This window comes from Coffea eugenioides, chromosome 8, assembly GCF_003713205.1.
Source record: "Coffea eugenioides isolate CCC68of chromosome 8, Ceug_1.0, whole genome shotgun sequence".
Taxonomy (NCBI): domain Eukaryota; kingdom Viridiplantae; phylum Streptophyta; class Magnoliopsida; order Gentianales; family Rubiaceae; genus Coffea; species Coffea eugenioides.
The window spans coordinates 39,642,134-39,713,297 of record NC_040042.1 but is presented as its reverse complement, the minus strand read 5'-3'; the positions used below and the strand labels follow the sequence as shown (position 1 = coordinate 39,713,297).

The 71,164-nt window shown below is 34.0% G+C and overlaps 6 protein-coding genes and 1 long non-coding RNA gene across 9 annotated transcripts in view; 2 read left to right on the top strand and 5 right to left on the bottom strand.

Moving 5' to 3' along the window:
• The window catches only part of LOC113781194, a 5,499-nt gene extending 849 nt beyond the window's left edge, over window positions 1-4,650 (bottom strand). Inside the window, exons 1-8 of the mRNA XM_027327072.1 lie at window positions 4,569-4,650; window positions 4,379-4,460; window positions 3,213-3,371; window positions 2,489-2,649; window positions 2,258-2,401; window positions 2,062-2,154; window positions 1,017-1,942; window positions 1-922 (exon numbers count right to left, since the gene is read on the bottom strand). The exon at window positions 1-922 is cut by the window's left edge and continues 57 nt beyond it. Coding sequence (XP_027182873.1) covers window positions 1-922; window positions 1,017-1,942; window positions 2,062-2,154; window positions 2,258-2,401; window positions 2,489-2,649; window positions 3,213-3,361 — 2,395 coding nt within the window. The 5' untranslated portion in view covers window positions 3,362-3,371; window positions 4,379-4,460; window positions 4,569-4,650. The remainder of the gene's footprint in view (window positions 923-1,016; window positions 1,943-2,061; window positions 2,155-2,257; window positions 2,402-2,488; window positions 2,650-3,212; window positions 3,372-4,378; window positions 4,461-4,568) is intronic.
• A 24,533-nt stretch (window positions 4,651-29,183) lies between these two features.
• Window positions 29,184-36,303, top strand: LOC113780965 (protein tesmin/TSO1-like CXC 5). The gene is made up of 8 exons (XM_027326760.1): window positions 29,184-29,629; window positions 30,308-30,415; window positions 31,190-31,367; window positions 32,305-32,664; window positions 33,443-33,546; window positions 33,672-33,766; window positions 34,552-34,953; window positions 35,716-36,303. The coding sequence occupies exons 1-8, from the start codon at window positions 29,295-29,297 to the stop codon at window positions 35,817-35,819; spliced, it is 1,686 nt and encodes a 561-aa protein (XP_027182561.1). The 5' UTR covers window positions 29,184-29,294; the 3' UTR covers window positions 35,820-36,303.
• An 882-nt stretch (window positions 36,304-37,185) lies between these two features.
• LOC113780966 (putative esterase YitV) lies at window positions 37,186-41,979 on the top strand. Of its 2 annotated transcripts, none has more exons than XM_027326762.1 (13): window positions 37,186-37,587; window positions 37,744-37,820; window positions 37,940-38,020; window positions 38,853-38,981; window positions 39,084-39,170; window positions 40,067-40,120; window positions 40,284-40,374; window positions 40,455-40,525; window positions 40,636-40,705; window positions 40,822-40,874; window positions 41,119-41,212; window positions 41,312-41,409; window positions 41,731-41,979. In XM_027326762.1, exons 1-13 carry the CDS (start codon window positions 37,218-37,220, stop codon window positions 41,818-41,820), a joined length of 1,365 nt encoding a protein of 454 aa, XP_027182563.1. In that variant the 5' UTR covers window positions 37,186-37,217; the 3' UTR covers window positions 41,821-41,979. The 2 variants fall into 2 exon arrangements, with proteins under 2 accessions (XP_027182563.1, XP_027182564.1); XM_027326763.1 differs by having other exon boundaries at window positions 37,187-37,560.
• A 1,720-nt stretch (window positions 41,980-43,699) lies between these two features.
• On the bottom strand, window positions 43,700-53,591 carry LOC113780964 (peroxisomal fatty acid beta-oxidation multifunctional protein AIM1-like). Its single transcript, XM_027326759.1, has 18 exons — window positions 53,368-53,591; window positions 52,156-52,227; window positions 51,256-51,318; window positions 51,093-51,149; window positions 50,927-50,994; window positions 50,738-50,819; window positions 50,576-50,631; window positions 49,421-49,723; window positions 49,186-49,272; window positions 48,266-48,440; window positions 47,643-47,764; window positions 47,091-47,254; window positions 46,137-46,391; window positions 45,687-45,808; window positions 45,419-45,540; window positions 45,107-45,255; window positions 44,549-44,687; window positions 43,700-43,976 (listed from the first exon to the last, which is right to left on the bottom strand). Exons 1-18 carry the CDS (start codon window positions 53,471-53,473, stop codon window positions 43,959-43,961), a joined length of 2,160 nt encoding a protein of 719 aa, XP_027182560.1. The 5' UTR covers window positions 53,474-53,591; the 3' UTR covers window positions 43,700-43,958.
• Window positions 53,592-60,343: 6,752 nt separating this feature from the next.
• Window positions 60,344-61,922, bottom strand: LOC113781240. The gene is made up of 3 exons (XR_003469562.1): window positions 61,754-61,922; window positions 60,839-60,910; window positions 60,344-60,757 (listed from the first exon to the last, which is right to left on the bottom strand). It is a non-coding gene; the product is annotated as an uncharacterized LOC113781240 (long non-coding RNA).
• A 441-nt stretch (window positions 61,923-62,363) lies between these two features.
• LOC113781206 (protein PEROXIN-4) lies at window positions 62,364-66,861 on the bottom strand. 2 transcript variants are annotated; one of them, XM_027327083.1, is made up of 7 exons: window positions 66,688-66,861; window positions 66,225-66,267; window positions 65,562-65,681; window positions 65,286-65,414; window positions 64,425-64,554; window positions 64,267-64,326; window positions 62,755-62,838 (listed from the first exon to the last, which is right to left on the bottom strand). In XM_027327083.1, exons 2-6 carry the CDS (start codon window positions 66,228-66,230, stop codon window positions 64,313-64,315), a joined length of 399 nt encoding a protein of 132 aa, XP_027182884.1. In that variant the 5' UTR covers window positions 66,231-66,267; window positions 66,688-66,861; the 3' UTR covers window positions 62,755-62,838; window positions 64,267-64,312. The 2 variants fall into 2 exon arrangements, with proteins under 2 accessions (XP_027182883.1, XP_027182884.1); XM_027327082.1 differs by lacking the exon at window positions 64,267-64,326 and having other exon boundaries at window positions 62,364-62,838; window positions 66,688-66,857.
• A 1,655-nt stretch (window positions 66,862-68,516) lies between these two features.
• LOC113779652 (TOM1-like protein 9) overlaps window positions 68,517-71,164 on the bottom strand; it is a 9,475-nt gene continuing 6,827 nt past the window's right edge. The window contains exons 9-10 of the mRNA XM_027325322.1: window positions 69,872-70,338; window positions 68,517-69,377 (exon numbers count right to left, since the gene is read on the bottom strand). Of these exons, the coding sequence (XP_027181123.1) occupies window positions 68,767-69,377; window positions 69,872-70,338 (1,078 nt within the window). The 3' untranslated portion in view covers window positions 68,517-68,766. The remainder of the gene's footprint in view (window positions 69,378-69,871; window positions 70,339-71,164) is intronic.

Here is a 71,164-nt window from a genome sequence, read left to right as displayed (position 1 = left end):
TGAGGCCAGAAGTTTCCTTTGGGTGACTTGGGCTTGAAAGGAAGGACCGGTTCAGGAAATCCTGTCTCTCATTTGTGCTGAACCTGGGGTGATAACTGCAGGGAGCAAATGGCTTGTCCACGATCTTGCTTGAGCCCAAATTGAAAGTAGCTCCTGATGGCCGCCCATCCATGAGACTTAGTAGCTGCATTGCTGGAATGCTATCATTAGCATAGGCATCTAGTGGGCCCCTTTCTTTTGAGCTAACAATGGTATCTCCTGGTTTAGATAACATTAGCCTAGCTTCCTCAGTTCTTTTAAGCTCATCTGCCTTGATGTCGCTGATAGTTTTGCCTTTATGTTGCTCACCAGGAAGCTTCTGTTGCACCCCAAGTTCAAAAGACAATTTGGTAGGTCCTGATAACAATAAAGGGTCCACAGGTTCACTGCACGGCAAATCAGGCCTCACGGAAGTAGTAGCAGGAACTTGAACTCCGCCATATTGTTTGTGCTGGTTATGTGCGAAAGCCGTGAAAATGCTGTTGAGTTGATTTTCCCCTCCTTGGAACAATTTGAAATTGTTTCTTCCCATGTGCGAGAAATTAGTGGAGTTTCCCTTAGCAGACCCTATGTAATTGCTTGCTGTAGAAATCCCACTTCGCGAGTTAACACCTCGGAAGCTAGGGAAGTTGGGAAATTCCTTTACGAACTGCCCCACAGTCCTTATCTCGCCTACCTCAAGAAACCCCCTTGCTGTGTTGCTGGTCACATGAGCACCAGAAGGTCCAGAACTTGCTCCTGCATCTCCATTCCTCCTTTCATACTGCTGCTTCGCCAGCAGCTCAACGATGTCCATGGGGATATCATCTGCCTTGTGATCACTTTCTTTCAAATTTCCTGGAACTCCAGAGCTTTTTCCATTGAAACCCAGCTGGAGAAAATCCTGAAAGGATGGACATCACGTAAGAAGGAATTGACTACACCAACAATGCACAAAATTCACTTGTAAAGACAATGAATATGTAGACGAGGATTACCATTTCCTTATGTGAAGCTCTCTCATTGAGATCAAACTGGGGACTTCTTCTCTGATATCCATCAGACTGATTCGGTGTAAGAGGTTTCCCAAAAAGCATCCCAGCCTTCCTAACACCCTCACTGCTTTGATTGATAGCTTTCTTAGCAAAAATGTCGAGAGAAAGATCAAGTCCTTCAGCAGCATTGTTGAGAGATAGTAGTGGATTTAACCCTCCAGATACCAAATCAACATGACTGTGCTCTCTTTGTTCAGCAGACTGGAGATTCCCAAAATTCCCAGCTTCTGAAGGAGCCTGTACTCGTCTTGTCAAAGATGGAATGGTACCACAATCAAGTACTTGAGGCTGCTTGCTATTTTGCCTACCAAGTGCAGGAGTTGTGCTGCTGCGTCTGTGCCTCAACCGTTCGCTCTTTGTTCCAATGAATAATCCTTCTCCACCACAGGCATTCACTTCCTCTTCTGAGTCACGGGCTTCCACCATCATAATGGCTTTCCCAGTATCTCTCCTGGGAGCCTTAGTGTTTACTGCCACGTTGGTGGGATCATTTCTCTCGTCTTCTTCCCCAACAGGCTTAGTTTTTCTGAGAGGACTACGGACACTGCTATGAATGTCTTTGCTGGGATTAATCTGACCCTCAGACCCGGTGTTCTCTGGCCGAGAAGGTTCAAGTGGCACAGCTTCTCTTGCACCACATCTTGAACTGCTCTTTTCACCCAGAAGGTCCGTCAACAACCGGACCTTTCTAACTTTTTTACGCGGCATACCAGTTGCATTTTCATGGTCCCGGCACTGTTCACTTTCAGGATCAGCTGGTGCAGTGTTACGTGTGTCACGAGCATTCTGATCAGCAGATTCGTGCAGCTCACTTGGAGCACTGATATTGGCATCAGCAGTAACTTCTTGTGCTGGTACATTGACATGACCTGCAAAAACAGTTACATTTCTGAATATCAGAACATATACACAACATCCAAGTTAAACTGCTAAAAAATTTAACATATAAATTCCTGCAAAAACCATAAGAGAATCGATAGAGACATACCACTAGGAGTATCTTCTCTTGTCTCAACAGCTACTCCATTTATATTAGTTTCAGCTGCATCCTCCACTGGTTCATTTGTCTCATTTTTATCATCTGCAAATAAAGTTGGGAGCACTTAGAGAATACAGAAATATATAGCAAAGTCATCTATAGATGTTTTCCACTAAATTGAACAAGCTATATTGGAAAAGCATACCTACAGCACCCATCTCATCCATTCTAGCTAGTGATAACGAACCTTCTACTGTATTTGCATTCAAGCAAACGTTCGCATCAACAGCTTGAATGCCCTCAGTATTTAGTGTTGCAGCACCTTCCTGTGTCTCCTGGAGCACTTTAGCTGCACGCAGAAAAAGGTTGCATCAAAAAAAAAAAACTACTGGTGATTGATCAACCAGGAAAGCAATAAGATTAAATCATGTATTACCAGTAGTGCTCTCGAATTCACTAACACAATCTGTGCAGCGCCAAAATCTAAATCTCGGGACCTCCATCGGTGGAAGTTGTTCCATGGAACCGATGGGGTCATCCGGTGAAAACAGCCCGGAACCACTGGGATTAGTGCTCCTCTTTTCAAGTACATACTCACTGCCAGAATCAAAAAGACATTTGAATAAGCAGCAATACTCAAAAGTCAGTCAATTCTCACAAAAAGACAAAATTCTTTAAAACATTAGCAGAACTTGATTCATTAGTCACCATATCTATCTAATGACTTCTGAATCCTAACAAGTCTGTCTAGTGTCTTCTAAAACCTAATTGCGAACATATATAATATCATCTCATTCCTGGTTTTTTAATCCATATGGACAATGGTTATAGCCATTCACCATTATGTGAATTATGCTTTTGCTTTATCAAAAAGAGTATGAAGTCAACCTGAATACCAGAAACAACAATTTCCATGCAGATGATTCATGTTGCTCAGACTCCTATGTAATACTTAAGATTGCAACATATCTTCAAAGAAGGAATATATATATATATATATATATATATATATATATGTATATATATGTATGTATATCTCTGTGTGTGTGCTGCATTCGTGCGTGCGTGCGTGCGTGCATGTACAAAGTCATTTTTGATAATTTCTATCTCATTTTTGGAAGTCACACAAAGTTTCAAACAGATGAAAAAGAAAGGCTTACCGTAAACAAAAGTTGTCATGACAATTTCCGGGCTGCCTAACCACCACTGGAGCTGGTGGTAGTTCTATATAAATTGAACTGATTGGAATAAGAGGTGCTGAAGACTTGGGTGGAGGATTTTCTTCCACTGTGTTGTTATTTGTCTCCATGTCCAAACCACTGCACCAAGAGGAAATTTATTTTATAACATAAATAAGTCAATTGTGAAGTAAAACAAATGAGATAAGCTACAAAAACTGACTTGGCTCATGCAGCACATACACGAGATCCACACAAGTCAGATTTCTAAAAGTCAAGAATGGTTTATGACTCAAATTCCCCAAAATGACACACACACACACAGTGAGATTCATCCTCCAACACCAAATCATATGACACCCAAACCAAACCTTCTAGTGCAGCGTTAATCATACAATTACCCAGAAAATGATCACCAATAGAAAATCAAAATGAATTCCAATAGACCGCAAAAATCAAGGTCACTTATTAGCATAAAGTAAAAAACCCTAGTTCCAAATGACAGGAAAAAATAAAGCTGCATAAAAAGCAACCATATCCGCTCTTGCATGTGTTAAAGTGGACAAATCACAAAACCGACTGAGAAATCTTCAAAACCATGCACAAAATGACCATGACTTCTCATACCAACACTAGGGTTTCACTTTTTCAAAAATAAAAATGCTGATCTAACTAACTGGAAGCCAAATTAAAAGATAAAGCTATCGACAGAATTCATCAATTGACAAAAAGCCCACAAAGCACATCCAAACAGACCTTTAAAAAGTTACACCGACTGAGATTCATCTGGCTCAGATTTTCCATAACCAAAATTAGGGTTTTTTTTTGCATACTGAAATCTTAAGACAAAATCCAACCGTGATAACCGTTTAAGGCATACGAAATAATCTAGAAATGAACAAAAATACCATCAAATAAATGAAACCAGATAAGAAATGGAGCCAGAAAAGGACATGAATTAACACCCCAATAAAAAGCATAAACCCACTAGTAAACAGTGATCCACACAAGGAAACTACATATCAGCCCAAAACCCAGCTAAAAAAATTACAAACCTCGTAGAAATCACCAAAAACCATAACCACCCCACTTATCTCCCCCCCCAAAACCCACAAAAATAATCACACAACGAAGATGAGAAACCATACCTTCCCGGAAACTCAGATTTGTCAGATCAAAACAGCCCTCGTCACCTAGAAATGTTTCCCTCCACGGCCACTTCCCAAAAACCTGTCATCCAACAGCAAAAAAATCAGTCAAGAAAAATACACCAACCTCATAAACTGATTCAAGACCAACCCAGATTAATTAAAGAGCGAAAGAAGGACAAAACCCTACCGCTTTTAGGTCTGGAAATGGAGGAGAAAAAGAGTAGAGAGAGAAACGAAAATGTTTTAGCTGAGGTTTCTTAAGAGAGAGAACGAGACAGTGGAGTAAAGTACCACTATTGTCTATGTAGCTTTGTAGTCTAGTAGTAATACTGCTAAGACAAGTCTCTCTTTTTCTTTTCTTTTCTTTCTTCTTTTTATTTGGTTTCTGCTTTTTCTCTCAGCTGAGGATATAAGGTTAAAAAATCTACGGATGACAACTCATGTATTGTTCGTGTATTTATAGGATGGAGAAGACAGAGAAAGGCATCAGCCAATGGGAGCTCGCCAGCGAGGCCATAATGTGGAAGGCTTATCACCATCCACTGGGCAGGTTTAAAACCCTAGTCAAGTTTGAGTCTCGACGCGTGGTGACACGCGCCAGGAAAACGAGGGTTTCCAGCTATTGGAGTCTTCTGGGTGGGTGTGAGGTGGGCGATGCTTCAGCACTAAGGCGGGTAGGAATTGGTTCGTGGGATGCACGCGGGAGGTTTGAGACGATAGGTTGGAAAAGGGCAGGCTGGTCCTGGAGGCAGAAACCCTAAAGATTTCCGCTGTAAATGAAAAAGGAAAATGGAAATTTAAATTGTGAAAGTGAGGATAGCCCTAAAACGTGAGGGCTCATGCGGTGGTTTTGTTTTCTTATTATGTAATTATGACGTTTTGGTAACGGAAATAAGTACTTGCCATATATTAAAAAAGGTGGCAAGTATTAAATGTTGGATGCTACAATTTTTAAATAGGGTAGGTAGGGAATATTAATTGCATTAGGGCTGAAATTGTGGTAGATTTGGTGGTTAATGCTAGATTACACAATTAAGTAGAACCAAATGTTTCACCGATTTTTTCCTTCTATAAAGATTCATAGATTTGACACATTGATGAACAGAAAGGTGCATTTTTTTTTTCAAAAATATGAAAAGATGGAAGGGTGTCTGTTTTTGAAATAAGAAAAGAAGACGACGCAATGTGGGTCCAAATGCCGAGTAAAATAAGAAAGAAAATCTAACGTGAATGTTACAAATATTTTTTTCCTTTTTTTCTCAATAGAAAGATTTGACATTAAGTCGAATAACGTTGAAGAAAAGAAAAAAGTTTTAAAAAGTAAGGATTTTAAGGAATCGTTACAGACATTTTTACCGTTGTCCTTGTCAAAAATATTAATGTTGTCATTGAGGTACTTAATTATTGAACATGCATGAATTTGTCTGGTTTGTTTTTCAGATAATTAGAATTTTCAGGTAGAATTCTTTTATCTAATGCCATTTCCAGAGGTGTTTTCTATTCTTAAATAATTTTACTCTGCTTTTGAAACAAGAAAAGAAGACGACGTAACGTGGGCCCAAATGCCTAGTAAAATAAGAAAGAAAATTTAATGTGAATATTACAAATATTTTTTTCCTTTTTTTCTCGATAGAAATATTTGACATTAAGTCGAATAATGTCGAAGAAAAGAAAAAGTTTTAAAAAGTAAGGATTTTAAGGAACCGTTATAGACATTTTTACCATTGTCCTCGTCACAAAAATTAATGTTGTCATTGAGGTACTTAATTATTGAATATGCATGAATTTGTCCGGTTTGTTTTACAGATAATTAGAATTTTCAGGTAGAATTCTTTTATATAGTGCCATTTCCAGAGATATTTTCTATCCTTAAATAATTTTACTCCATTTTTGAAACAAGAAAAGAAGGCGATGCAATGTGGGCCCAAGTGCAGAGTAAAATAAGAAAGAAAATCTAATGTGAATGTTACAAATATTTTTTCCTTTTTCTCGATAGAAATATTTGACATTTAAGTCAAATAACGTTGAAGAAAAGAACAAGTTTAAAAAAGTAAGGATTTTAAGGAACCGTCAAAAAAATTAATGTTGTCATTGAGGCACTTAATTATTGAATATGCATGAATTTGTCGGTTTGTTTTTTAGATAATTAGAATTTGCAGGTAGAATTCTTTTATATAGTGCCATTTCCAGAGGTGTTTTCTATCCTTAAATAATTTTACTACTTTTTCACCCAAAAAAAAGTTTATTGAACAAATTGAATTTTAATTTAAAGCATTAATCTAAAATGAATCTATAATCATCTTTTGAGTGAATTTACACATTCAAAAATTTCACGAATCATTAATCTTAGGAAGGGTTTATAAGCGTATTGACAATGAGTATGAATATAATTAACTTGTTTTTGAACCCACAAAGTAATGATAAATTTTATAAGCTTATTGACAATGAGTATGAATATAATTGACTTGTTTTTTAACCCACAAAGGGATGATAATATTCTTTTATCTTTAATTTAACTACAAGCGAATCCAATATTTGAATTTTTTTGGAATGAAAAATTGAAAGAAAATCTGCAAAGAATATGCATGGGTATGCATCTCAAATACAATTAATGATTGCTCACTAAATCATTATTCAAAAATGAATCCATTTAGAAATGAGATATTTTTTGGCGTTGAACCCTAGCTATATAGGACTAATTTAGAACCATTAACTAAAATTACATCAAATTTATAACCTATTCAACTAATTGGCTCAAAAGGAATTACAAATAATTCGTGTTAATTCATCAAATGAATATTGTATACAAAATAATGTTAACAACTATCTAATAGTATCTTAATTCATCAAATACAAACTAAGTTTAGTTAATTTAAATATTTAACCATTAATTAGATTCTTGGAAGAAAATCTTATAAGGTTATATTAAAAAAGTGGAAGGGTGTCTATTTTTGAAAATGGAAAAAAAGATGATGCAATGTGGGCCCAACTATCGGGTTAAGAAAGAAAGAAAATCTTGCGTAAACATTACAAATATCTTTTTCCTTTTTTGCCCAATAGAAATATTTGACATTATTTTAGGGCCAAATGCCAATAATTATAAAAAGTCAAATAACATTGAAGAAAAGAAAAAGTTAAAAAAAGTAAGGATATTAGGGAATCGTTACATACATTTTTACTATTACCCTCAACAAAAAAATTAATGTTGTCATTGAGGTACTTCATCATTGAACATGCATGATTTCATCCAATTTATTTTTCAGATAATTAGAATTTTTAGGTATAATTCTTTTATATAGTGCCATTTCTAGACGTGTTTTCTATCCTTAAATAATTTTACTAATTTTTCAGCCAAAAAAAGTTTATTGAACAAATTCATTTTAATTTAAAGTATTAATCTAAAGTGAATCTATAATCATGATTTTGAGTGAATTTGCACATTCAAAACTTTCACTAATCATTAATCTTAGGAAACGTTTATAAGCGTATTGACAATGAGTGAGAATATAATTAACTTGTTTTTGACCCACAAAGTAATGATAAATATTATGAGCTTATTGACAATAAGTATGAATTTAATTGACTTGTTTTTGAACCCACAAAAGGGATGATAAGATTTTGTATCTCTAATTTAACTATAAGCGAATCCAATATTTGAATTTTTTTTAGAATGAAAAATTGAAAGAAAATTGCAAAGAATATTAATTGGTATGCACATCTCAAATACAATCAATGATTGCTCACTAAATCATTATTCAAAAATGAATACCATTTAGAAATGAGATATTTTTTGGCATTGAAACCTATATAGGCCCAATGTAGAACCATTAACTAAAAATACATCAAATTTACCACCTATTCAACTAATTGGCTCATAAGCAATTACAAATAATTTGTGTTAATTCATCGAATGCATATTGCATACAAAATAATGTTAATAACTGTCTAACAGTATGTGCAATCAATGGGCAAGAAATTGACAAACTAAGTTCAGTTATCAGTTAATTTAAAAATTTAACCATTAATCAGATTCTTAGAAGAAAATCTTATGAGGTCATATTAAAAAGATGGAAGGGTGTCTATTTTGAAAGAGGAAAAGAAGAGGACGCAATGTGGACCCAAATGCCGGATAAAAAAAGAAAGAAAATCTTACGTAAATGTTACAAATATCTTTTTCATTTTTTTCTGAATAGGAATATTTGACATTATTTTAAGGCTAAATGCCAATATTATAAACAAAACTCGAATAACGTTGAAGAAAAAAAAATGTTAAAAAAAGTAAGGATTTTAGGGAACTGTTATATATTTTTATGGTTGTCATCGTCAAAAAAATTAATGTTGTTATTCAGGTCTTAATTATTGAATATGCATGAATTCGTCTGGTTTGTTTTTCAAATAATTATAATTTTCAAGTAGAATTCTTTTATATAGTGCCATTTCTATAGGTGTTTTCTATCCTTAAATAATTTTACTACTTTTTCACCCAAAAAATTTTATTGAACAAATTGATTTTAATTTAAAGTATTAATCTAAAATGAATATATAATCATGATTTTGAGTGAATTTGCACATTCAAAAATTTTACTAATCATTAATCTTTAGAAGGGTTTACATGCCTATTGACAATGGGTATGAATATAATTAACTTGTTTTTGAACCCATAAAGTAATGATAAATTTTATAAGCTTATTGACAATGAAAAATTGAAAGAAAATCTGCAAAGAATATTAATTGGTATGCACATCTCAAATACAATTAATCATTGCTTGCTAAATCATTATTCAAAAATGAATACCATTTAGAAATGAGATATTTTTTGGCGTTGAAACCTATCTATATAGGTCCAATGTAGAACCATTAACTAAAATTACATCAAACTTACCACCTATTCAACTAATTGGCTCATAAGCAATTACAAATAATTTGTGTTGATTCATCAAATGCATATTACATACAACATAATGTTAACAACTATCTAACAATACGTGCTATCAACGGGCAACAAAATTGACAAACTAAGTTTAGTTAATTCAAATATTTAACTATTAATTAGATTCTTGGAAGAAAATCTTATAAGGCTATATTAAAAAGGTGGACGGGTGTCTGTTTTTGAAAAAGGAAGAGAAGAGGATGCAACGTAGGCCTAAATGCTGGGTAAAGAAAGAAAGAAAATCTTACGTAAACGTTACAAATATTTTTTTACTTTTTTACTCAATAGAAATATTTGACATTATGGCAAGAAATTGACAAACTAAATTTAGTTAATTTAAATATTTAACCATTAATTAGATTCTTGGAAGAAAATCTTATAAGGTTATATTAAAAAGGTGGAAGGGTGTTTGCTTATGAAAAAGGAAAAGAAGAGGATGCAACGTGGGCCTAAATGCTGGGTAAAGAAAGAAAGAAAATCTTACGCAAATGTTACAAATATTCTTTTTCTTTTTTGCTCAATAGAAATATTTGATATTATTTTAGGGCAAATGCCAATAATTAAAAAAATTTGAATAACATTGAAGAAAAGAAAAAGTTAAAAAACTTAAGGATATTAGGGAACTGTTACATACATTTTTTACTATTACCCTCAACAAAAGAAAATAATGTTGTCATTGAGGTACTTAATTATTGAATATGCATGAATTCATCCGATTTATTTTTCAGATAATTAGAACCATTAAATACATATTACAAATAATTTGTGTTAATTCATCAAATGCATATTACATACAAAATAATGTTAACAACTATCTAATAATACGTGCAATTGATGGGCTAGGAATTGACAAACTAAGTTCAGTTAATTTAAATATTTAACCATTAAATTCTTACAGTATGAGGCGAAAGCCAAATAATTAGATTCTTGGGAGAAAATCTTATAAGGTCATGTTACAAATATTTTTTTCATTTTTCTCAAACAAATAATTAAATCTTGTCAAAGTGTTATGCTAAATGCCAAATAAATAGATTATGAGAATGGGACCGATTAATTACAAATATTTTTATCACTCTCCTTCTCTACGAAAATGTTGTTGGAGAGATAGAAAATTAACTTTGGTCTTAATACTTATTGAATGCATACGTACAAATTCGTCCAATCTATTTTCTAACTAATTTGTGAATTTAGCATAGTAGAATTCATTTGCATAGTGCCACTTCTAGTCGTTTTTTCTTCTATCGTTAATTTTTTTATTCTTCTTTTCCCAAAACAAGTTTGTTGAATCGACTTCTCTTACGATATTAATATACAGATTTCGTGAATCTTGGTTTTGATTGTATTTGGATTGTCAAGTTTTTGTTTCATCTAATCTTAAGAATGGCTTAAAAGTTTAATGACAAAGAGTATGAATCTAATTTACTTGTTTTTGAACCACAAAGTAATAATTATCGATATCCAAATCAGTCACGAATGAATCAAAGATTCGAATATTCAAGTAATGAATCCAAGAGTTGAATATTTTAGAATGAAAACAAAGGCAAATATATAAAGAGTAGTTATTACTATGCAATCTATAACACAATTACTGATTTTTCACTAAACTATTATTAAAAAAATAAAATCATTTTAAAGTAATATGCTTTTGTTCTAAATATACCTGAACCCTACCATCTATCCAACTAATTGGATCATATGCAATTACGAATAACTTATATTATACTATGTATCAAATGCATATTTTATATCGAGAAATCTTAATAAATGCATATAATATCTAATAATTTGTGCGAGTAATATGCGAACAATTGATGAACTAAGTTCCTAAGTTCATCTCACTTAAATATTCAACCATTAAATGCGTACGATATGGAGCCAAATGCAAAATAAATAGATTCTGAAATAAACAATTTCATAAAGTTCGTTACAAATATTTTTGTCCCTTTTCTCGACCAGAAAATTCAATGTTGTTGAAATGTAGCACTAAATGTCAAATAACTAAATTATGGAAGGAAAAAAGAAGAAAGGATAGGATTTTAACCAACCATTATAAATCTCGATTAAGAACAACTAATTGATGAAAGTTTAACTTGAGTTTCAGTGCTCATTGCAAGTTGGTCCAATTTATTCTGACTAATTAAAAAAATTTGTGAATATTATTTAGCATGGCAGAAATCTTTTCCACAAGAGCGCTTCTAGAGTTTTTTCTAACTTTAAGTTACATTACTAGTTTTTCATCCAAAACAAGTTTATTGAACAAATCCACGAAGTGCTGGTTAAGATTTTGTCTGTCTCTAATTTAGCTTGTTATAAAGGATCCAATTTCTGAATAGTTACAAAATTTAAAGCAATAATAGTTGTAGAAAAAAATGTAATAGGTATGCACATCTCTAATTTAATTAATGATTTTTCTCTAAATCATGTTTTAAAAATCAATACAATATAAAATTCATGTGATTCTACTCTTGATTGATAGATATTTCCAATGAATACCCAATTGCTCACTAGATTTTTATCTACACAAATTAAAAGATTTATTAAATAAACATGATAAACATATGATATTGATTTATATTTAACAAAATTATTTAAGTCAAAAATTAAATTAATGCGTCGATTTTGAACATTTTTAAACTTAAAGTCATTAATATTTATGGAGAGACCTTATAATCTCCAAAAATAATAAAAATTTTCTTACAACAATGAGTTAAACAAATATGCTTAATGCATACTCAATATCTAACCTTCATATAGAATTGATTTTTGTATCAATATGTTACTTATTCCATACATAAATAATTCAGAAAAATTTATTCCATATGTGTTAAACCAAGTTATGTGCTAAACTTGTTACTTCATGAATTGGGAGCATTATCATACTTAATAATTATTCTTTCAGAATTTCATCATTTACCTAATTTAAAGTTTAAGGATATACAACATAATCAAGGTAAAAAAAAACCAAATTACTAGTCCTTTTGAGTTTATTACACTACAATCTACAACATAACAAGAAGTGTTTCAGCGCAAAATAGTGAAACTACAAAACTAAGAATAAGTAGGTAGTACCTTGAATACATACATACATACACACACACATACAAATACATATATACATACATATACACACACATAAATATAAATATATATGTGTGTGTGTGTTTGAAGATGTTTGTTGTGCTCCATATGCAACATATTAGATTTCATTGTAGACCCAATGTAAATTCATTTAACGTTTACATTTAACCATTAAATGCTTACAATGTCGTATTAGGTTTTAACATTATTAATTGTTGGAATCAATTAAAATAAATGATTGAAATTGAATACTTGATATTTGAAGATGATCATTGTACTTTATTATCTAGTTAAATATGTGCTATTTGTCATTTCATCATAGATTGTGAGTATTAGTATCTTATTCAATAATTTGTTTTGAGTTAAAAGCTTAAGGTAAAACTTGAAGTTATTGGTTTCTTTAAATTTACTTCACAACACCTTACCATATTCCATAAGTGTTTTCGTGCACAAATCGTGAAACATAATAAATAAAAAAATTATGTTCTTTCTCCATATTTTTCAAGGGACTATAATTATTTCATTTCAATTTTAAAATAATTTTTAGAGTTTTACAAGATAATTTTTTCTCTTTTTTCAAATCTGTAGTATTCATTTTTTCGATTTGTTCTTTGACATTTCAAATGTTTGATGATGTAACTTCTGCTATTAGTGCGGATTTTTATGAAATTATCATATTTTTATCAAAAAAAAATAAAATATTAAATTTACCACTTGTTTAGTTATTGCTAAGGAATGGTAATTGGAATCACTATGGAAGGCCCCCTCAATGGTAACGAGTTTGTGAAATTTTCTTTTGGTGAAATCTAGTGTTTGGTAGCCATTAGATGCTAGGAATGATGTATTTTACAAATAAAAAAAATTCCTTTAACTTCTTTAGTCTCTTTTTTCTTTTTTCCTTTCTCTTCATCTTCTTCCTAATTCATTGCCATCTCCAACCACCACTTTACTTTGGTTTCCTGCTTCTTCTTTTTTTTAAACCTTTTCTGTAATTCCCCTCCATTTTTTACCCATCGCCACCACCATTACCGTTGCCACTATCTAACGCTTTTACCACTACTGTATCTGTATGTAGATCGAATTGCAATAAAATCCTATGCAAACCAAAACAACTAATATAATCTTTAAATTTGTTTACAAATTTAAACTCCATGACAGTAATTCTTAATTAGTGGCATAAGAGAGAAGAAAAGAAGGGAAGTTGCGAAAGAGAAAGGGAAAAGGAGGAGGTGGCAGCATAGAGAAATGTAGGAGAGAGGAAAGGAAGAGGATTTGCATGGATGAGGAGGAGCTGTTGAAGGTGGGCAAAGGAGATACGCATTCTCTTTCTCTCTCCTTTTCTTTTCAACTCCAATTTTGATTTATTTTTTTATTTTGTTTTAAAAAGTGGAGAATGAGAAATGAAAGTGCCCAAATTGATGGATAAAAGAATTTCAGATATTAGAATACCTAAATGTGGGTAATAAAGAAAGTCATAGTAGCCTCCTATACACAATCGAAGGGAGTCATTTACCTTCTTATTCCCATTGAGGGATACAAAACCTCCCAACCAAGTGGGTGGTTAGTATTTTCCCATTTTAAAAGTTCTCTAGATATCTTAAAATAATTATTTGACCTATTTTCAGTTATTAATTTTTATAGAGTGCGATGTATTCATGCGAGCATAAGGTGTTATGTCTTTTTTACCCCTAACATTATCCTTACACAGCAAAATGTGCCCTTTTCTGGCTAAAAATCTCTTGAGATAGATTTAGGGATGAAGATCGTACAATTTGTACATGTGAGGATGAATTGGTATCATTTTGAAAGAAAGGGACTGAAATGGTATAAATGCAATACATGAGGAACTATTTGCATTGGTATCCCAACATTAAACTGTTCATCTCTACAAAAAAATCTCAAAAAACTTTTTTCTTGACTCCAAAATTTGCATGTGTATAAAGTCATCCCTCAAATTTGCACGTCTATAAAAGTCATCCCTCAAAATACATTTCCTAGCTCAGATTCCAATCAAGTATTGAGAACTCCCAATTTTCCAATATTTTCGTATCAATACCACATATCCAAACAACAAGAATGCAAATCATTCAGATTAATTCTTGATTCCCATACTCTCCTCCCAAAAAATCCTTATTTCTATTTGGACAGCACAAAATATATATATATATATATATTCAGAGTAGCAAACTATATCTGAAATCTTAAGATACATGTTCAAGTGTTATATATGTGTACTATAGCTTGTTGATTTATTTATTGCTTGCAAAAAGTGAGCCGCTTTTCTTTAATACAATTTGGTAGGTATTTCAAAACTAAGTGACTAGATTACGTATTCAGGTCCATCAATCATATATGAGACGAACCAAGTGATTGAAATTTATTATTATCATATACTGGGAGGAAATGTTCCAAAATTTACCGATCTTGTGTCAATTCCATCAAATTCCCGAGTCATCCAAAAGTTTGAGCGCTTTGTTACGAACATTCCAACGTTAACTAATGAATAATGTTTTCGACTCAAATTCGAGTACCAATAAAGTCCCGAGGTTGTTTTGTAAAAGAGCTTTACCAAACTGCAAGTTCTTGAGGACTTAATTGTTAAGCGGCTGGATCTTGAAAACCCAGTTAACTGGGAAACTTTAGTCAATTGGAGGAGCTGGCTGTCAGATTCCAATGAATCCACTGCCTGGCCTTCGTCAACCACCAGATAGCTGCTTCTTCGTGTTATCTAGTCGGCTCAGGACGATTAAATTAGTGGTTTCTTTGGCAAATAAAATTAATGGTCATCTGAACAACCCCATTGATTGAGAATCTTTTTGATATACTAATAGTTTAGGACAGCCTAAATAACAGAAACAATTCCCTAAAACATGCATGTACAGCACAGTTAGCCCTGCGTCACGTTACGTTGATCTTCTTATCACTTTGCCCTTTTTCCTCTGAAAAAATTGTAGCAATCAAAATTGACTTGAGAAACATTTTCGCTTTTTGATGCTCATCAGGGTACGTAGGGAAAGTAGATTTTAGTTATTGATATATGCAAAAAGTTCTTATGTGATCAAGTTAACCTGAAACAAGTACTTTCATGCTCAAGAAAAATCAAACTATTCACATTATTGAACATAATTTGTTTATTTATTTATTGATTTCGAGAAAGGGAAACATGAATATTCTATTGATCACATACCCGTTCAGTTCACACATAATATATACCTCTAGAACACCACATAAACGTAGAGTTGCCAGATTTTCTGTACAGAAAAAGTCTCATCAAACGTAGAGTTGTTTTGCGTGACTCCTGAAAATTTTGGTTTGCCACTAAACCTCTATATATCATACTGAGAAAACCCAAACCATCAAAATCTTCTACCTGATCAAAACTGTACATTCATCTTATCCAATATTCTAAGCCCAGAATAGGGGACCCATGGGAAAGTGCTGACAAGCAGTGAAAACATTGCTATTTATATGATTGACGACAAGGGTATATTTCTGCAGCAGACACGAGTACTATATATGAAAATTACTTCACGAAAAGAATCATCTGAATTAACCTTACTTCACTCTTAAGTACACCCTACACCAGCGCTGGTAACATGCTTGGAGAGCAAGTACACTCTCTCTGACGACGACAAGCAAATGACTTAGGGACCATCTGCTTTATATGAGCCAACATAGGCTTCTTCATCAGTAGCTGAAATTATTGAAGACAGAACATCAGCAACTGCTTCAAAGAATTTTATAGTCTGTAGGTGCTTTCTTCACGTAAGTTTTTCCCCCCTTTTTTTTTCTTTTTTCTGATTCACGTACTATGATTATACAATGAATGCTAAGTGACAATATGTGTCTCAAAACTTAACGAGGTTATGTCAAGTATCTTTGGTATTAAGGTGGGGATAAAGATATTCTTGTTTGGTGGGTCAAGATATTCTTGTTCTTTTTTTTTTTTTTCTTTTTCGTACTTTCTTTTACAATAATACGTTTTAAAATAAATTATAGAACAACAGGGTTATGTTGCTGATTCTTATGCTATCAATACATAATCGTCATGCTCAAGGAACTGAAAGTTTCTTTTATGATAGTTAAGGGCTCATTAAAAAAAAAAATTTTTGCCGGTTATAGCAAGATTAATATAATCCCATTGGAGTGGCCTGATCGACTCCTTTATCTCAGTCTTCAATCCATGTTAATTGCTTGTTTACTTTCAATCGAAACTTTGGAGTTCTGGTAATAGTTCCCATGACGAAGTTCGAAATTGCAATTTATACGAGATATTTTTCGTATGTAGGAGTGATAGTAAAGTGAGAGTGAAGATCTAATTATGCATTTTGTAATATAGACTTTGCATTCGAAAACCCAAAGAAAAACCATGAAAGAAGTTAACGAAAATGGTTATCTATTTCTAAGAGCACTGAGTTCAAGCAGAAGAAGAGTTTTCCCATAAAGAAATTACTCAATTAAGGAATTGCAGTTTTCTTGAGAAACTTGGAGGGAGCATAACCATAATTCTTCCATGGGTGCCCATAACTCAATTCACTGTTCATGTCCTGTTTGACAGAGTTTTTTTTTGTTTTTTTTTGGGGTTCTCTCTCTCTTTTTCTTTTCACTTCCATCATAAATTTTCACGTATTTTCACTGTCATGTCCCGTTTGAAAGTTTCTATTCACTTACATGTATATTTTTCATCTATTTCGTAAAGGAATTTACATGAGCAATTAGAAGGCAAACACGTTTTTACCAATATACAGACTGTGCATTTCTGTGAATTAGTTTCTGTAATATAAACTTTTCATCCCAAAAACACAAAGAAAAACCATGAAAGCTTCTTTTGGCTTAAACTGAAGTTAATTAATCAAGCGATTATCTATTCCGACAGCAGCAGACAATTAAATAGAAATGTGAAATTACTGAATTAATTATGGAATTGCGGAATTGATGAGGGATTTGGAGAGACCATTCTGTTTGGATATCAAATTTTTTCAAAATAATATTTCACTTGCATCATAAACACATTTTTCAATCCACCTTTTTATATTTTCAATAATTTTTTTATCTTAGATATATCAAATTACAAAAAATGTTACAGTAATTATTCTAAATAATTATTTGAAATAATACTGGGTTTGTTTTGATTGAGATGATTTCAGATAAAATAATTTGTTTCACAAATTCCAATCACCTTTTTATATCACATACATCACATCATAAAAAGTGCTACAAAAATTATCTTAAATAAATCATCCAAATAAACTCCTGTCAAGACAAATCCACTCTATCCAAACAAAGTCAAGCTTGCATGGGTCCACATGACTTTGTTCCCAGTGCCTGTGCTGTTTGGCAGAAAGCTTTTAACCTTTTATACTCCCATGATTATTTCTTCACGTATTTTTTACGTTGTATGGAAATTCATTTAGAGTTGGTTCACATATTGATTTGCTTAAACAACAGTTCAAGTTTAGTTAATTGAAAATCAGGGTTTGTTTTTTTTGCATGTCCCTTTTCCATATTCAAATGCAACTAAAGTCTAATACTAGTCAAAAATTTTGATTATTCAACAGCTGATTTGTGATTTCAACACCTCTATCAAAGAAGTGAGTTAAAGGATGATATGATAATTAGAATGTATAAGCCTAAAACAAAAAAAGAGTATAATTAAGCATAATAATCACATCACATGACATGACAATCGAATAGTCTTATTACTATCTACGTTGAATTCATTTTCACCTTTCATTTCATGTAGTACACTAAATTCACATTGTCGATCCACCAGTCATGATGCAACCTTCTTTGGTTTTTCCACCTTACTTCTATGTGTTTGGTTTGTTTTCGCAGTTACAAGAATGCATTGGGCAACAATTTTACGTCTTGAGGATAGCGAAGTTTGTATTAAGATTTACCAATATTTCATCCTATTAAGAGTTACTTTTGCATATATATTTTTCATGTATATTGTGAATGAATGAATTTGCGTGAGCACCTAGAAGGAGAATTTTTTTTCGTCCTTTCTCCATCATGATACGGATTGAGTGATGTATACGCATACACGATTCATTTTTTTTTAAAAAAAAAAAAATTAGTGCCCTACATGCACAACTTTCCACCTATAAAATTAGTGTCCCATTTGACAAATGAATTTTGTGAGTGTTTGTCTAAAATATTACTGTAACTTACTGTAGAAAATGTAAGAAAATTTTTTGAATATTTTGAAATATATAACTTAAAAATTTTGAAATTTTTTTTAAAATTGCTGTAGTTAAAATTATTAAAAAAAAACTTGTAGTAGACAAACTTGGCCAAAACTTTTTTGCCAGACAGACCCTCATTGTTCTTTCTTGCGTGTAAACACTTTTCTCGCGGAACTACACTTATTCAAAACACTTTCCTAAATAAATAAAAGCTTTATGCAGATCATCTTGTTTTTCCCAATTACAAAATAATTTTACGTTGCTTTAGAATTGTGTACTATATCCTGTCCTGTGCAACTTTCTTTTCAATTTTCCTTTTAGGTGATAACCTTCACGTTAAATATGTACTGTCATCTTCAAAAACCTAAAAATGAACTGAATACTTTTGCCATAAGGTCTACGTCAAACTTTGAGGGTTAGGTCATGCATAACTTTCATCCAACTTATCACACACGTATACTTGGCATATTTTCCTAGCTAGTTCCACGTAGAAATATTTCACTTTCTTTTGGAATATGGGTTATTAGTAGAAAGCAATTGGTTTCTGTTAACTTGATCGAATTCTTATGCTCTCAATATATAATCGTCATGATCAAAATCGTATAATATAAACTTTTGTTATGATAGTTGAGGGCTTATCGTAACAAAACGTTTTTTGGCCGAAACAGCAAAAATTATTTAAATCCATTAGAGTGGACTAGTCGATGCATGTTAATTGTTTGTTTACTATCAGTCAATTTTTAAGTTCTCATAATGGTTCCTCTGAAGGTGCTTGGAAACGCTATTTGTATGCGATGTATGTATGTGTAGGAAAGATATGAAAGACAATAAAATTTTTTAGCGAAAATCATTCTAAACGTTCTTCACATTTTGCCAAATGAATATTTTCGTTCTTTACTTTTGAAACAATAACTTTACATCTTTTACAAAATCAAATGAGCAAAATTTGGTGCCAATATAGTTTTTTTTATCACTTTTTATCTTGAATTCATCACGTGACCCACACACTGTCATTTTTTTATGAACAAAAAAAGTTAGATCTCATTTGTAGTCAAACAAATGACCCTATCCATATTCATTGTTACCCCTTAAAAAAAGTAGAATCTGAGCCAAATCATATTTATTTTTTCCTATAAAAAAGTGATATCTGACCAATCCATATTTCTTTTTGCCATTAAAATATCTAACTTTTTTAAACATAGAAATGACTACACATAGTCACCTGGTAATTTCAAGCTAAAAAATTGTTAGAAACTTGGGTTAGGGCTAACTTATGCTAACTTAAAATTATGATGAACGTAAAGTTAACATTTTAAAAGTGAAGAACAAATAATTTATTTAACGAAATATGAGAGATATTTTGAATGATTTTTTAATTTTTAATCAAAATCATGAATTAATTTCTGTAATATAAACTTTGCATCCCAAAACATAGTAAATAAACCATGAAATTAAAGCTTACGATGGATTAAATTTAAGTTAATGAAACTAAGTAGTTATCTAATAGAATTGATGCTTTGATTAGTAGGATTTTTGTCCTTTTCAAACCTTACTTGCAGATCAATAAAGAAACTCTATTATTTTGTCATTAAAAAAAAGTGGTAATCTACTTCCAACAGCAGCAGAGTTAAGCCCCATTAAGCAGAAGAAGAGCTGTGTCATACACAAATGACTCAATTCAGCAATTGTAGCTTTCAAGAAGGGCTTGGAGGGACCATAGTCCTTGCATGGGTCCACCCACCTTTAATCACTGTCCTTGTCCTGTTTGGCATTTTTCATTTTTTTTGTCCCATGATTATTATTTCACGTATTTGTACATAGTATGGAGTTATACTTAGGGATTCAAGTGCTCAGGTTCACAGTTCATTTGCCTAAAAATAGATCACTAATTAATCAGTTCAAATTATGTTAATTTGCATCTGGCATGCCCCTTTTCATATTCAACAACTCAAGTCTAATCTTTGTCAAATTTGGATTATTCAACTGCTAATTTGCCAGAATTTCATGTAACAATCTCTGTCAAAGAAGTCAGTAAATTGCAGTATGACATGATGGAGAACAAGCCTACTGATCACATCAACATGACATTGAATACATAAATATACAAAATACGGCACATTCATCATTTTTCACTTTTTACCTTGCGGAACGCTAAGTTACAATTCTCAAGCCGCCAGTTCTCATGCAGCTTTCTTTGGTGTTTCCACCTTGCTTTTACGCAAGTTTTCTAGCTGCATTTGTCAATATGATTACACGTCTTGAAGATAAAAATAAATGTACTAATAAGAAATATTTGTAAACTTCGTGTGACGAATTATCAGTATTTCTTCGTAACAAGAGTTACTTTAACGTACATTCGTGATCACATAATCAAAAAAATTGTTCATTCTTTTTTTTATCATTATAAAGAACGTGTGAATTATAGATATTCCATTTTCAAGTTAGTGCCCTAGCATGCACACTTTTCTATCTATACTATATACATTTATATTTATTGTCCTTCTTGCATTTAGACACTTTTTTTTATTGAATACACATTTCCAAAAAAAAAAAATTAATACTTTTCCAAAATAAACAAACCCTTCATGTAGAGATCATCTTGGTTTTCCCTGTTTCAAATTGTGTGTATGTTGCTTTAGAATTATGTATTATCCTGATGATCATCTTCTTTTTAGTTTTCCTTTCTGGTGATATTCTTTATGTTCCATAGGATTGCTTGGATAGGAGTTTATTTAGATGATTTATTTGAAATAATTATTATAACACTTTTTGTAATATAATGTATGTGAGATAAAAGGTGATTGAAAAGATAAAAAGGTGATTGAAATTTGTAAATCAAATTCTTTTTTCTCAAATCATCTCAATCCAAACACACTCGCATGAGAAATGATCTGACTACTTTTGTGAAAAGGTATACGTCAAATTATTTAGGGTTAGGTCAAGCTGTTCATGCACCTGTGCTTGGCTTGTATGCCTAATTCCATGTAGAAAAATACCACTTCTACACGTTGTAAAAGACAGCGATGTCTCATATGACCGCAAAGAGTTGGGAGCAATACGTCAAAAAAGTTCAAGACACGATTTCTCATATATGATAGCGATAGCGTAAAAGCAATCGAATTATGACAACTATTCATGTGTACAGGATCAACCTCTCAAATCAAATGCATATTTATATTACTTCAAACAAATAAATAGGATATATTCTAAGGGGTAGCCGGGAACCACTATTGATTCTCCAATGAAGAAAAAAAAAAGGCAAAAAGATGGGATATATTCCATATGTTAGATGACGTTGTTACTTTGCTTTTTATTGCTACTATTATTGTTATTACTTATTACTTATTGGTATCTTGCAAGTACACTTTATTAGTTACATGTTCTATATGTTAAAATAAGCTTCTAGTGGCTTTCGCAAAGGTCTCACTACCACTAAGAGGGTATATGTGCATTTTATACCAGGGAGGCTTTTACTTGATGACGCCCTCTTCTACTTTTACTTCTTTTTTTTTTTTATGTCATTTGTAAAAGTAGTAATTGTTTATGCCAAAACTCCCCACCACTGTTTAAAACTGAAAAAATAATAATAATTAGGACACTTACTATCCTTTAAGAGAACCACTAAATTCAATCAGTCATAGGAAATTTTCCACTATTTTTCATGTTTATTGACTATTTTTGTTGTATAGGGTTTTCATCAATAAAATTCTTTATTTTTCTTTTTTTTTTTTTTTAGTTTGGCATTGGTCTATTCATCTTTGAATTTATACTCACTTTGAAAATGTGGAACTGCAAAAAGAGCACTTTGTTCATATAACTTATGCAAAATTCCATGCATGTACATATATAAAACTTTAGGGTCGGCTCCCACATCACTTTCCCTGATCTCGCAACTTAACTCGGTTTATTTGTCTTCTACAAAAGAATCTAGTCTTACACGTATAAAGATTAGACCAAGAAAATAAAAGACTCTCATAGAACTGTTAACAATATATATATATACTAAACAACGTTAAAATCCATGAGTTAGAAGTTTAGGAAATTCTTATTACGTGCAGTACACGTACTTCTAATTTTTCTTCTTATATTTTGTTAGATGTACTAGTCTTGATTCAGTATATATATGTTGAGATTGCCTTCACAATTGGATGAATATTGCTTATGCATAAGTTATTTTTGCTGTAATTTATAAAGTTTGATTTAATTGATCAAAATAAAGAGTCATCTGATTCCATGTTTTGGTTACGTAGTCACAGCAGAGTCTGCAAGAGACAGGCTTGGCAAATGGGGTTATGCTATTAACTCCCACTGTTTACTACGTCTTGAAAATGAGAAACTATTAACCACCTTTTTTTCTTTGTCCTGTAAATAAGCAGTAGATTGTGACAACAATTTCAAACCCTCTATCTGTACCTAGCTTCAAAGGTTTATAAAACTTTTTGTTGCTTACTGTTTTTGACTTTTTTGTGCCAATACTGAAGAGAGATTTTGTTACTTTTGTCCACAAGAAAACAGTACAGAAGGAATTTCTTGGCATATTGAAATAAGATAGATGTCTTTTTTTACCCTTTTTTTCCATTCTAAAGTTTCTTGGAAGTTGACATGCTCCAACTTTATCATTTAACTATTAGTACAATAGTACTTATACCAGGTGCAGAAGTCTAAGCACAGTTCCACCCGCTGATGTTGAATGCTACAAGCAAATTAGTTAAACATGGGTCAACATGTCTGCATCAGTTAATTTTCAGAGGTGACATATGTATCGCTTTCTAATGTATAAACTTTGTCAAATTTCTTTCATTCGATTAAACGAGTTGGATATTATGCTATCTACCAATGCTATCAAATTGGCTTTCTGTAGATAAAAGGAAAAGAGAATATTTAAAATATTATTTGAAATAATTACTATAACTCTTTTTACGATATGATTTGTATGAGATAAAAAAAAGTGATTGAAAATTTTGTTTGTGAAGCAAGCAAATAATTTTGTTGTAAATAATTGCCGTCCAAACACACCCATTGATAATGGCCAAGAAAAGGAAAAACTTGTAGCCCCATATACCTTTCCTTTTAGATGAATTTAGTGTAGATAATACCCTTAATACAAATCTAGAGTTAGTAACATTTTCTGAATACAATAAAATAACGAATATCTTTTTGGTAGAAAGCTAGTCCAAAAACTCTCACATCGATCGATTGGCTTGCAAAATAACTTTTCAACTTGGATTGAACTGTGCAACTTTTGAACATCCTCACTATATGTAAAACAGTTGCGTTGAATACTGTTCAAAGATCCTGATGGTGACGATACACAAACTCTGATTGGATATGGCCAGTTATATGGAAAAGAGACAAGGGGTACATTTTGACTGAGGATTGTTTGGAGAATAAACTTTTTATATACTGCAATACTTTTTATAACGTTACAACAGGTATGAGATAAACAGTTAACTGAAAAAAATAAAAATGTGATAAGAAAACGTGTTTTGAGAACATCTAAACTTTTTCGTCGAGCTACTGTTGTCCAATCAAATACGCTAAAGTTATGTTCTTATGCAATACCCCAATATAATGGTGCAGGGACTCCATCCTAATTAATTTAGGGTGATTTCTGAATGTTAAACAGTATTATTAAAGATGACCTTTGATGTTTTTAAGGGGGGGGAGGGCTATAGCTATCAGCATATATAGCAATGAGCTAGTTTTCAAGATAGCACAATGAACTAACCAAAATGGGTGCAAAACTAGTGGACTAGCACCATCCATGAAGTCATTTTCAATTGCAGAGGAGATAATTAACAAGCACAGAAGAGAAGAAACTTAGAAGGCTTAATTCTCCTGACTGATTTCTTGATGCAGTTGCTTGGCAACAGAGAAATGAATTTTCTTATTCTTTACGTACCTATTCTTGTCATGCAAGATTACACGCCTGACTTCAAATTACGTACTTTGCAAGAAAATGTCTGTGGAGTCATTTGTTACAAGACAAGAAGTTCAATCAAATAAGAGTAATTTACGTATACAGGTGGGATTGGGAATTCAAACTTGTCCTTTTTTGGTATTTAGGATAATGTTTTTATATGAACTCAAGGAGGATAGATAGCCTATTTTGCAAGATTATTAGGTAATTTACCTTTGTGGAATTCTTGATATCAAGCCATTTGATTGCTACTGTGGACAGGTGGCTTAAGCGCGTAATAAGTGCCATAGATTCGAAGTTCGGCTGAAATATCATATATCGAAGAAGTCTTTAGAAACCTAATTAGCGTTTGCATGGTATCTTGATAGCCACGCGCTGCGAAGTAAATCTGTTGACTCCTGACTTTATTGCACGAGAACTGCACGTGACCTACGTGACTTGATTGACCTGAGAAACATCAGATTCTTAGTTAGATGGCATGGATAGTGCTTATAAAAACTTTTAGTAGTATTTTTCATTCTTTTTAAGTAATTACAAAAATCAACTAAATTGTAAGGATCATTTTGTTAATGTTTGTGTTGTTCGACTCTTGTTTTTAGCTAAAAAGAAAACAGAATATGTACTTACTTATTTTTTTTGAAAAAAAAAAACCTTGATGTGTTTGGATTCATAATAAGAGTATTCTAAAAATAAGTCCAAAGGAATGAAAAAAAAGATTGAATTGCACACCCTAACCTCTGTGGGATACAATCTGATTGGGTGCACGTAGGAAGATGGATGATGGGTGAAGTAGGGATGGGTTTTTGGTAATAGGGCAACAAACATCATGGGCTATTGAACTATTGAGATGGTACACTTCTAATCATCTAACTTATCTTGGTTTCAAATCGGTCACTCAACTAACAAAAGTGTTACACTTTGACCATTCAACTTTTTTCAATTTTAATTTGGTCACTTAACTAACAAGAGTGCTATATTAGGGTAATTAAGATGTATTTTTTAATAATGCAATCCACAAACAAGAGCAAAATTAAGAGTTATTTTTACCTTTCTGTTTTGATATGATTTGCCTCTAAATTTTATCCCTAAATTTGAAGATTGAATGGAAATAGAAAAAAGATGAATTCGGGTTTTTTTTTCTAGTGATTGGAAATCGATTTGGGTGGCCGAAAATGACTTTTTTTTTTCTTCTATTGGGTTTAAGGCAATGAGAGCCTAAATATGGTTGGACGAATTTGCCCGTTGCCTTTAGCAAGCGAACTGCTCTTTGTTTTTTTGTCAATTAGCAACTAATCCTATTTGTACTCTTACTCTAACCTATTTAAAGGAAGGTCTAACTAGGTCAGAAGGGTTAGAGAGAATGGTTTCCACCTCTAGATCAATGTGGCACACTATTGCACACCCTTTAAATTTAGTAGAAACCAAATATTAGTTTAGTTGCAATTGATGGGAGGTAAGATTTGAACTCTTGATCTCACTACTCCATAAAGGCACCCTTGACCTCACACCATTTGAATTTAGGAAAAATGATTTGTATATTTTTCCTTCCATTAGGTTTAGGGTAATAATAGCCTAAATATAGTTGGACAAATTTTGCCAATTGCGTTTTTGCACGTGAACTACTCCTATATTTTTCTCTGGCTAGTTTAACGACAAAATCCTTCGAAATAGCCACTAGTGTAACCCAATTGTTAGTTAAGTAATCAATTTGAGACCAAAAAATTTTAATGGTCAAATTGTAGCACTTTTATTAGTTGAATGACCAATTTAAAACTAAAACAAGTTCGGTGGTGAAAATTTGTAGTACCATTTTAGTAGTTTAGTGACTGGCACCCTTTTTCACCCATGATAATATGATAGAGTGCAAAAAGGATAGGTTAGGAAGTGGGACAGGGATAAGGACTGTGATAGAGGTCTTGACTAGTTAGATAAAATAGTGGGAGGGTGGGCAGTGGGTGGTTTGGTGGGGTGGGATTGAGAGGGAAGGGCTTGTTGGTGGTGATATTCAAAAATATAGACATGGAAGTCGAAAGACTGAGGAGTTACAAAATATGATGTGGGTATAAGGCAGTAGCGGAGCCATATATACTTGAATTGCCACCTTCTCTAAATTTAATGAAATTGTAAAAGTAAGCTTGATATTTCGTAGTGTTTTCACTTTGGCACCTAATTTGCACCCCTGAATTTTCTAAAAACATCTACTTACCATTTTAAGTTTTATGAAATTGTAAAATAGGCTTGACATTTTGCTGTGTGTTCACTTTTGGACCTTATTTGCACTCCTTCAATTTTATAAAAACACCAATTTGCCCCATCCACCCCATAATTTTGTAAAGTTCCATATGTGAGACGATTTACAAAGTCTAAATATTTATTCATGTCTCCTCATTCAAATTTCTAAAATTCTCTCTTTATATAAAAATGCTACATAGATTCACTTTATAGAAAAAAAATTCAACTTTTTTTTAGTTCAAACATAACTATGATTTTAATTATAAATCTAAATCTACAATATTATAAATATAAGAGTATACAATCATTCATACTGAAAATTTAATTCTACTACAAATATATACATTGACGATTGCTTCTCTCCCACAGGTCCTAACTCCGCTACTGGTGCAAGGAATGGGATAGGCAAGCATGATTGCCCCTCGCTTACAAGTCCCAACTCTGCTACTAGTGTAAGAAATGGGGTAGGCAAGCAAGCGAGAGGTTGAATGTTGGAGAAATGCCCGTGCTAGGGGCCTAAGGTTGTCAATCAGGCCATTTGAGTCGAATTTTAATAAGTTTAGAATTAGCTCACATAGTTAGTAAGATTTTTGGGTTTTGGACCATGAGTTTTGGGTTAATATATATGAAACTCATACTTGACTCATAATATATTCGCGCTTTGAGCTTAATTCGAGTTTAGTCCAAATACACTTATTATTTCTTAATTTTTTAAATATAATTACTATAACCATTAAGTGATAGAGTTAATTTGAAATCTAGAATACTAAAACTACACATAAACCAGTAAAAAGTTCATTAAAGATACATAAACCAAAAAATTTCTAACAATAATTGTTATCTAATTCTTTTAGATTATATGAAAAATAATAATAAAACATGAAGAATATATAGTTATTTAATGAATCTACTTCTCTTTCTACTAGTTAGTCCAATCATACATTACATATTTAAAATTAATACATTTATAGTTATATATATTAGGTTGCGCGTGTGTGTGTTATATATGTATATATCTATATGTATATAATAACATGCCAAGCTTTAATTAGGCTCATAAATATTATATATATATATATATATATATATATATATATATATACACACACACACCCACACATATAGGCCCAAGCTTTATATTTATATGTGTATAATAACATGGCAACCTTTAATTGGACTGAGCTTATAGAAGTTCAAACTTGACTCGCATTTTAATTGGATCTCAACTATAGACCCAAACTTTGCCTGGTCTAGAATTATAATAGGCTCGCCCCTTTTCTATTGGGTTGATTCGACTCTATTGATAGCCCTAATCAATGCCAATGGAGTAAAAGGTACAGGGTGAGTGTGTTGCACGTATGTTTCAAAATAAGGGAGGAAATAACGTAAAAGTGAAGGCTATAATCGAACGAGAAGATTGGAGTTGTAGAAAACTTTTAATAATATTCTACTATACGTGTTTTCGAAAGATTAACATATTTGATATGAAAAATGCAAAAAAAAAAAAAAAAAAAGTCTCGTTTTACAAAAAAGTTCTTCTTTTTTATTTTATTTTTTTTATTTCAGCTAAGCACGAAGAACAAGCATGACTTTTTTATTTTTGTTTGCGAAATTTAAGGTTAATCACAGCCACTTCACTTGTGTTTAAGCCAAACTAAGACTAGATCTTTAGAGATTTAAAACATTACCGTCTATCCTTTTGATCAAACATTCTCGAGAAAAAAGGTTACTTGAGAAAGACATCAATGTATTACTTGCACACCATTTGAACTAGCACGAAAAGGCATATCCAATATATATATGTGCAAATAGAAAAGAAAATACAAGAAAAAAATAGTGGAAATTCATGAAATTTGATGTTTATAGAACACCTTTAGTAAAAATGTTACTACATAAAACATTAAATGAAGGTAGTAATATAAATTAGTAACAACAAATTGCTGACCACCCATACATACATACATTTTTGGTTTAAGAATTCAAATGTTAACTCTATTCTTGACTCTTGTTTGAATTATGAATTTTCGCAAATTTTTTTTTTGTATTTTTTATAAATATATTTTTTAATTATTTTTAATTTCATATATATTAAATTTTTATAATATATATATTTTTTTTTTATCAAAACTCTTAAAAATGGCAATCTAACGATTACTAAACACCCATGAAAACAACTGCGCACTTGAACAAGTTATGGATTACGACGTAATCCTCCAAATTCTCTACTACGTACGATCTATCACATCAAATCTTTAAAATACAAATCACCACATCAAGCCGTCCGATCACCACTTTTAACCTGAACCGTTCGATCATTCCCTCCCCTTTCTCGCTTTTTTTTATAACTTTTCTGCAATTCAATTTCAAAAAAGCAATAAGAGGGAGAAGGGGACTGAAAGAACTCTGCCTTCCCAACTTTAACGCCGTTTATGATTCCTCTGACGTTTTCTTGGGACTATTCTTTCTTCAAGATTTCAAAAAAGAATGACGGGGATTGACGGCGTTACTTCTTTTTTCATTTCAGTTGATTAAGAAAACTTGATCTTTGTAAAAGTTTTGATTTTGATGGAACCGATGGAAGCATCGTCTCCGACGGCGCCGAAGAATGGGTTTCCGGCGAAGAGGTTGGCGAGGCAGTTAGATTTTACTGCAACACCAGCAATGTGTAGACCGTTGGCGGCAAATGTGATATTGCCGGAGCATCCACAGGCGCAATTACAGTCCAAGTTGCTTGCTCTGGCTAAGCCTGCGCCACCCGCGATACTTGTTTCACAGCCGCAGGAGGTGTCCGGAGAGAAATCGCCTCCGTCCCGGGCCATGCAACAGCGGCTGAAGCCGACGGTGCCGGTGGTAATGCGTCTAGCTCATACGGTTCGTCGGCCTACTTCGCAGGAAGTAAAGTAAGTTTGATTCTCATTTTTTGAAATTGACAAGCTTTTAATTAATATTTGGCGCTCTTTTCTGTTAAATTCGAAATTATTTCATTCTTTTGGAGTTTTTGTGATGTGAAAAGCTAAGTGCACGCTTATTTCTAACATGTTTGCAAAATGATTGCTGAATTTTGGTGAATTTGGAGTTTTAATTGAGAAAAAGCTTCGAAATTGATGGAAATTCTAGAGTTATGCAATCGATAATATGGTAAGGAAAACTCATTTATAAGCTCTTAATAAGATCAAATAAATAATTAAAACTCCATGCTTTAAAAGAATTTGGCTTAAAAGAACAGTCTTTCTGTAAAATATAGTAATACATTTTAGAAAAGGTTTGATTTTTGTTGATTTTTTTTAGACAAAAGGGACAAATTTTATGTGCCATAAGGTAATCCTGGATGCTGAAAGTTCGATCTCAGGCAAATGAAGTAACTCCTAGATATTAAAATTGTGCTTCTAACATTAGCAACGAGCTCCTTTTTTTGTAAACTAATTAATCCTTTTTCACCACGTCAAGGCTGGAAAACTTTGGATGTATGAAGTCTTATGATTTGTTTGAATTCAAAGTTTGAAAATTGTTCTGAGCTTACCTAACTACTATGTGATGTTATTATATTTATTTGCCTCTCAATTTTTTTTTCCAATCAGCAAATATGGGTCTCCAAAGTTGCCAGACCAGCGTAGCATTGAGCTGAGAGATGCTACTCCAAAGAAGAAGAAGCAATGTAATTGCAAAAACTCAAGATGCTTGAAGTTGTAAGTACAATTTGCCTCGTTTTTAAGTTTTTTTTTTTTTTTTGCATTGCGATTAGCATGTTTATCTTTTGCTTATGTCAGACAGTGGCATCTTATACTTCAATCTTGTTATAAAGAGTACTTCAACTATATGAAAGATAAAGATGATGTTTTGCTATTTTTTAGTATTACCTGCTACATGCAGCAGAATTTGGAGAAGTGGGGAAGCCATGTGTAGGTGTTACGGGATAAGAACTTTTGTAATCGAGTTTTATAAGAGAGTCCCATAAGTCTTCTCTCATGCTTCATGTACTTCAGTCTGAAGTGCTCAGTTTTGGCATTATGCTTGAAATTGATAGACAGATTTATTTCAAAATTCCGCAACTTACCTACTCCATTTTGTGTTCAGAGTAGTCTTTTATGGTACAACTGGGGAACCCTTATAATTTTCATCTAGTTGGAGTTGCTATTTTATGCCAGTAGTTTGTTTGGTGCCTTCATCCTATCCATTTTGCGAATCCCTTATGAGTTTTATCTAGTTGGAGCCACTATCTTAAGCCAGTGGTTTGTCTGATGCCATGGTCTATTCTCTTCCTGAAAAAAGAAAGGGAATTGACCATATGAACTCATACATTGTTGCCTTTACTGCTCAAGCAGATTTTTAAGAAGCTCTATTGCATTTATTAAAGTTTGCTTACATTTTAGTTAATTACTATTATGAAATTGGTGGTGAATCCACTTTAAGATCAGCCTCCAAAAGAGGCAGTGGACTGATGCTGGTCTTATGAATACCAGGTACTGTGAATGCTTTGCCTCTGGAACATATTGCAATGGTTGCAACTGCACAAAATGTCATAATACGTCAGAGCATGAGGCTCAAAGGAAGGAGGCAATTGAAATAATCCTAGAGAGAAATCCAGATGCATTCCAACCAAAGATTGCTAAAAGCCCAGTAGGAACCACAGATGGTAGTGTATGTATTCTGAGTCCTCTATATTTGGAAGAATATATTCTTCAGTAAAAGCTATTCAATTCCATGGTGTTTGTTCTGAATATGTTGGATGTGACTCCTCTGAATGAGATTCATGGTATTGCCTAAATTATGATTAAGTAGTAGTGTCATCTTTTAGATCTGTAGTTGGTTTCTGTTCCTCAGTTGTAAGTGTCCTGCTTCTATTAGTCCAACTTGTAGACCTGTGGCTAACCTACTGTAACTTGTTATCTCTAAGCTGAATGCTCTAGATAGAGTTTTTCTAGAACCAGATATGATGTCTTTATTGTTTGAAGATGCTGCCACGAAGTTAATTTGGAATTATTTATCTTTTTGTAATTCCCCTTATGACTCTAGGCAATTTAGTGCTTCATGGATTTAAGTGAGAATTTAGACTAAGTTTTAGCTGCTACCTTAGACTCTCAATGCATACAGCCTGAGATTCTAGTGTTTTCTGGCTTATATTTACAGCACCTCAATTGATCTGGCTGATTGTTTGGCCATTTTTTGTAATGATTCTAAAAAATAACACTCATTCTTTTGCAATTTACTAACCTTACTGGCTTCTGGTGATTAGGCTTAGTCAATCGTCACTGTCTGGTGAAAGTTAATTTAAACTCTGGTACTAAAAATCTACTTTTAACTTTTAATTGGTTAAGACAGAGAAATATCATATCAAGCAAGCTCAAGGGATGATTTTTAATTGCTAGCTGCTTAAGCTTTGTTTTCTCGAGTGGTATATTAGCACCTTTGAATGCTTTATTAGATTATTCTTCTACTGAGATCCCTGTAAAAGAAGAATAAACCTTGACCTTGTACTTGAATTGGTTAAATTTATTTACATAGCACATCAGTTGATCACAACATCCTTTCTATGATATCATATAAATTGTATTTTAAATGTTTTAAGACCAACCAGGTAGAGGCATATGATGTCACAATCATGGGTAAACACAACAAAGGATGCAATTGCAAGAAGTCTGGGTGCCTCAAGAAATATTGCGAGTGTTTCCAGGCTAATGTTCTGTGCTCAGAAAACTGCAAATGCATAGATTGCAAGAATTTTGAAGGGAGTAAGGAGAGAGATTATATGTTTCATGAAGGTCCCACAAATGATTTTAGATTTGTCAATCAGGCAATAAATGCAGCCATTTGTGGAACTTCAAAATTTTCTTATTTTAACACTCTTCCTGCAACAAAGAAGAGGAAAACTGAGCAACTCATATGCAGAGCAACATCTGTTGATGCAGTAAAAGACAGACTTGAACAAATTAGACAGGTATTTGAATCATGGGATTTTAAGTTGACAGATATATATATCATTTTGGTTACCACTGGACTTGAATTTTTTTGCTCGTTAAATTCTGTGTGTAGCTTCATTTTAGACATGCTTAACTCCTTTTGCAGTCAGTTATCTGTATGGCTATACAACTTAAAGGCACATGCGTTTTTTGCACTGGCTTGTTTGATAAATTCCTCTGCACTCGATTTTACTAATATAGTGAACAAGTTTGGTTTATGAACTTATTTACCATTGTTTTGCATTTCCAGCTGAAGAAGGAAAAGAAAAACTAAAAATTTGATCTTTGACTTCACAAAGTTAGTTGCTGTTCAAAATGAGTATTAAGTTCAAAAAGTTTACAAAGTCTCACAAATCCCATAGATTGTCTTTCAAATAAAGTTATTTCTTACACAATTTCTGGGATTTTCCATTCTATAGTTTTCATCTACACACTAGCTCATTCATAGTGTCAAAAATCAGGTGAAAATTGTTTCATGGTTAAGTTACCCTTCTTGATCTATACCAGAAGGTGAGACGGGTCAATGCGGAAAGTTTATGAGATATTTTTTGAGGAAGTGCCAAATTGATTTCTATGTAATAAGCGAATCTAGCCCTGATAAATCTGTAACTCTGTGCTGATTGTTACCAAATTGATGCTAGTTTTTGACCCCTACATGGAGGTGCTTGTTAGAGCTACCACAAACCTCTCTTATTTTAGCAACTTAATTTTCAAAATTACCTTAACAAGTTGATAATTTCAAACCTTTGTTATCAGGAAAATGATTTAGCACCCACCACAGCTTCTTTTTCCCCATTGTCTGCTCCATCTGCTCAACCTACTACTGCTATGACTTCAGGGATTTCACAATTCACACACAGGTATATGTCTGTAAACTTATTTCTGTTTAGAACTGATGACAAGTTTTGAGCTTTTGATGCTTGTGATCAAAAGAGATGTTTGCATGACTATTGAACCTGACCACTATCATACATTATGATTGAAGGCCTCTATTAGCAGAAATTCTCCAATTCGAACATTTGAAGGAGCTATGTTCTCTTCTGGTTGTAGTTTCAGCTGAAGCCGCAAAAAAAATTTCAGGTCATACCACAACTTGACACAATAATTTTTACAGGTTCTCTTAGATTCTTATATTTGTGACTTCTTGGTAATTATTATTTAAACATTTAGAGGTGGAGGGATACAAGACACACATTAATTTGCTTGTCTGTTTTTTTGTTTTGAAGCATGAGTCGCTTTCAATTTCTTATAAACTAATAAATGTGAGAATGTTTCTAGGCTATGTGTACTTTTTCTTCATAAAGGGCTCTGCTTTATTGTGATTGACTTATTTCTGGCTTGTGATTAAAAAGGATGGTTTCTCTGTATGTCTGCACTTGTGCACATCCTAGCACCTTTGCGCTTTCTGGCTTGTGCATGATGTGCTCAAGTAAAATTTTGTAATGCAAGATTCATTTGCAGATAAGAGCTCTGTCTGAGTGTATATTATGGAGACTGGCTGCTCTCAAAGTCCACCTTAACTTAAATCCTTTTTCACATTCTTTTGTGGAGTACTTGATATTTGTTCTTCATTTATCTGATTTGCATCCAGTGCACTATCTTTAGGTCTATTTTGATTCATTGATATTTTTCTGCAATTGCTATTAGCCTTAATTGCACATTCAATTTTTTTTACTCAGAACTTTTACGACTCCTCTGTGTGGTGAGCTTTGCCCATCTTCTGTACATGTGGATGTTAGAAGCAGAAACACTGCATTTGAATTGGTTTCTTGTTTGATTAAATACCTAATTATCTGATTTTGTTCGTAATATTCTTTCATCTCAACTAATAAATGCTTTCATAAATTCTTAATTGTCTTTTTCAGGAAAGAAACATGTGATAAATAAAGGTGACATAGAAGAGGTTGAAACTTCCATTTCTTCAGCAATTCAAGGAAGTAAAGATGTTCATGCTCAATATCGTAATGAGAGCTTCAACACTAGTCAAGTAGAGGGGAATCTGGCTTATGGATGCCAATCAGGTGAAGGTGATCGAGAAACTGGAAGCGCAGCCTCTCCTGAGACACTTCCATTAATGTCTAATGATAGAGATGTTGCAACCGAAGGAGCTGACTCTCCAACTGGAGCTTCCAACCCAAAAAGAAGTACAACAATTAAGTCTCCGGACAGAGATGTATTTAAGGAGATAGATGCAGAACAAGAAAGGCTCGTCCTGACAAATTTTTGTGGTTTCCTTAACAAACTTATAACATGCACTATCATAAGAGGTAAGTTTTATTCATCAGTAATCTGATTGCATAATTGTTCTGTTGAAAAGATGTAAATTTGAGACCATGTCCTAGTTTATAAAATTGTCATGATTTCGGCGAACAGAAATTTGACCTGGCACCTTTTCAGATCTCACAACCCTTGGGTGGTTTTCAGGAAATATGTTTTCTAATATTCAAGGACCGTTTAATATGGTCAACTTTTTCTATGACATTTACTTTTCATTTTGGTTTTTGTTGCCAAGAAGTAATCATTTAGGCGCTGCAATAAGCAATCCTTTTTCCCAAGTAGGCATCTGATTATGTAGATTACACTGAATTAGTATTGTATCCCCTGTTTTTTTTTTTTGGCAGATTTCCGAAAATGCATGTTACTTTTGTGGTTTTTTTTGTTGGGGGGGGGGGGGTTGTGGGGGTGTGTTTGGTTGTGATTCAAACCCTGTTTTCTTTGCATGCATACTGTCGTAACAATGGCTAAAGATCTGTATTTGTTGCATCCTTTTTCTGGTTTTCAAATTTGACTTTGGCAGTGATTTTTCCCAAGACCATATATTTAGAGCTTTGTACAACATTTTGTTCTTTAATCTCAACAAGGCCTTGAAGCTGGTTCTAAGTCGTAAAGCAGGGATACTTGGTGACTGCATGATAAACTGTTTTGAAACAGATCTTGTTGTTATCTCTAGTTCTTCTGCACAAGGATATGCCTTCTATACCATGATCTTCTGCTGATCTGATGAAAGAGAATCATCTTCCTACTTGCAGAAACTTCATATTTGTCGTTGTCGAGAAATGGATTGGAAAGCCAGCTGGGAGTAGTGCAAAATTGCAATTCAAAACCCACAATTCAAACAAGAAAATCAGTTTGATGCTGACAATAGGTGATGACAAACTGGTTTGGAATGGCTAACGATTGTTTGCTTTGGAAACTTCCTTCGGTGGCTTGGTGCAAAGAGGTATATTCCTTGAGCAAGTGAAAGCTCCCTGCCTGGAAGTAGGATTGAGTTGTCAAAAATGATTTTTGACATTATATTGCACGTCTATCTTTACTCCACATTTAATGGCTGAAATGGTTTTGTTGCGATGAGATTATCTATGGTTCGATAGTTAGAATAGTTATTAATCAGGTAATTGTTGATAGCAGGCACTGTACTCCTCTTTACCACCAATTTAGAGTCTGGGGTGCAATTTTTGCTGCATTGCAGTATATAATGTAATTCAGGGCTTTGAAGAAGAGTGAGCTGTTAAACTAGCATGCTTATGTTAGCAGAGATGTGGCTTTATCATAACACTAGTCGCCTTATTTGGATTGTTATCCAAAAATTTCTACGTTTTTTATGAATACATTTTTCAATCATTTTTTATCTCACATGTATCGAACCGTAAAGCTACATTTTTCTACAAAAATTATAGAATTAGCAAATCCAAAGGGGCTCACTCATATTCTTTCTTCTACTTCAAAGACGTATGAGGAAATGGTCATTTGTCCCCTGGCTGCAGGTAGCTGCAGAAATTCCTCTCTCATGTATACTTTTCTGTACTAGCTTGCTGTGCTACTATCCCATTACTTGTCTGATTGGAGGTTCCTACCACCTTCCTTCCTTGGCTGTAGTTTGTGGAAATAGCCAGAAAATATTCTGTAACTGTGTCTTTTGAGTTAACAACAAAAATAAAGGTGAATGGAAACTATAGGGCCAATTGCTAATTCATTCACTCACTTGATATAATTCTTAAAATCAAGATACGCAATAGGGTGAAAGGCATTTGTTTATCCTAAATTAGTTTTATCAAATTATCACCAGGGTTGACTTGAAATCCAATTAAATAATTAATGCTGTTATATTAAACACTTCATTTTGAATAATTAAAAAAGAGAGAAGGAAAGAATAATGAAAATAAGTTTTCTGTACTTAAATATGCTCATTGCAATTTGAAAAGCATGCAAAAGAGTAAATGTAGAGTCAAAATTCACATTTTCGACCCTTTTCTGTTCTCTACTTTTTTTTTCCGATAGAAAGAGAGGCAAATTTTTTCCTATTCTCTAATTAAAAACCTCATATTGATTACTTAAAGTAAAAAAAAAAAAAAAAAAGCTCTATAAAATTGATTCTTGGATGGTTTTATCAGCATTGAGAGGATATAAAATATAATAGACCTGCACCCGTTTTCTCACACCTGAAATCCACACAAAAGACCACGAATAATGCCAATACCTGAAAAACCACCGAGAATCATCACAAAACTTCCTCCTCCTCGAAATAATTTTAATGTCAGTAGCAGCAATGAATATGAACATTGTTCCAAACATCGCTCCAAAAATGCAGAGATTAGCACAAGCCCGCACCCTGTCCCACGTGCATGTTTACAGTCACACGTTGCCTGCCCGCCATTTCATCAACTCTCCCACGTTGTCCCAATCATCACTTGTCAGCAGCAGAAGCAGCAGCTATAAAAGTCAAACCACCTCCTTAAAGTTCTTCAAGTTACAACTGAACATCACCAACTCAGCTAGCACTACGAGCCACCAAGAAGAAAGGGTTGAAACCATGGATTCTGAGAAGCTTCGTCTTGAATTGCTTGAAGTCCTTCGCAGCAGAAGAACCCCAGAATGTCTGTCTGCTGTGCTCACTGTTTGTTGTATGAAATATGAATTTATCTATTGAATTCTTGATCTGGGATTCTATTCTTTTTTCTTCTTTATGGCTTCTATGGTGGTTCAGTTAGACTTATGATCGATTTCTTGAAATTTTGTTTTCCATTTTATTCATTTACTTGATTTGTGGGGTGAATCAGTCCATCTGACTGTGGAACCTGGGAAGCCAGTGGAGGACCCTTTGTATCAGGAGACTCCTAAGCCAACCTTGAGTCCGGTACGAAACCTTCCCCCACCCACCCTCCTTTTCTCCCCTGGATTCATTTTTTAATCTATTGTTTTTAAGTCAAAAAGAAAAATTCTTGAATTTTCAGATTAGTACTTGGTATTCTGCAGGCCATGGAATCCTGTCCAAAGAAAGATATTCCCAACTTTAAAGAATTGCTCAAAGAGGAGAACTTTTACTTGACTACTGAGGTAATTTATTCGAATTCCTTATCTTTACTTTGACCTTTTTGTGATTATAGTGGACTGATTCTTTTTCTCGATAATTTATTCAAATGGGCTGAAGGGGATGGGACATAAATACAAAAACTAAGGACAAAATTTTGACATGATTTCTAACCAGTCTTATATTTACATGCAGTTATCTTATTAAGAGGCTAATGCAATTTGAAGTGAGATTTATCACTCTTCTCTTGTGCTCTGTCTTGCAGTTTTCGACATTTACTCAGTATGTTTAGCTCATCATTTTCATGGATTGTTACTGGATTTAAAGAACTATAGGACATTTCTGCCGAAAGTTCTTGGGAACTATCAGTGCAACCCTCATAATGAGAACACATTGACCATTTTCCATTCTTTTGGACAGTTGCTTAAAGAGAGAAAAGGTGAACTGGATGTTTCAAGGGGTTGATCCATGGAATTGCATGAGTTTCTTTAGATTAAAGACACCAAAGCATCAACATTTTGGTAGAATGATTTAAAAATAAGAAATGTCCCAAGTTTCTAATTATCAGAGGAAGATCTTGAATTACTAAAGGGTATAAAGTCACAGTAATCAATATTCTGCTCAAACGTGGTCCAGCATAATGTTTTCTTTTCTCTTGAATGTGGCCAAAGATATGTTATTAACCTTTCTCTTTGGGGAATTCATTGGTCCATTTACAATCTTATTTCAACTTCTTCTATACCACTGCTTTTGGATGAAGCAGTTGTACAAATTTAATGTTACTATTTTAGCTCTTTACTCCATCAATTTTGACAATTTTGGCTATGAGCTGATTATTTGTCTCATAATCATTACTAGGCTGGAGAGCAAGGACGCTTGCCTGTGCTGATACTGAGCTTGAAAGATAGCACTCCGCAGAAGAGGCCAGCTATTGTTTTTCTGCACAGTACGAATAAATGCAAAGAGTGGTTACGACCGTTGCTTGAGGTTGGTAGAGAACCATAATTTTCCTTCTCATATCCTTAAACATTCTGAACATGGAGTTTGGGAACCAAAAATCTGCTTTAAGCATGCTGTGTTTCACCACAGGCGTATGCTTCAAGGGGATATATAGCAGTTGCTATTGATTCTCGTTATCATGGAGAGCGTGCTAGAAGCTTGACAACGTATCGAGATGTATGTACCAGTGCTTGTTCTTTACCTGTTTTTTCCGTTATTAGGTTCTTATACAAATTATAATGTTTGACACATCAAAATGGTATACCAAATCGATATAAGAAAAACTATTTTACCAGACTTGAGGAAGGAACACAAAGAATATGGACAAACTCTCTTCTGTCCAGGTTGACATAAAAAGTTAAGTGTGCTTCGGAAAACCACCCACGTATGATGTCAAGAATGATGGTGTTGATTCTCAGGCAAGACAATTATGCTGAAGAGTCATGTTAAGAGGAGAGCTGTTCTTCCTCTTTCAGTTTGATATCCTTGAATTGCAGCTTGCTTCACAGCTATAATGGATATTGTGGAGCTTTCTCTGTCCAATGAATCATACAATGGTGGTTAACAATTTACCGTCTTTAGGCAAGACCATGCTCTGAAGAATCCCATGGAGTGGAGAGCTATCTAATCCCCCTTACAGTTTGACTTTCTTGAATGTGTGCCATTTTTTATGCCTTGTTGGACATGGATCTATAGTGGGTAAATCAGACTTATCTCTCCTCACAATTTGAGAGGCTTCCCTCCAATGGTTTTTGTTTACCACAATGACCTCGTTTTAGGTTTTCATGTCAGCATGTAATATGCTTGAAATTCCAAAAGAATTTTAATAAGCACCGTAGTTAAGCAAGGCCATTTGAACTTAAATTATCGTAGAAAAATAGGTCTAATTAATTTGAAAATGATAAATTGAATTTTTTGAAATTTTAAAAGCCGCAGGAGAAGTCTTGTAATTGTGGCAACCCAGCAGGGTTGAATTACTTGTCTATTAACATTTGCTCTGTCCCATCATTGATTGGATGTCAGTTTGTTTATTTTAAAGTAATTGCATTATCCTTTATCTTCTTACAATGCAGGCCCTCGTGTCATCATGGGAAAAAGGTGATACGATGCCATTCATATTTGATACGGTATTGCTCTTGTTGTTTGGAAATCAATTCCCAATCTAGTTTGTGCATCCGTAATCCAGAAATGTTATTATAGTCCTTTTGTTTCTTAGGAATGATTTGGCGCTCATGTCATGATTAGAAATTTAATTCAAGCGAGAGTACCTTTAACAGTTGAACATTCCAGGTGTGGGACTTGATAAAACTTGCAGATTATCTCACACAAAGGGAAGATATAGACCCACTCAGGCTAGGGATCACTGGTGAATCACTTGGAGGTCAGTTAACTAAATTTAAGAGCAAAAGGTGAATCTAACTGCTCCACCAACGTGGAGGACTTACAAGGTGTAATATGCAGGAATGCATGCATGGTTTGCTGGTGCTGCGGATACTCGCTATGCTGTGGTTGTACCTATAATTGGTGTTCAAGTAAGGTCCATTTATAACCTTCAAGTCATGTATGTTTCTATTAGATTTCTTAACACTTTGTTGAGAATATCATTCATAATCTGAGAATATTTGAGCAACTATGGTTGTAGGCCTTCAAATGGGCTATAGAGCATGACAAGTGGCAAGCTCGAGTTGATAGTATCAAGGCAGTATTCGAAAGTGAGTGGCGCAAAGAATATTTTCTGCAGAATTATGATGAATGTCTTTTCCAGCTGTCATAGTCTTGTGACTTGACTGCAAGCATTCTGACATTGCTCTTCATATCTATTTTCCAGAGGCAAGGATTGATTTAGGCAAGACTGCAATCGATAAAGAAGTGGTACAAAAGGTAAGTACCAATGCTGATTTCACGTTTGCTCAATTTTGTCCAGACTTTTTTTGTTTTCTTTATGTGATGCCAGCTTCTAAACAAAAAACTAGCATCATTATAATTCCTTACTTTTCTTTCTCTGTCTTTCTTCAATTGGTGTCATTCATATTGGATTTAAAAAACCAAACTCAAATATCATTTATTTGATACCATGTCTTGAGATGCCATAGGCTGTTTCATATATTGTATACTTCCTCACCAGGTCTGGGATAGAATAGCTCCAGATCTAGCCTCCAAGTTTGATTCACCTCATACAATTCCAGCTATTGCACCACGTCCGCTGCTGATCTTAAATGGTATTCACGCTGTGCTGCATGTTCTTATTCTAATAGTTGTACTTCTATTTTATCTGAAGAAGTTAAGCTGTTTGGGCTGCAAAATTTTTGAATGTGCAGGTGCTGAAGACCCGCGGTGCCCTTTGCCTGGCCTGGAAATTCCAAAATCAAGAGCACAAGAGGCTTATATAAAGGCCAGTGCATTGGATTCTTTCAAGGTAGGAATCTGTCTTCCCCAGTCACCCCTTACTTTTTCTTTTACAAGTTCATAATTTTTTATCTTTGCATGTTCCAGCACATAAGAGAAATGTGGTTTTCTGATGCGCTTCTGATGTCAAAGTTGGAACAACTCCCGTTACAGTCAATTTACTGTTAATAGTTTTGTAGTTGATGTATTATTGATCAAAGAAGTTGTGTTGAACCACTCTTTCTTTAGAATTCTGCGATGCTTTCTTCTTCACCTTGTTCAGTAATTCTTCCCAATTAATTTTTAGCCACTTCCTTCCATTTCTGACATGATTTATTCTCCTCTCTGCCAGCTTATAACAGAACCAGGAATCCCTCACCAGATGACGCCCTTGATGGTAAAAGAAGCAAGTGATTGGTTTGACAGGTTCTTCATGACATAATAGCATGTAATCTCTGAAATAGTAACTGGAGTTTAAAGTTGTGTTATGGCCTTGAAAATGCAATATAATGTGAGAAACAATTATAGCGTCATGATGTGATGTATATGATTCTTCGCTTCTCTGTTGCCCAAATCCAATTTTAGTTGCTTTTTTTTCTCCCCCTAAAGAGGTGATTTGCAACCTAACCAAATTGATGTCGAAGATTCATAAACAATAGAAGAGAGTTATGGAAATCCAGCCATAAAAGGGCTATTCTGCAAAGTTAGTTATGATGGCTTTCTTCAACATCTCGAGGCAGTAAAATGGTTGTCCTGGAAAACTTCTAGACAAGAGCACCTTAAGTTGGACGAAAATGAAAATAATCTTCATTTCTTCCAACCATATATGCTGTGAAGGAAAGGAAGTAAATATCTATCACATTACAGACGATTCATAGAACACTGTTAGCTTTATCTCCCATTGCAACTTCTACACTGGCTGCAACTTATTGACCTAAGGTGTTACAGAAAAGAAGAAATTTGGTTGCTCAAGCTCAACTTGACTCTCCCTGAATGGAAGGTAAAACAATAATTATGTGACAAATTTTGCAACAAAGCCAGCTGAGAATTAGAACATCGTGCGAAAGCATGGACGATAGCTTAAAGTCATGTTGGACACTGATGAGCCCACTGTTGCAAGGTAAAGCATTGTCTATTTTCTTGCAGATGTTGCAGTCTCAGTGATCTTATGGAGTTAGCTGTTAGCATACTGATACCCATTTGGCAATTGGGTTGTCATGGAAGAAAACCTAGTATAATAGGGTGGACTATTAGAATTCGACGCAAGTTAAAATATCTAAATTCGAGCTTGGCAAGCTTTTAAAATTGAGTTCGAACTCAAGTTGGACTTCATATATCTTACTCAAGCTCAATCAAGCTTAAACACTATAAATTAATATTTCACATAATTTTAAACAAGAGATATTATCGATATTTCACATTAATAAATCCTATAAAAATTATACATATATATATATATATATCAATACTTGATAAGGATTGATAAGACTCATCAAGCGTACAAGTATCACTTACTCACACTCAAACTCCACTCAAATTATTCATCAAATAGCTCAGACTCGATTTGAATTTGGTTAATATCGAGTTTGAATTGAATGGTTGAGCGAACTGCTCGCAAGTTCAAGTACAAGTCGAGTTGCTCGCTTGCCTTGCATTGCTAGCTTGTTATAAAAGATAGAAAAATCTATTGAGTGTGTCAAGTAGGATAATGTCACATCTTTGCTTATCGAAAAGCATGGACATAACACTCGAACTTGGGCATGGTTAAATAATAATCCTTGACACAATTTTGCAACATAAGGATCACTGCAATCTTTAATTACCATTGGAGTTATCTTCAATTTTATGTCCTAAAAGCTGTAAGGTCATGAGAAACCTCTGTTACTAAGAAAAATATTTTACTTAGCCACACAGGAGACAACATGAAACCATAATTGACATACATGATAACAACCCAAGCTGTGTACACAAAAAACTATGTGGGCTGCTCTAAAAGCAAAACCTAAAAGTAAAGGAAAAAACCTGTGGGGTTATTCTTCTTCTTCTTGTCGCTCTCTATTGGTTTTTCTTCTCTTGTTGTTGCTTTAAGAACAAAGGTAAAGAAGAATGGCGATGCTTATTTCATTTTGTGGTATGTGATGAATTTTAGTTTAACAAGAAACTTAAATAAGAACGACACTAAGATCATCATTCTGAAGTAATTGGACAACGAAATCTTGATCTTGTAGGATTCTAAGAGATGCCTCTTCTCGGAAGAAGGAAAAAAAATTTCAGTTAGGAATCTATTATGTGTAGGAGATTTAGGACTGTTTAATGCCACGTTGAGGTAAGGGTGTACCATGAAACTCAATAGAAAGTGAAAATAAAAATTCAAGTCTTTCAACTTGACAGCATACAGCAGTTGATATGATGTATCTGATCCCAAATATAAAACAGAAAGACGATAATTTGCATGTCTACATAGGAATTCCAGAAAATGATTGTAGCCTTCTACATTCCATGGCAAGTCTTTGTCACAAAGCGACTTATTTGCCCCAAACATATGGTACCAGAAAAGAAAGTTCATTCATTCAATTCCAGTCAAGTGGATGATGCTCCCTGGAATGAAAGCAAACAAGAAATGTTACCAAACAATATTCTGTACATGCATGCATTTGTAGGATTGTATCAAGTGAGGTTACTGCTCTAATTGTCCAATACCTACATGATTCCACTGAAACGCCAGAATGAGGTATTGCTGTACATGTTTCTGCTTCTTAACCAAAATTTTACACTGCCCCCTTTACCCCAAAAAAGGTTGTAATGGCTAACCCTCGACAGTTTTTAAATGTACTAAATGAAAATTAGACTACAACTTAACCCCAACACTTACAAAGCCATATTAACTACTAATAACCACTGCCTCCATGTCAAATGTTATCTTTCGTTGATTTTTTCACTCTCTCATATCTCGTGTTCTCAACCATGATAATCTTTAATGATACTCTAAAGTATAGTTCGTCTTGCAATAAACTTTGAAAAAATTCCCGACAATTGTAGCATTTTAAGTGGTTTTATAGCAAATTATGCATAAATTGAAAGCGAAGGAGAACCTTAACCAAGTCTAATTAGGGATGATTGCGGAAAACAAGGTGGAAGAGAAATTGGTTTAGACTGTTATGATCACTTACCAATAGGATACCTTTGCTGGCCCTCTCCTCCAAATATTTGGATGGCTTGAAAAAGTTTCCATAGGCCTTGAACCAATTTGTCAGCCTTGAGCAAATGTACCCTGGTCCAACTGAATCAGCCCAGAATAATATTCCTCCACTAGTCACAGGAAAAAGGAAAAACACAGTTAGAAGCTCAGAGATTGACCATGCAAAGTGGCAACAGAAATACTTGCAACCAGCATTGGGAGTAGAGAAGTGAAGATCGACATATGCATATAGTATACTGGAAATCAGCAATTACTGGATTTCAAAGTCAAATAACTTGACATGGAAGGTTGATAGTCCTTTGCCTGAAAATTGCTTTGTTTAAACAAAGCAGTTTTGGACACTACTAAACTGGACATGATGGGCCAACAGTTTCTTCCAAGCCCCTTCGCCCTGAAATTTCCTTTGTTTAAAGAAATTATACACTCTCTGATGTGAAAATCTGGTCAAGTAGATTCTAAAAGGAAAATGGTTTTGCCTATGATGGTTCACTTTCTGGAAAAAAATAAACATATTTTGTCAAAGACTTACTAATATGAAGGAAATTTCATCCCATGAACAGATGCTATGTCAATGTCTGATGCCCGGACCACAACTCCTCCATCAACTAAATGGCAGGCTTCATTTATCACAGGAAAGAATATCATTTCCACGATATCTTGGTCCGTCAGAGATATTGGCTGCCAATGACATCCCAGTAAACATTTCTGTCTTTTAGTCATTCAGGTTGAGGTCATAAATCTGAAAAAGCTATTGTACTAGCTCGATTTTAAGTAGTCTCAGTCTCAGATGATACAATTTTTATTCTAATGTAATGGCCATAGTTGCTGAAAAGTGTTTAACCTGTCCATCAGCAACAATGCGGGTAAGCTCCCTAGTCTGCTCCAGAATTTGTTGCACGGATGCATCAGGTTTTGGCCTGCTTCCTCTTTCATACACGTAGTATCCTTTTCCATTCTTCTTACCTAGAATTTTCACATTATTGAACAGAACAAGACGGCTTAGTTGAATTGCCAACAACAACATCTTGCTACTAACCTTACACGCTTTAATTTAGTATGTAATCCTCTATTCTTTTTGGGAAACATCAGATTTTAAACATGCCAAATACCTGCCCGTCCACTTTCTTGCATAAGTTGAACCAAAGGAGACAGAAAAGTCCTTTCAGAATATGCGGCAGCAAACTCTTTCATGGCTGCCAGATACACGTCATATCCTGTCACATCCTGAACCCTGAATATCACAGCACAAGAAACGATTAAATTTCCCATTGTTCGCACAAAAGACGTGACCACCAGTAACATGGTAGATGACAAAAACCTCAATTCCAAACTGGAAATTTTGTTGCATTTTTGGTTTATGTCAAGCATTCCAAAAATGGTTTTTTTACTAATTTAAGCAGAACAGCGAATCTTAATTTCGACTTGCGGAATGAGAGAGTGTACGATAACTGAATGGAAATGTAAGGCTGAATTCCTTTCAACAAAATTTCAGTATCTCCATATCATGTGTATGACCAGTACAGCTAATGAGAAATGATGCACTTGAGATGAAGACTCACTGAAAAGGTCCAATTCGCATGCCAAATTCACATATCACTTGGTCAATTCTGAAAATATCCACACCTAAATTCGCCAACATATCTGCTGCTTGAAGATATGGTAAGAATAGTCGGTTAGCAGCAAAACAAGTGCAGTTCTTAACTACAATTGGAACCTTCTTAATGATCTTCGCGAATCTCATGACATCAAATACTACTTTTGGAGACGTTCTTTCCGTCCTCACGATTTCCATGAGAGGCATCACATGAGCAGGACTACACAGATAGAGTTAGAAGAAGAATTGGTAAAAGGACAAATGAATACATCAGGAAGGAAATAGCGTAAATAACGGTGCAGAGTTAGATACATAAAGACATAAATATACAGAATTAGTCTTAATATATAGTGATTTGTTTACACATATTATCTGTATGTATTATAATAGTGACCTTTCAATGACACAGTCCACTTTTCTACTAAGTTAGGAAAAGAAGAAGATCAAACAGAAATTTCCATATCCGTCTTTCATTTTTGCGTCATCTCTTTTTCTTGGCTGCCCTAATTCTGGCGGTAAGTCTTTAGCAGTCTATTTAACCACATGAATTCAAGTCAACTACACAAAAACTACTCACATGAATGTTTTTCTCCCTGAAAGTATGTAAACACAGATGATGCCAAATCTCTGCAGAAATCTTCCCATGATGAAAACAAGAAACTTCCATATTTTCATTTAAGCAGAATGAGCAACATTCAGGGAGAGTAACAGGTATAGGCTGTTTTAAAATATTGTGTATACATGAATTTCCTCTTCTAATTATCAGTACTAGAAAACAGTGTGTGTGTTTTGAAGAGAAAATTTGATCAGGATGTTGTAGTTGCAGGTTCATAGTCTTGATTAAAACATGCAGTGTGTCTATATGTGCATATTGTACTGTAAGCTTGAAAGTACAGGAATAATCCCACAGAAAAAGTACCTGAATAAATGTGCACCAACAATGCGGTCTTGGCCAGTTGTTCTTTCACCAATCACATTGAGATCGATTGTGGATGTATTTGATGCTAAGATGCAGTTGGAAGAACAAACCTTTTCAAGTTCTTCAAAGATTGATTGTTTCAAGGATATGTCCTCATTAACAGCCTGGAAAAGAGGCCACCAGGAAAAGGAGGAGGTACCAAGATAAGCAGAAAGTGATTTGTAAAATGAAATCATATCAAATTCAAAAATCATGTAAAGCTTATGGAGTTCAACCAGTTGAAACAGGGTGAATCAACTAATTCTAGATTACTGGGATCAAATTGGCAGATAAATAATAAGCCACATTTTACATTTTATTAACTGGATGACACAATTCTTTGGGTAAAACAATAGACGTTTTGGTATCTCTTCTCCTGAAAGTCGTCATAAATCAGTATATAGAACAGCAATGAACAAAATGGAATTTGACAAGATACAAATGCATATGCACAATGGAACTGAAGACGAAAAAGGAAAGAGGGATGCAGCAAGGTAGGAGTTAAAACATTACCTCAATGACCATATCTACATTCTTAAATTCTTCATAGTCCAAAGCACCTTGAAGAAGTGACAGGGCCTTTTTCATCTTATCCTCCTCTAATTCTCCTCTCAATAGGAGGCCTTGGAGATTAGCTAATAAAGATAAAGTTAAGTATCAAAATAAAGTCATTGCATGGAAAATGAAGCTTTCTGTTCTATTTTCTTTTCTGGCATGACTCCAATAGATATTATCCTTGCTTAAAGCAAAACAAAGTAACATGCAAATGTACACACGTTGAATAAAACTATTTCAAGTTTATTCCAAAAACACATTAACATCGGTTAACTTCAGTATACACAGACTGCATCAAAAACTTGTCTCCTTTTGTTAAATAATAACAGAAAATCAAGTTTAGTTCATGAAAAATCACTTCAATACAACAGAAAATCAACGCTAAAAATTTAGAATGACCAGAAGTGTTCTTGCAAGTTCGTTTCTTCTTTTCTATGAATGGAGTAAGTGAACAAGTCAATAACTGTTATGAAGATTATCTCCCGAGAATGACTACAGTCTAGTATTATGTTCAGAGTGCCTAAAGCCTCATATAGCAAATGCTCAAGGTAACTCATCTGCCCGACCACAGAGATGCTAACCTTCTATTGATCTCAGTCCCTGTCGAAGATATTCAGAATTGATCTCCTTAAGTATCACATGTATGTTATTGACAACAAGGGCAGTAGCAATGCCAGATCCCATTAGACCACCACCAATTACAGCAACTTTCTCTATCTTCCGTGCCTTGAACCCAGAATCTGTAACAGCTGGAACCTGAATTTTGCAAGTCAAGAAACATATCCTTTTAGCTTTTCAAAGTAAACTTAACAACCAATTTCTTATAGCTCTGTTTTGCTAAGTGTCCGCCTGGTGTACTAAATTAGTTGTAGAGTCATATATGTCCCCAGAGTCCAGGCTTTATCAAAACAAGAAAAAAACGAGGGTTTATACAAAAATAGAATCTGATACAGAACTTTTAGGTGGTTCTAGGTAGATAGGTTGATTACATTTCCAAACGAAATGAATGGTATTGTCTGCACAAATTTCAACCTTTAAAAAATTAGTTTGGTTGTATGAAGAATAGAGAGAATGTGGTCTTAAATACCATTCCACCATCCTCAAACATGATACTAGGAAAGTATGTTAGTTTGTCGAGGCGGAGAAAAGTCTCCATTTTGTAATAATTTCACACGTTTCCTGTTGTTTGAATGATATACATAATACAAGACATCAGTACAAAATTTAATTTGATGGGAAATGCTACCTCTTGCAAAGAGGTTTAAAAAACCAAAATCAGATGCTGGCTTGAAGTAGCCAAGGCAAGTTTGTAACTTCATCTCTTCATAAGGGTATTTCATTGGAAACATTGTTCAATGGCATTTAGTTAAAAAATCAACATGACTTGAAGCTGAATTGCAGAATAGTGAACTTAAATCTAAAGACAGTCATGCTAATTCCCAGATGTTTGGTCTTTGCAGCATTAATATGTTGAATAAAGATTAGTGAATAGGTTCTGCACCTTTGATGTAGCACGCTCTGAAAAGAATACATGAAGAAGACCTCTTGCAGTGTTGGATAGCAACAATTCTTTGAAAACTTTGTCCTCCTGCAAGTTATTGGTCACATTAGTGATATTTGCCATACATATATGTGCATAAAAAGTTGCAGATGCATCTACACTTCATCAATTGACTAGAGTTTATATGTTTCTTTACCTCTATAATTTTAAGAATAGATTTAGACAAAAAGTTCACCTTCGGGAGACCAGAGTTTGGCCCAGAGATGATTCCCTCTTCAATCACATCAAGGCAGGCACCGTAGTGAGGCTCATTTGGAAATTTCGCCTGTGCATTTTGCCTAGCTTTTTGAAAGATATCATCTAAATCATGGGCAGCTACAAGTTTATCACTCTTGTGAAGACTATTAATATGGGGTCTACGCCCTTCTACAATGTCTAGTGCCCATTGACGAGATGCAGTTAAGAGCTCATCAGGAGATGCTATAGAATCAATGACACCCAACTCTGCCCCTTCTTCCGAAGTTATAGTCTTGGACGACTGCGACAGTTCAGGAGTCATGCTTAAACTCGATAAGAATAGGAACAAGGGACATACAAATTCATAAGAAAGAACTTTATTTCATGCATCCGTAAAAGCCAAAATGGTAAGATTGTCTGCTCAATGGAAAGAGAAGAGGTTATTACTTCAATTAGGCTGTCCGCATGTTATGAGCAAATTGATTACTTGTGCTGTATGTGTGAAAATGTGGTGATGAATTCAAAAAAGAATCATATAATATAACAAACACATGAGCTGCTGAACTTTCTTGAACTGCGATTAGTTAATTAACAAGAAAAGTTTTGAATATCAGATTGTATATTTCAGATATCTTATGCAGGTACTCCTGAAATTCTTGAAGTTTTTCTGTGCTTGAAGTGATGTTTTAAGTTATCCAAGGCTAAGGCCAAGTTGTGTTTATGCGAATTGAATAAATTAAAAACTCCTGCACAGGTAATTTTAACAATGCGTACTAAGGGAGTGATCTTATTAGCTTGTTACTTCAGGTAAGCATAGAACTCCGTCCGAGGAAGGGAGTTTCCTTTTGTGAATCTGACTTCAATAATTACCAGAGACTGCACAATTCTGCAATGTTCTGCATATTAGAGGCAACACTTTTTTTTTCCTTCTCTTTTGCAGGCATCCTATCTACTGAAGGTTTAGGATTACACCTTTAGATTGGGTTTCCATCGCTAATGTAACATGAGAAAGGAAAAATATCACATATTATAAGTTCATAAACCGTTTCTTGATTTTTTTTTTTTAAAAAAGAGAGAGAGAGAGAGAGAGAGAGAGTTTCTTCCTGGCATCAGCATAGAAAAGCAGTAAGAATGCAGAGTATCAATGACCTACCAACATCATGTCGATGGCCTTTGAAACTCCCACGAGCCTTGGAAGACGTTGAGTGCCTTCGCATTTATGTGTAAATGTTTCAAGTCAAATGGGAAAATGAACCGACAATGCTGTTATAGTAAATGCCAAAGACAGTTAATTATAGAGTCAATTCAGAGATACCTCCAGAACCAGGAATTATCCCAAGCTTAAGCTCTGGTAAACCAAGTTCTGCTCTTGGTGCAGCAATTCGTGCACTGCATCCCTGTACACGAGTACATGAATAACACTCGTCAAACCAGAATGTAGACTATCAAGGTGTTTAAAAGGAAGATGTTCTATAGATAGCAAGGCACAGAAGAAGCAAAATACCATTGCCAGTTCCAAGCCACCTCCCAGAGCAAATCCTTGAATAGCAGCAACAGAAGGTTTCTTGCCATCTTAAAGAAGCAAAGGGACAAAATTAAGTTCAAATGAGTTAGTGAAACTGTGAAACACATATCTACTGAGAAAAGAGAGAGATTTATATGATCAAGACCTTCTATTGTGTTGACAACAAGATCAAATGACACATTTGGCAGAAGTGAGACGTTCCCTGAAATGGCCGAAGCCAAGTGAGATTAAAAAAAAAAACTCCAGAAAGCGACTTCAGGTAAGAGCTAAAGAAGTTAAATCTCAACAACAATTTATTGAAACAGTACCAGTCTTCTGAACTTCCTGCAAAAAACTGATGTCCAGACCGCCACAGAATTTACCATCAGCACCTGTAAAATTATCAATGAAAAGGGCTCTTACCTACAACTGGTATACAATAATACAAAGAACTTTAAGGTATGAACTATTCTCAGTATCACCGATTTTTTTAGTCCTTGAAGTAAATGCCCAGAAGAAAAGCAAAATCCTTGATCAGAAATCTCATCATCACGCACTTGTGCAGCAGCAACTTCGTACAGAAGTTTAAAAGACAATTTGTATTGAGTTCAGATGGGTGCTCAGCCCCGGTTGTCAATAGGACCAATGGATTATCCATTAAAGTTTGATACAGTGCACACTACTTTGATAACCATTACATGCATGTGTCAAATAAGTGTAAAATATGGTATAATTCTTCTGGTATAATTAATAAGGTTAACAAAATTTAGCCAAATCTTAGTCAATAAAAAAACTTTTATACCAATAATAGTAAAACAAATTATGAAGCAGTAAACGTGTGCCAGTCTTATTTAGATCAGGCAAACAAGCTTACAAAAACAAAAGAGTAAAAAGGAAAAAAAAAAAATGAAAGATCAGGCAAACAAAAACAAAGAACAAATATATTAATGGTAACACAGGTATAGCCTCTGGGACAATGCTGTAGCAAATTTGAAGTGCCGAATCAGGAAAGCCTTGAAATTTGAGGGGCTCATTTCTTAATTTCAAACGCGAAATTTGAAGGACCTCAATCATTGCTGTCCTAAAATTTTTGGAGGATCTAATAATAGTATGATATTTTCCAGAAAATTAGCCAACAGTTTTTTATGTCCTAAAAAATGATGCTACATTATATGGACAGATAAAAGGGAAATTAAAGTCGAAATGAACTAGCCAAACATAGAGCTCACCCGTCAAAACAATAGCCTTGACATCATCTCTTCTCATTGCCTCACCATATTTTTCCCGCAAGCCAGCAATTACTGCAATTCCATCATAAATAATTAATATTGTTAATTAGCTAAATCATGAAAGGATAATCCTTCACCCTTTTATTTTATTAGTAGGGATAATTTCAGAAACCTCCCCGAGGTTTCTAACAATTTCACTTGCCTCGCCTGAAGTTTGTAAAATTACACAAACTTCCCTTGAGGTTAAGGTTTTGATGACAAATTAGTCTAATTAGAACAGTAACATTTAAAAAGTACTTTAAAGGGAGAGATGAAACTTTTATTTTGGTAAATACCCCTTATGCATGTATATAAGTCGTATTAGTAAAAAAAAAAATAATAATTAAAAGTTAGAAACAATTAATAAACCACTCAAAAAATTCATATTTAATAAATTAGACAACATAAATAAGCAACAAAACTATACTAGTGATTACAAGATTCAGCAAATTAACAGATTAGTCATCTCTTTTAACATAATGTTTACTATGATTCTTGTGATTTTGAGTAGAAAAATTTTCGAACTTTGCCTTTCTTTTTCCTAATCATAACATTTTGTTATTTCAAATTAATTTCACAAGTTAAATAAAATTCTTTTAGATGTTGTCACAATTTATAAAAACATTCACCCGTCATTTTACTCTGTTAATAAAAGAAAAGGGTATCCTGACAATGCAGTACTAGGCAGGAGGAAACATTGAGAAGGTGGCGTAAAAGATCAAACGTCGTTGAGGGCATCCATGCAAAAACTTACTAACTAGTACTTCCCAACGCTGCCATCTTCCGACTCTCTAATCCCTAAAGAAGCGACCTCATTTTGCAAATCAAATTACTATTAGCCAAGAAATCAGTATTATCAAAGCTTTCATTTCACAATGAGGATAAATTAAGATCGACTTGTCTAAATCTTTTAACTGATCAGAAACACAGGCGAGGAGGCTTTAATCTGCTGATGCTTGAAGTTTTAAGGTCACTGATTTAATTTAAAAAAAATAAATAAAAGCTAGTTAGAAATAATCGTGCTTTTCTCTTTTTGATCTCGACTCACAACAAATATAAGCACATTTTCCATGCTTTTAATATTGGTATCAACTTTGCAGAGCTGTGTTTAGCCATGCAATCTGAAGTTAGAGGTAGCAGTTGTATGGACCCAATCACTAAAGGAAAAGATACCTGAGAGTGAAAGTGCATTAACAGGTGGGTTACGGATGGTGATGAGTGCAATGCCATCATCCTCTACTTCCATGCTCACAGTCACACCTGCCTCCTTATTTGCCATCCTTCCCTTCACAAATTCTCTCTAAACAAACCTCCTAGTTAAAAGAAGAAAAAGGGTTCAGATATTGAACTTTGCACGAGGGATTTGATGTTCTGATGCTCTACTATGATGGACAGAAGCCAGGTATTTATAGGATTTTTTTACGAGGTTGCCAATTTGCTTTGCTAGCTTGTGTGCAATGGCTCATATGAGGCACGTTATTATGGTGTGGGGGCCCTTGCTCTTCCCAGGAAAAGTATGAAATGATAATCTATGATGAACGTTATTACACGTACAAGAGCCACCAATGTACTCAAAAATAGAAGGTTTTGTATTTTGAAGGTACAAGAATTGAATGTTTTCAATATCTGAATCACAGTAATGAATTACATACTCTCTTGCGCTACTCGCGAATTTGGCTAAACCCATGAATTTATATAAAAGTTGGTGTCTGTAGTGTCTAAGCACCTGCCTCCTTATTTGCCATTTTTCTAATCAATAAACCCATGAGCATTAATCAATGCAATGATCACGGGTAGAGGTGTCAAAATAGGTGATTTGGGTGGGTTTAGGTTGGATTAAATGAGTAATGGGTATAAGTGACTCAACCCATTTTTACCCATTTAATTAGATGGGTACAAATGGATAAGTCAAAAAATGAATTGGGTAACCCAATTACCCACTTATAACCCATTTATTTTAACTTTTTGTAAACTGATTTAAATTCATTTTTGCAAACTAAGTTATCAATTTATACCGCTCTTTGTACCCATCATTAGTTTGAAATATTTACTTATAATGCTCAATCAGCCTAATTACCAATTTTTTTTCCATTTATACTCTATGTCGCAAAATTACATATTATTTAATAACTGAATAATAAGAATATAAAAATTTGAACTAAGAACTATAAAAGTTAATATAAAAACTTAATCCAAAAATTTTGAACCCCTAACATTTTTTTCATATATGAATTTAAATTTTCATTTTAGAAAGATAAGAAAAGAGGTTAAAACTTATCATAAATTGGTAATGCTAAAAAATGTGCAAGTTAACAAACTAAGAGAAAATAAATAATAAGATAAAACCAACAAATAATAATAATAATAATAATGAAACAAAAGTAGTTAACATCATGACAAAATGAAAAATCTGAAAAAAAAAAAAAAATTGGGTGGGGGAAGAGAAAAGACCTGGGGGAAGAAAATTCTAAATGGGTTAATTGGATTTAATGGGTTACCCAATAATACCCATTTAATAAATAGGTATTATTGGATAATCCATTTATACCCATATACAAAAATTTAAGATACTCATACCCATCTATTCACAAATCTCCCCTGAGATTTCTAATAATTTCACTTGGTTCCCTTAAGGTTTCAAAAATTACACCTACCTCCCTTGTCCATTTAAAATGACAATACTAACTTTAATATTTTTAATAAAACTCTCTTGTTTTCATGTTTATGCAAAGGATGGATTTTATATTTTTGTTACCATTTTCCGTCTTATTCATTTCTCTTATATTTTATTAGAAGTATAGAAGAACTATTAACGTTGTCCCTAATATCTATCTAAATTAAACATTAAACTGGTAATATTTTTTTTATAACTTTTAGTATCCTCCAATTTTAATTTTTTTTTGTAGCTCCTTTTTTTGGGTATCAAAATCAAGGATAAGTCAACAATGATTAAAAACAAATGACCCAAAATCAGTACCAAATTATGATAGTTTCACCACTAAACTAGTCCATAAATTTTTATTAAAAAAAATAGTCCATAAACTTTAAAATAAACAAAATAGCACTTTCTTCTTTATCTTAAAAAGAATTTACATTCCCAATAAAGCACTATGAAAAATACTCAATTATAGCAAAAGATTTATTGTTATAGTTGATTATTAAATAACAAATATTAGCATGAAAAACTTGACACATTTTTTGTTTAGAAGAACAAATTAAACTTTGTAAGATAAGGGTAATTTAGGGTATTCATTAAATTTTTACTCTATTTTAAAGTTTGGTTACCAAAGGGTCAAATTGAAGGAGGTAAGTGTAATTTTTAAAACATCAAGGGAACTAAGTGAAATAATAAGAAACCTCAAGGGAAGGTTTCTGAGATTATATTGTAGAATCCAATTGTTAGTATCTTATCTTAATCTTATCTTACCTGACCTTATTCTGAGGGGAATCAGTGAATTGTCCTGGTTTCAATATAATTGTGCACCTAATTTTGAATTTTTGTGTCTTTTAGCAGCATGGGGACCCGGCTAGACTTGATTGTTCAAATAACGAAGTTCACAGCCCTGATTGAACATCGGCTACAGCCCACCATCGCTGATTGAAACCTGATTGTCCTGGTTTCAATATAATTGTGCACCTAATTTTGAATTTTGTATCTTTTAGCAGCATGGGGACCCGGCTAGACTTGATTGTCGAATGACGAAGTTCACAGCCCTGATTGAACATCGGCTGCAGCCCACCATCGCTGAACTCTGCAGAAACCTTTGGCGTCAAAAGCAACAGTACTCAGTGAACTACACGTTGAATTTAGTTTGGCCCAGCAACCCTGCAAATGTGGGCTGCAGCACTGACAAGGTGGACCAGTTGGATTGCAGCACAAGAACTCTTGTGGTCTTTGTAGAGGCAGATGAAGGAAACCGCTCTGTGGAATGGTAGCTAGAATAGCCGTTGGAAATTCACAGGCCACAAATGGACTCTGGACTATTGTGGCTCTTACACTACCATGTGATATTGGTCTGCGCTCTCAGGACCTCGACAATTGTTATTCAGAACATTAAAGAATTAGAGTGACAGAACACCTTATTTCTTTTGAGGGATAATTTCAGAAACCTCCCCTAAGGTTTCTCTTAATATCACCTGGCATCCCTAAAGTTTTAAAAATATCACTTACCTCCCTCACTTTTGTTATTTGAGTAATAAAATTTTTAAAAACCCTAAATTACCCTTCTGCTTGCTAAATAAAAATGCAACCAGATCACTTTGTTTACTTCAAGAAAATGATCAATTAAAAAATAATTTTTAATAATACTACCACATCATAATTTTATAGTCGATAAAAATATATATTTGAAAAATAAAAAAGATATTTGGAAAGAAATACAGTTGACTAATTTAACTCTACATGCTCAAAATCGATTACTTTTGAACTTTATCTTTTTTTTTCAACTTCTTCTCAACTCGTATCCAATTTTTTAAATTGTACTAATCATTATAGAAACAACTTAAAATAAGCAAATAAATCATACCCTACTCTATCACAATTACAAAAAAAGTAAAAGATAAAAAAATTTAATTTATTATAATTTATAAATAGAAAATTGCATAGTCATCCAAAAAAGGAGTAAGAAAGAATATTGGAGAAAATTAGAGCTGTAAACGAATCGAATCGAATCGAATCAAGTATCTCATGTTTGAACTCTGTTCGTTAAGCGATTCGAACAACGTTCGTGTTCATTCGTTAATTTTCGAATTCCAAACCTGTGTTCATGTTCGGCTCGTTCAGCAAAATTCGTGTTTGAGTTCGAGTTCGTGTTCGGCTCGTTTAACATAAATGAGCCGTTCACGAACATGTTCGAAATGCTCGAATTCAAATTATTTTAAACCTTAAATATGCCATGCAAATCATTAATCATTCTAAAAAACAGCTAAAGCACTAAGTGACTAAATTATATTATTCATTAACTATATAACTAACATTAACATAAAAACAACAAATAAAACAAAGCAATTTGCCCTCCAAATATAAAATGTCTAGCCATAAAATTAACCCTAAAATTTGTCAAATGATAATTATGTTCATGTTTGCAAACGTTCGTTAAAACTCGTGAGCATATTCGTATTTGCGAACGTTCGTTTAGTATGTTCGTGAACATTCGTTAAAACTCACGAACATGATCGTGTTGACTCAATTATTAATCGAACAAAAAAATTCGTTCGAACTCGGTTCGTTTAAGATTTCAAACGAGCCTTTAACGAATATGAACGAGTCGAAACGAATCGAGTTACCGAACAGCTCGATTCGTTTAACAACTCTAGAGAAAAAGGGAAAGAAAAGAAAGTGACTTTTGTTTCCTTTTTTTTTATTTTAGCTCCATTTATTTGTTATGTGAATTATGTTTCAAGTGAGGGTTAATATAGTTCTTTTACAATTAATAAGGGAGGTAAGTGATATTTTTAAAATCTTAGGGGTATCAGGTGATATTAGGAGAAACCTCAAGGGAGGTCTATGATATTATCCCTTCTTTTAAATCTTTTAGAAGTTACCAAACTATTCCGCTATTATGTTATGCCCTAATATCTACCAAAGTCAGTTTAGAACTGAGAGGATACACTGTCCCTAATATCTACCAAGTTCACGTGCCCACCTACCAATGTCAGTTTATAACTGAGAGGATACACTGTCCCATCATTCGCGTCAACAAAATCGTTTGGTGAAAAAAAAAAAAAAGTCAACAAAATTGTTTGTCCTGAAGCTAGTCTTGGGCCTTAGCCCAAGGCCCGGCCCTTGGCTTATAAGAAAAAGCATTCTTTATGACACAGCATTCTTCTTTGGAATAATTTTAGAAACCTCCCTTAAAGTTTTTAATAATTTTATTAGCCTCCCCTAAACTTTGTAAAATTGCACAAACCTCTCCTAAAGTTAAGGTTTTGATAACAAAATTAGTCTAATTTAAAAAAGTAACATTAAAAAGTACTTCAAGAAGAGAAATGAAACTTTTATTCCATAAATACGCCTTATGCATATAAATAAGTTGTATTAGTAAAAGAATAAAAATAATTAAAAATTAGAAATAATTAATACACATATTTCACCATTCAAAAAGTTCACATGTAATAAATTAGGCAACATAAATAAATAACAAAACTATACTAATGATTACAAGATTCAGCAAAATAACTAGTCACCTTTTTTAACACAATTTTACTATGATTCTTGTGATTTTAAATAGAATAATTTTCGAATTCTGTCTTTTTTTCCCTCCTATCTTTGAATTTTTTTTTTTCAAAATCACAAGATTTGTGACAAATATCATGTCAAAAGAGATAACTAGTCTATTTTGCTGAATCCTGTGATAATTAGTATAGTTTTATTGTTTATTTATATTATCTAATTTATTAAATGAGAACTTTTGAGCGGTAAAATATGTGTATTAATTATTTCTAATTTTTAATTATTTTAATTATTTTACTAATACAACTTATATACATGCATAAAAGATATTTATGAAATAAAAATTTCATCTCTCGCTTTAAAGTACTTTTTTAATGTTATTTTTTCTAATTGGATTAATTTTATTTTTAAAACCTTAATATTAGGTGAAGTTTGTGTAATTTTGCAAAATTCAAGGTAGGCTAGTAAAATTGTCAGAAATCTCAGGAGAGGTTTCTGAAATTATCCCTTCTTCGTTTGGTAGTACGCCTTTGGTTGTGGTCTTGTGTAATATGTAATTGCCTCCAAATTGGTGGTGGTGGGACCAACTACTCTGTATTCTTTAGGGATAATTTCAGAAACCTCAGGTTTCACTGTCCTCTATGAGGTTTTCAAAATATCGAAAACGTCCCCTAAAACTAATTAGCTAGTAACAAATCATCCCAATTCAAATACAAAAATAATATAAAATTGGTATTAGGAGAGAAAAAGCAATTTGATTCCATAACTACCCTTAATTTTTGCATTAGGTAGTTAATTTATTATGAACAATATATATCTATTTTAACTTTTTCAAATGTGAGGCAGTGTAAGTGAAATTGCTTACAAAAGCAAGGCTTCAATTCAAGATTGTGTAACTATCATCGCATTCATAAAGGGTAAACAAAAGATCAGATCAGCTTTCTAACTCTACAACAAATTTAGCAACTCAAAGTCTCATCTAAATATTGCATGTGTAATATCATACGATTACATGTATTATAACACATCAATTGCATACTCTATTATAAGAGAAACAAAGCATGTAAACCCTGTTATATCCCACATTTCAATTTAAAAAAGACCATTTGTTGAATAATCACAAACAGGAAAACATTTGTCATTATTAAAAGGTTTTTCAATTTAGTTGCATATAACTAACAATCTTTACCTATATTTCATACAACACCAATATCTATGTTCCATGACAATAGAAGTAACAATTAGGAAAAAAAAAAGAAAAAACAATAAAATTGAATATAAATCATCAAATAGAGCAAATCATATAGAACAGAATAAATTTTGAGAAAAATTTGAGAGCAAAATTCCTCTTCAAGTCTCATAAATCCTTATATATGCCTAAAGAAGCTATATTTCTCTTATTCCACAAAAACCACTAGAGTTTGAATCACCAATATCTATATTTCTCTTATATATGCCTAAAGAAGCTATATTTCAACCATAAAGAAAGTTGTAAAAATACATACCACTCCCTAGAGAAGGTATAAAATTCTAATTCTTCTATTTGTTCTAAAATGCTGTATGTGTTATGAAACAACTAAAATTGTGGATGTCTCTTTGTATTTTCAAAAGGATTAATTTATGATTTATGGCTACATTATGTATAGAAGTTACAATCCATAAATCTATTCATGTAGTGGAGAAATTATTTCATAGGTTTCTTCGTATTCTTGTAGTAGTGGGTGTTTAATAGGATTAATGTACCTTTAATGTTGTAGTACCTATATATAGAGGTACATTTAGAGGTGGCAAAATGGGCGGGATGGGCGGGATTTGCTTGGGTTTGTGATGGAACCGAGTCATATGGGTTTGGGCCAAACCTTACCCATATGTGTTTTGGGACTAACTTGGGCGGGATCACTTTGGGATGGGTTTAGATTGATCCCGCCCAATACCCAAATCTATTTTCTACATATTTTTTTTTTTTTCCCGCGAAACGAGGCGTGTTTTCTTCTCTATTTGGAAATAAATTACAACATAGAAAAACTAGAAATTGTACACTTGGGAAAAACAAAAAACAAAAAAAAGCAGCCTCAGTGAAGGGACGCGACCAAGGGAAAGTGTCTCTTTCAGTCATCCATTCCCTCGCTTAACCCCACCAACCCTCGCTCCCATCTTTCCCCAAAACTCAGCCCCATCCCATCCAAGCAAAAAATAATAGCCACAAATGATGGAACTCAGTTCCTCTAAGAAAAGAAAATCAGTCCATTTTTCATCTCATTCTTTTCCTCAAGTTTCTGGGAGGAGGAAGCCAAGCTAATTAAAATGTTCTGCCGCACAAAAATGGCTGTAGCTCCAGTCCAGAACTCACTCCAACTTTACCCTGTCGACATCGGTCATCACGCCTTCAAGCTGTACGAGAACAGGCACCAGCATGCAAACTACAGGAAAGTAACAGGCACGTTTTATGAGCATCAGTTGAGATGCAAGTACCTTGACAATTTGCCGCAGAAAATAATCCCCATACCGCTTAGCTGGTTTAGATTCTATAACATGAATCATGTCCTAAAACCAAAAAAAACGCATCAGATAGATGAACAGAAAGCTATAGTTAACACGCATTTGACTTCTGAATGCTTCAGAGTTTAAACAAAATGGGCTCTAAATAAATTTTGATGGTCTTCAATTAGAATTGTGCCATTCACTAGATGTCTTTCTGCAGGTTCCAAAACTTCAATTCATGATCCACCACAAATATCCAAGACAGTGAAATGTAGACTGCAGTAATATCGGTCTGTCCTACACAGCATAAAAAAGCAAGCATATTCCTGGTGAGCATACTTGCACGCCACATGAGGCTGCGACCACCTTGAACTCATTTTCACTCAATTTGGCTATGCTCAATTCATACTCAACAATGAACAACCTCAATCAGATTTTCTAAACCAAGTTCAGGACCATGGGGCTAGGATGGAATCAGTGAGCAAATTTGAGTTGAACTGTCAAGCTTAACAGCTATACAATCATAACAAGCTCAGGCTTATAACATCAACTAGACTATTTACGATCATAACAAGCTCAGGCTTATAACATCAACTAGACTTTCTGTATAGATGCAGGAACAGAACATGTTGTGCCTGCATGGCTTGACCTCCAAAATGGCAAGTTGAACCCTAATAACTGCCAAAGCTCAGGATGCCTATAGGCTTCAGATAGTGTCAGTGCCCACAAGACACTTACCAAATTTTGCTACTAAACAAGCTTACCCACTGTACTATCTAATTCGTTCAAAATGGTTTGCTCCGAGATTTAACCATTCTTTCTTAATTTTAAATGCAACAGGAATGGATGTGTCAAGTTATGTGCATAGGACAAAAGCGCAACACTACATCCAGAGTTACAACTTACATCATCTACATAAAAGTCAACATCAGCATTGGAGCTGATCTTTCCATCAGAATCAACAGCGTGTGTTTTGTGCTTATGCTACTCTTGAATTTAGCTGAATTAATTTATATAAAAGTTGGTGTTTGTAGCGCCTTGCTTGGAATTAATCTCATTCTATTGATTGTTTGGCAAGTCTTTTTGACTTGGGTTTGCCCTTGTGTTTTGAGTTCTCGGATAAATTCATTCTTCAAGTGACAAAATACAATGGGAATACTGTGAAGAGGTAAAGATACTTGTTTATGGCATTTACATTTTGCATTCTTTTTAACATCTGAACCTGCTCCAACTTCCGAAAAGCAATCCCAGAATGGCTGAATCCCTTATAAGATTTTTGTAGATTTTTTTTTTTTAAATTTTGGGCGAGTGCAAATAAAATAATGCCACAAGTTTGAGAACCAGCGAGATTTCTTATTTGTAGAATTTCAATTGTTAGTATAATCTTTTGAATGCTCTAATATATGGGAACTTGAAAAACTATAGTACAAGAAGGAAGTTACACAATCTAGATCATAAAGGAACTTGAGAACTACATTGGTCTCAAAATCCAGAATCTGTACATAGAACAGTTGAATAAGATAGAGCCATTCAAGTTTTACTAAGATAGAGCCATTCCAGTTTTACTTTTTCATATGATGGTTGTGTACAAAGACAATTCAATGGAGTCAAATCAAAGAAAGAACATCTTTTTCCCTTAGTTTCTCAATTTTTTGACTCTTTGTTGCTCTCCTCCTAGGTAGAGGGGTGCTCAAGATAAGCATCTCATCTACTCAAAGAACAAGCAAAAAAAATGCTTGCGAAGGGCAGAGCTAGTAGGGACACAAACTGTTACCAGAAAATCATTGATCATCTTCCTTAGAATTTATTACAACACCACCTGTAATTAATTGAGTAAAAGTAAGAAGTCCAATTACACATAGCATGGAAACATGAACTGCATGAGCCAAGGAAATTGTGACTTCATCCCTTCTTGGGCATGGCTGCAAGCCTAGTGTACATTCTCGCCATCGACTGATATCCCCTTATATCTCCAGAACGAAGGAGATTGCCTAAACCAAAGCAGACACAACGCATCAGTGTTGCTTTAAAGCACACCAAAATTCGACTGCTCTAGCAAGGAATAGAAGATAACATACTCAAAAGCTAAGAAAATCATCCATGTGAGACAAGAATTGTAGCCTGATATATTGTGTCTGAAACAAGAAAATTGGAGGCAGTTTCTCCATTTCAAAATGGAAGTCCTTGTTTAAGTCAAGATTTAAAATTACTGAGTGTGAAAATGTAACAGCAGTACTGCGCAAGTACTTTTCTCAATGATTATTAAGAGACAGTAGTAAACATTGAGGACTACCACAGTAGATAAGCGAATTGAAACAGAGTAAGATTACATTATTGTTTTTCACATGAAAAATTAAGCAAATTAAGATTTTACAGTTACAATTTTCCACTTGAAAAAAAAAAATCAACGTTAATTCTGTTATTGACCAAATTCAGGAAATCTTATTCATAAGTATCATTTAACTAACAATCAGAAGGGACAATTTCAGCCAAAACTTGCCTTGATTGGACCTGGCCCGCATTAAATTGAAATAGATGTATTGATTCTTTATCATTATAATGCATACTGGAAAAAGTCAATAAGACATTCATATTTCACCATTCTTTCACCATCTTACTTCATGGAATGTAAAAATACAATTTTCAAACTATATGATCCAAAACACTAGTGGAGTACAGATAGTGAGGCTTATGATGTAGTTACGAGGATTATCCTCTGAGTAAATCTATCCGTGTTGATATTTACTAGAACTCTTCTACAGTTTTGCTCTAAAAAAAAAAAGGATCCAAAACATTCCAGATTCTCGCAACACCATTAACCACTTTAGTTTCCACCTAAAACCACAAATGAGTCACAGAAGCATATAAGCCAAGAATACTCACTTGCTTTGGTCTTCTTGAATATGAGGATCATACTTGGAAGACCAATCAATATGTCGACAAAAGATGGCCTAAGGTAAATTTAAGATGCAGCACTCTGATTCCAAACATTTACTCACTAGAGGTGTACGGGCATTCGCTAAGTGTTACCCGTATAAATACAAAAATAGTAACAGATCAAGTTTTGTATTTACATTTACAGACTGTTATTTTGGGACCAAAAATAAAAAATAAAACCAGCCATACAGCTGAGTGATTAAATTCGATTTTTTCCAAAGATACATGATATCTTGGAGAGAGAAAAAAAGGTCCCAGGGCAAACTTGGTAACATCAGACCCTCAAACGCATTAATGCCATTTCCAGCCATCTTGATGTCTCCCATACGCAATCGTAATGCAGAACCAATAGTCAAAACTTATGTGGCAAGGGGTACAATGTATACACACACACAAAGCAGCTATACATGCAAAAGTTTTAAACCTTTGAGACAGTAACTTTACAAATGAAATTAAGATGTCAAGTGCATGGTAATTTCCACCTGAGTCACACTGTTTTGAAACAGAATGAATTCTCTAGATCTTTGCCTAGTAAGGCGGATCTGGCGAAATGAGTCAAAATTTTTATTAGCTAAACAAGATTCACAAGGACAGGTAACTTAAAACCAGGTAAAAAAAAATACAAAAATGCTGTCAATACCTGAATCGCAGTTTAGAGGGCTATCCGGTTCAGGATGAGCCATAAGAGCAATTATAGCCCTACAAACAGATTGTAGCGTCCAGGCAGGACTCCATGCATTCTTCAAGATATCAAGGCAAATCTCCCCTGTCTGAATAAGAGCAAAGATATCATCAAGCGTCAACTAATTCACCATATCAGTATCATCTAACTCAGTACTTTCTTAATCATTATGTACTTTTTTCAACTAAATTGTTTTAATGAAAGTCAAAGAAGTCCTTTACTTTTAATTCTTCAAAGAAAAAACCAAAAGACTACCTATTATGCTGATCTAGTACATAGCTACTGGAACAATGAACAAAACCACACAACACCTAGTCTCAATCTGTAATAGCCATATGTGCGGGCAAAGATGAGGCTACAGGTGGACAGCATCCTAATTCTATAGTTTGACATTTAAACTTCTTTAACTCCCCATATCTGTTTTATCCAATTACCGGAATAAACTAACTAGAATTCTTGTTCTGTCTTTTGCTAATTTATCACACAGAACCACCAAACTTTGTCCTGAGTCCTGACTTTTTAATCATAATACTTTTCATGAAAAGGAACAATAAAGAAATTCACTACTCCAAGCCACTTGAGCACGTGCACTATAAGCTATTCAAGCTCAACCAACAAGATAACAGTTAAATTAAGTCGAACTTAATTTTTCCTTTCCAAACACATTGATGGCACATCCACAGAAAGGTAATTACTGACAGAAAGACAAAAAAATAATAATAAATGCTGCAGTTGGTATTAGCAGGAATGACTTCCCATAAACCAGCTCATTCTAACTGCAAAGCAACATTATGAGAAGATAGGTGAAAAGATTCAAACCTTAAAATGTACATTAGGATGGAATATTTTGGTCAAGAACCTCACTTGCGGTGGCTGCAAAGGATACTGCTCCGGCACTGAAAATGCTAACTGGAAAACTCCTCCCTCAAAAGGAGTCTCAGATGGACCCTAAAATTAATAGCACACCAGACAAAAAGGAGGGAAAAAAGGATGATTTCACCAGCAGAACACAAGTCTTTACCGTAAAATTCAAGTAAGAAAAAAAAAAGAAAGGTGAATAAAAAAATGAAATAGTTTCATCCAAGACTCGCATACTTTAATAAGAGCATTCCACTTAAATATATTTGAATCATCACAAACTAGTTGGATATCTGGATCAGCTGATTTCTCTCTCTGCACTTCTTTGTACTCCTTGAATAGCCTTGCTCTTGATGCCTATTTGCAAGAGACAATTCAACACAATGTGAAACCAATTAAAATGGAAAAGTTCAATAATTAAAGCAAACAGAACATAAAAAGGTTTACCAGCATGACCCCAAAACCACACACTAGAATTTTAATCAATTAATTGGGTCTATTGGCATTGTGCTAACCAAATAACAAGTCTCAAACCAAAGAAAGAGGCACAGAAGGGTTTTGGGGGAAGAAAACAGGAGAAGAATACTTATGGGTTTTATCACTTTATCTGACTAAAACTTAACTGCAACAAAACGAGGGGATACTGTGTCAACAAAACAACACCTTCTGACAGAGTGCTACTGCTAGTAACAAAAATTTTCATTGTAACTAAATTGTTTCATTAAGAGCAGTTGCTCAATTTTACATGTAGCAGAAAAATAACTTGTTTAGTGATATGCTATGCAACTTCTCGGTTTAAACCTCATTTTAATACACATTCTGCGTTGATTCAGAAAAATACATAAAGAAATCTATTTCCAGAAAAACAGTGGTGTTGGTAAGAGTGTTGCTGTCACAAACCTGCATCTTATCTGAAAGTCAGTAGCCAGATATGATCCAATATCTGTGGGCATGGAACAAAAAAAAATTAGCAAGAAACCAAATTTTCCACATAAGAGCTGATGAATCCTAGTGAATGAATCCCAAGTTCAATTTTTTAAGTTGATTGTTTAGCTGTAAGTAGAATAAATAGGGAAGAACAAATTTACAAAACCTCCAAAGATCCCAAACTGTAAACTGGGAAAGGAGGCTAATAATATTCCATTCCAACCAAACAAGATTAAATTTCTCCATTCTTAATTAGCTCAACCGAAACAAGAAACCAAACTATTTGTTCCCGGATAAAATTAAAGGAAAACCCAGAAAAATTACGGTGCACTGACTGATCCAAACATCAAATACATATATTTGACCAAATTTAGATATTAAAGAATTACCAGTAAAGCTTGAGGATAAAGCAGTCAAGACACAGAATTAGCCTTACCCCAAACAGATTACCAACTGCACTCCGTTGCTCTCGTATACAAGGGTTCCGGCTCCTCCGGTGGAGGAGGTCAGCGGCGGAAGAGAGGCTGAGATTGGTAGCGTTGAGGTGGTGCGGCTCGTTTGCGAGGTGGAATGAAATCTGCTGTGGGATGAGTAAATAAAATAAGATTAGTCTATTTCTTCAGATTAAGAAGAACGACATCGTTTAGTAGAGTCGATTTTCTGATTTCATAACGTCGAGAAATATATAGGAGTATTATTACTCTTAATTGAAGAAAACGAAGCCAATTTTGCCTCAACAATTGAGGTTATACGACGACGTTTATTCTCCTAAAAATCGACTCCTTCGACTAAGCAGAACAAATTTGTCTTGGTGATTTTAGGAAATCGACTTCAGGTATAATAAATTCCTTTGGCTGTATCAAATTACTTTATACTTTGTATTAAATTTAAAATAAAATAACGACGTGGTTATAGTGATATTGCATTGATTTGCATAGAATTTTCATCCTTTACATTTGCAACTTCATTCCTTTTTTTTTTTTTTTTGCAGGAATGAGTTGTAATTCCTACATTTTTTTTAAGGAAGGGATTTAAAAGCAGAGGATTTTGAGTCAAGAACCTCTAATTTTTAGGATCTCAATTTTTGATAGAGCTACGAGCAAAAAATAGTTCCAATTTTAAATACAAAATATTTTAGGGATTGTGCTTTTACCCTAATAAATTGTAAATGTGCCTTTGCTGACTAAAGTAAAATGTTCTTTTTGGGTGTTACGTATTTGGAAATTTATCCCTGATAATTTGTTAAAAGTCAACATTATGTGCCTAGAAGTATTTTCATATCTTTTTTTTTTTTTTAATTTTTAACACATATCTAATCTCATTATCTTACAATGATACACTGTGGCTTTTGATACTTATTGTTAACAAACAAGTAATATATGTAATCTAGCATTGGTTATATTTAATGACTACAAGTATAAGACCGACGCCTTAAAGAATTTAATCTAGTGGCGATTTTTTTATTACATAAAAATTCATACCTTTAACGTGTTGTAGGGCATTAGTGAACTTTCTTCGTCCTCATATTTTAGTTATTAAAAATTTGTATCCATATTTGGTATTATCGGGATATTATAATTGTCTGTTTTATTTCCATAATAACTAGAGAACTTATCCTTTCATTGAGAGATTTCACCTTAGCTACTAGACTAAAAGATTCTCAGCAAATTCTCACATGTTAATGTTAGTCCAATTGAATTTCGTATGCTTATATGCTATCGAAGAAAAAGTAAGTTAATGATTGGTTTACTTTATGCAAAGAAACCAGGAGAAGTCACGAAACGATCTTCCTTGCAAACATTCATCCTTCCCCTGTCGTACCTGCCCTCTGTAATGGCAATAATTATTTAGTGTGCTATGTGATTTGAGACTTAAAAACGGCTTGTTTAAAACAAACCAAACAATTGAGCTTTGACGGGTAACTTAATTGCAATTCATCCAGACACGCTGTGCTGTCGTACCATCCCCCTTCTGATTCTAATTCCCTAAGCATGCATGAAACGGAGCTCTGGTTGTTGTGATAAGGTTGCTGTCCTTCAAACAGCTTTTGCACAATATAAAACAGCACCAAGGCCAAAGTAGTTAAAAAAAACAACATCCAGAGTCATTGATGAAGCTGGAGGAGGTAAACAAAGAAACTTTTGAATTTACTTTTAAACAAGCAAATTTTATACGTCAAGTGGGCTAAGATATATTTGACTCTCGCAAAAAGAATAGAAATGATTTACATACTAGAAAATTCTGCAGGCCAAAATGTAGATGCCCTGATCAAAAACTTATCTGTATTCACCCTGAAACGTCCAAATTAAGTTTTATTTGTTTTTCTCCTCTTCTTTCTACAATTAATGTACAAACTCCTAATAGTAAAGCAAATAAAACATATGGAACAAAAGATCATATATATCACAATGATAAAAATCTAAAGTAAAACAAAGAAATCGAGAGACCAAAAAAAAATGGATTGGCAAAAGTTAGCAGCAAACAAAATGCAAGAAAAATGCAAAACCAGTCATTATCACATGCTACCAGCCCGGCCAGAAGCGGCTTTTGGAGATTTGAATTTGGACATGTCGACAAGGTCTCCAAATAACTTGTCTTCAGGTTTTGAGGGCTTTCCTGAAGGCACGTGCACGTAGGAAGGAGTGGAACCAGGATAAGGTGAGTTGCCCAGGACACTGTCATCCCTCACAGAAAGACCAGACATTCTTTGGTCAAGGTACTGAGCACTTTGTTGCTGTCCATAGCCATAGCCATAACCTCCCATTTGGCTGCCATACATTTGCTGAGGATACATGTAAGCCATCTGGCCAGATTGCATCGGTTGAGGATACATGCCCATCGATAGCCCCCCTTGCATCGGTTGTTGCATGCCTACATATTGATTGCTTTGTATAGCCTGATGGTTAATTGCACCAGGCTGCGCACTGCTGATAGGTTGAATATACATACCAACATACTGGTCATTTGGAATAGGCTGTGATGGATAAGTGCCACCTGGCAATGGCTGAGACTGCGTTGCAACCACCTGTGTAATTTGTTGAGAGCTGTGACTGCCTGGCAATTGGTTGCTATCTGAGGGCTGAGCCTCCCATGGAGGAGGAGGAAATGAACCACCAGTTTGAGCACCTACCAAACAACATAACAGGTTAAACATTTTGCATCCTCTTAGTGAAGGCAAGTCTGTTCAATGAAAGCAGATAAGTGGATCAAATCTCTATGTCGAAGGTCTATCAAATTAATTTCTCTGATTATATCAGCCCAAATAATCCAAATCCCCAATTAATCGGGCAAAATTACCGTGCTGCATTTTGGGATTTATTCTAGGTAAAACATCAAGAAACTTCAACTCTATGAGAAAGAAGTACCTAGCAGTTCCCTGCAATCAGTTTTGTGATACAGGTACCTAATTGTAAATGCTCAGAAAGTTTGAAAAACAAGTTTTACAAAAACCCTCACAACCTAAAGTCCTCAAGAAGTACCAAAACGAAATTTCTTAGTGACAGCAAGGGAAGCCAGACAACACACTTGACCCTATTTGGTACCTATCCTAGTGCAAGGACACAGCTCCAAAGAAATATTAATATCTGAAAAAGCAGAAAATTCTGGGCACAAAAATGTACCATAAGCTGGTAAAGATGGCTGCTGTTGCTGAGCAACTGCCCCATTCCAGGCAGAGTTAGACCCTTGCGCGTAGAGAGACTGTTCATATTGAGGGAACATTGTGCCAGGGGCACTTCCATTTGGGTATATTGGCGATTGAGGAGTCGGAAAGCTCTGCTGCTGCTGGACTTGAGGGGGTGTAGGATATGTTTGTCCAACAGAACCCATTGGTTGAGCGTTGCTACCTTGTGAAAACATGTCAACAAGTGCTAGGGCATTCTGCTGAGAAACAGGAGTCACTGGCTGCGGTTCCCCGAAGGTTACAGGAACTATTGCCATCGAATTCTCAGCAGTAGGTGAGCTAAAATCATCTCCACTCAAAAGATCCATTTTTGGGCTAGCCTTGGTTGGAGTTGTTGATGGACCATTAGCTGTCGGTGGGGCAGGAAGGAGTAACTGTGTCCCTAAACTGGCATTAGAAGTAGATCTGCAAAAAGACATGCTGATTTCAGTACTTAAAGAGCAATTAAATCAGCATACGAGATCCTGTAGCAAGACACTGCAGTTTCTCGATCTGAAGAATACATTACCGAAGCACCAAGTAGACGTAAAGTAATTTAGCACTAAAAGCTACAATTTCTTGTGCAGAAAAGCAATTGATCGCATATCAATTGTGTCTATAGCATGTTACTATTCCAATATAATCTGCAATATTCAGAAATTGCTCTTGTTGGAAATCAGCCAGTCTCCCTTATGCACCACCAAATATTCATCTCAATAACATGCCCATGCTTGTAGGCATGTACTTAGAGAAGAAGTTCATGTTCTCTTTTATTGATACAAATACTACAAGGTAAAGCTCAATGTTCGTGGCATATATTTACAGAGAGCTCGAGGAACTTAAGCAATATTTATCTCAATAACATGCCCATGCTTGTAGGCATGTACTTAGAGAAGTAGTTCATATTCTCTTTTATTGATACAAATACTACAAGGTAAAGCTCATTGTCCGTGGCATATTTACAGAGAGCTTGAGGAACATCAGCAATATAGACATGTTCTACTCTATTTCACATTGTTACCTAGAGGCTAATAAGCCTGCGGACATGCTCTCAAACATGACTGCACTACTGAAGAGGATGTGGTCTACTAAGTCTTTTGCACATCTTCCTCATCTAGTTAGAGGGGGAATTGAATACAACATGCCAAGGTCTTCATCTTTTTATTATGCTTAATTCTTGTTTTCTCTATTCATTGTAAGGGAGTACTACTTCAGGTTGATAGGATTTTTTAAGTCATCAAATTGCTCACGT

Bases quoted from the DNA above. Each gene is read 5' to 3' on its own strand.
- LOC113780966 (XM_027326762.1), top strand. From the start codon at position 37,218: ATGTCAGTAGCAGCAATGAATATGAACATTGTTCCAAACATCGCTCCA. The intron at 40,526-40,635 runs GTAAGGTCCATT...CTATGGTTGTAG, and splicing joins TACCTATAATTGGTGTTCAA to GCCTTCAAATGGGCTATAGA. The intron at 41,410-41,730 runs GTAGGAATCTGT...CCTCTCTGCCAG, and splicing joins GTGCATTGGATTCTTTCAAG to CTTATAACAGAACCAGGAAT.
- LOC113781206 (XM_027327082.1), bottom strand. The intron at 64,555-65,285 runs GTTTGAATCTTT...GCTCTTATTCAG, and splicing joins ATCCTAATGTACATTTTAAG to ACAGGGGAGATTTGCCTTGA. The intron at 62,839-64,424 runs GTATTGACAGCA...GCTTTGGTTTAG, and splicing joins CCCTCTAAACTGCGATTCAG to GCAATCTCCTTCGTTCTGGA.
- LOC113780965 (XM_027326760.1), top strand. From the start codon at position 29,295: ATGGAACCGATGGAAGCATCGTCTCCGACGGCGCCGAAGAATGGGTTT. The intron at 32,665-33,442 runs GTATTTGAATCA...CTTTGTTATCAG, and splicing joins GACTTGAACAAATTAGACAG to GAAAATGATTTAGCACCCAC. The intron at 34,954-35,715 runs GTAAGTTTTATT...TCCTACTTGCAG, and splicing joins AACATGCACTATCATAAGAG to AAACTTCATATTTGTCGTTG.
- LOC113780964 (XM_027326759.1), bottom strand. From the start codon at position 53,473: ATGGCAAATAAGGAGGCAGGTGTGACTGTGAGCATGGAAGTAGAGGAT. The intron at 49,724-50,575 runs GTAGGTCATTGA...GAACTGTCGCAG, and splicing joins AGGCCATCGACATGATGTTG to TCGTCCAAGACTATAACTTC. The intron at 46,392-47,090 runs GTACTTTTTCTG...CTATCTGTGTAG, and splicing joins GTTGGTGCACATTTATTCAG to TCCTGCTCATGTGATGCCTC.